This window comes from Nelumbo nucifera, chromosome 8 (genome assembly GCF_055504915.1).
Source record: "Nelumbo nucifera cultivar China Antique chromosome 8, China Antique-T2T, whole genome shotgun sequence".
Taxonomy (NCBI): Eukaryota; Viridiplantae; Streptophyta; class Magnoliopsida; order Proteales; family Nelumbonaceae; genus Nelumbo; species Nelumbo nucifera.
This window is the reverse complement of record NC_142656.1, coordinates 53,621,375-53,693,463: the sequence shown is the minus strand read 5'-3', so window position 1 is coordinate 53,693,463 and position 72,089 is coordinate 53,621,375. Positions and strand designations below refer to the sequence as shown.

The 72,089-nt window shown below is 36.3% G+C and overlaps 3 protein-coding genes across 4 annotated transcripts; 2 read left to right on the top strand and 1 right to left on the bottom strand.

The window, feature by feature from the left end:
- The first annotated feature begins 21,626 nt into the window (after window positions 1–21,626).
- On the top strand, window positions 21,627–48,395 carry LOC104601607 (ethanolamine-phosphate cytidylyltransferase-like). Of its 2 annotated transcripts, none has more exons than XM_010265004.3 (10): window positions 21,627–21,827; window positions 22,452–22,886; window positions 23,670–23,905; window positions 25,308–25,486; window positions 32,771–32,842; window positions 45,172–45,239; window positions 45,427–45,547; window positions 45,863–45,928; window positions 46,016–46,138; window positions 47,808–48,395. In XM_010265004.3, exons 2-10 carry the CDS (start codon window positions 22,525–22,527, stop codon window positions 47,877–47,879), a joined length of 1,299 nt encoding a protein of 432 aa, XP_010263306.1. In that variant the 5' UTR covers window positions 21,627–21,827; window positions 22,452–22,524; the 3' UTR covers window positions 47,880–48,395. The 2 variants fall into 2 exon arrangements, with proteins under 2 accessions (XP_010263306.1, XP_010263307.1); XM_010265005.3 differs by having other exon boundaries at window positions 21,757–21,962.
- Window positions 48,396–50,166: 1,771 nt separating this feature from the next.
- Window positions 50,167–52,840, bottom strand: LOC104601606 (uncharacterized). Its single transcript, XM_010265003.3, has 3 exons — window positions 52,374–52,840; window positions 51,833–52,091; window positions 50,167–50,824 (listed from the first exon to the last, which is right to left on the bottom strand). The coding sequence occupies exons 1-3, from the start codon at window positions 52,479–52,481 to the stop codon at window positions 50,478–50,480; spliced, it is 714 nt and encodes a 237-aa protein (XP_010263305.1). The 5' UTR covers window positions 52,482–52,840; the 3' UTR covers window positions 50,167–50,477.
- Window positions 52,841–64,909: 12,069 nt separating this feature from the next.
- LOC104601688 (UPF0481 protein At3g47200-like) lies at window positions 64,910–69,347 on the top strand. Its single transcript, XM_010265126.3, has 2 exons — window positions 64,910–65,427; window positions 67,420–69,347. Exon 2 carries the CDS (start codon window positions 67,445–67,447, stop codon window positions 69,188–69,190), a length of 1,746 nt encoding a protein of 581 aa, XP_010263428.1. The 5' UTR covers window positions 64,910–65,427; window positions 67,420–67,444; the 3' UTR covers window positions 69,191–69,347.
- Window positions 69,348–72,089: the final 2,742 nt, after the last annotated feature.

The window sequence follows — 72,089 nt, the reverse complement described above, 5'->3', positions numbered from 1 at the left end:
ATGGAGTAGTGGTGTTGGAAGCAGTGGAAGGAGAAGTACCAAATCCGTTGCTGCAACTTGCAGTAGTAGTGGTAGAATGGAGGAAGTGAAAGAGGAGGAGAGAGAGAGAAAGAGAGAAAAGGAGAGAGATAATGTCTAAAAACGATACAGAGCGGGTGGTGTTGGAAGTGGTGGAAGGAGAAGTACCAAATCCGCCATTGCAACTTGCAGTGATGGTAATGGAGGAAGTGAAAGAGGAGGGGAGAGAGAAAGAGAGACAAGGAGAGAGAGAGAGAGAGAGAGAGATGACTTGTTTGCCCTCTGTCGAAGATGACTCGTCTTCGACACTCGCTTGCTCTCTGTCGAAGATGACTCGTCTTGCCCCTGTTCCCCCCTCCCCTTGAAGAAATTTTCTCCCGATGAGGCATGGATTTAGTGCCAGAAAAGTGCTAGACAGCAAATCAAGTTCGACTTTGTCTTTCTTGTATCCAATGTCTTTCTTGTATCCGAGTAAGACCTATCATCCTGTTGCCGGGGAGAACACTACCACTGTTGGAGTTGTAGCGACAACTATAGATGAGAAAAATGAGAAAACTGAGAGCGGGAGAGGAGATTGTAGAAAATTAAAGACTTAAAAAAATAAAAAGAAGAGAATGGAAATAGGCCAAAACAAATATTACTAGGAACTCAATCGTTCTCGCCGTCAACCATCAAAATCCAAATTTGCTCCTCCAGTCTAAGGAAGGTTTTGCTGGTCAGAAGAAGGGGACGAGGGAGGATTGGATTTCAAAAGAATTTTAAATGTTACATGGTCTCACACGTATTCAGGTTTTGACAGAATATTAAAGGATGTTAACGATAAGGGTAGAGTTAGTCAATTGTTAGAAACAATAGTAGGGTAGCGTCGGTCAATTTTCAAACAGTAAGGGTATACTTAGTCAATTAGCTAAACCATAAGGGTAGTTTAAGAAATCTACCCTTAAAACATTAATCGAAACTACTCAAATTGGTTTGTTTTCACAAATGGTTGGTTAGTTTTGACCGACCAACTCTCTGACTTGACTAGATCAGTTTTTTTGGGCAAACAATCTACACTCGAACTGAACCGTCTAGAGAACAATCCTAATTTTAGATAAATTGATTGTTTAATCTCTAACAAATAACAATAGTTTAATCTCTAATAATTATTGAAACTTTTTACTAAAAATATGATAAATAACAAATAAAACATTAATACCTCTAAGTTATTTAATCTACTTTCATAATTTCAATAATATTTAATTTTTTTCAATTATTTATATTTTATATTCTTATTATTGTATATTATTAAATCTCTTATAAATAATTTCATGTCTTTCAAAAATTTTTAAAGTTACTACATAATTTCAATATTTAATCTATTTTTTCGTTTCTAAATAATGTTTAAAATATGATTTAGTATTAATTTTTTTATATTTAAAACACTTAGAATTTAGTTATTCATAATAGCATTTAGTTACTTTTTAAATTATTTATATTTTATATTATTATTACCAATTATTATTAAATATATTATAACTTTTTTTGTGTTTTTGATCAGCTCTTCAAGTATTTAATCTATTTTTTGTATTTCAAATGATATATAAAATAATATTTAGTTATTAAATTTTTGATATTTAAAGTATTTAGAAATTAGTTATTTACAATATTATTTAATTATTTGAATAATACTATTATTTAAATTTAAACTATTAATTATTTATTAAATTTTATAATTCGTAAAATAATAATTTATACTATTATTACATAATTTAGTTATTTATTTTGTATAATATAAAATTATTATTAATTCAGATATTCTGAAATCTATTATAATTATTCTTCTACTCTTAATAAATTTTTAAAATTTATTACATAATTTTGTTATTTTAACTATTTAAAATTTAGTTATGTTAAATATTTGAATAATATGTAAAAGTTAATTTTTGTTTGTTATTTAAGTTTTATTTATTTTAAATTTATTATGTAATATTAAATATTTTGTGGTGCAATCATTTCAATATTTTCAATATTTTGTTATATAAAATATTTATTTATTGAAATATTTAAATGGTATATTATTTTCTATTTTTAACTTTTATTATGTAAATAATATTTAAATAATTTTTACTTATATTTTTAGAATATTATTTAGTTATTATATTGAATCATCCATAAAATTATAATTTATGTTGTTATTACATAATTTCATTTTGATTTTCGTAAAAATATAAAATTATTAATAATATGTATATTATTAAATGTATTATAATTATTTTTTGTGTTTTAATAAATATTTAAAATTTATTACATAATTTTGCCATAATATTTAAATAATTGTTATATTTTTTAATTAAATTTTTCTTTAGATAGATATAGATGAAAAGTGGGGAAGAGGATAAATATGAATTATAGATAATTTAGGAGAAATAGGAATGAAAGATAGGTAGGTATAATTTAGGAGAAAGTGGGGGATAGTTAGTTTTCTAATAAAAAGGAGAGGTAAAAGGGAGATAAATCATGTTGAGGTGGCAACTGCATGGGCTTCTAAAGGCAATTTTGAACCTCCTCTAGAATTGCTCCATTGAGGTAATGGAGGAAGGAGAGGTCATCTGCGTGGAATGTTCTACTTTGGTATATACTAGTGGGGACCCGTGTTTTGCACGAACTTTGTTAAAGGAGCCTAAGGCAAAAGGAGTTAGGGGGTGCAACTTGAGTAGGCCTAACCCTGAGCCCAACCCAACTCAACCAAAGATTTTGTATGGGTTGGGCTTGAGTTTTTGAACTTCAAGTTGGGCTTAGGCCAAAAAACTCAAGCCAAACTTAAATTCAGATTAGGCTTGGGTTGAGGCCTTAGGTAGCCCGAGCCCGATTCAATCAATTTGAGCACACCCAAAAACTTATGATACGCATATCTACATATTATCAATATATTCTACCTAGAAATTGGGCTTTGAAGCTCAACATGTCCAATCCCAAGCCCAACCCAAGATGTTGGATTAAACCTCAAGTTAGGGCTAGGTTGGTAAAGAAAAACTACTGGAAATTTTCAATAATTAATGATAATGTACTAATATATAACAAAAATAGAATGAAAATAATTACTTATAATTTACTAATCTAGGCCTAAGTTTACCCACCCAAAGTTAAGCCCGAGTTTACCAACTCAATCCCAACTCGAGATTAACATAACATTTTGGGCTAGATTTGGGCTTAGGCATACTGAACTTTATAGCCCATTTTCTAGGTATAACATATTGACAATATGTAAATATGTATATCATAAAATGTTGGCATGGGCTCTAGTTGGGTTGGGTTAAGCTCAAATTACTCGAGGCCTTAACCCAAACACAACCTAAGTTTATGTTAGCCTTAAGTTTTTTGGCCTAAACCTAGCTTGAAGTTCAAAAACTCAAGCCTACATTGTGCAAAAGATTGGGTTCAGCTGGGTCAGGCTTGACTTAGACCAACCCAACCCTAGGCACACCCCTAGCTCAATTTTCCTCAAATTATTTTAAAAAAACCCGTGCATCGCAGGTCCCACTAATAATTAATAGCACTAGTTTTAATTTATAGTTATTAATAGTGATATTAATTACTAAAATGGTAATATTTTATCATACTTTTTAATTATTCACAAAAGTAGTTAATTTTTTTAATTTTATAATTAATATTTAAAAATAATAATAATAATTTTATGATTACAGTTAATAATTCTTAATTATGAATTAATAAATTTTATAATTCTTGATTTATAAAAACTATTCCTGTTATTAACAGTAATAATAGTTAATTTAATAATCAATTTTAATTATTCATAAAACATATTTTATATTTTAATATTAATAAAATAATTAAATATTATGGGAAAGTAATTAATATCACTAATATTAATTACTAAAAGCAGTACTAAATTTTGGTAATTTGTAATAAATCATGGATATAAATAATAGATTTTAACTAAATTTTGGTATTTTTTAATCCTAAGAATAATTAATTAATTTTGGTAAATTATTAGTAAAATATCAACAATATTAGTAATTTATCCAAAAATATTAATATAATGAAAATTATTAATTATTAAGAATAGTAATATTCTTTATGAATTTTCAATTAATCATGAAAATGATTAATTTATTTTGGTATGAGTTATAATAAAATAAAGGAAAAATTCCTGAATAGTACCCTGAACTTTGGAGTTATGTCAAGTCATTCCCTAAACATCAAGACATGTCTCTACTAATACCCTAAACTTTCAAATTGTCCCCAATAGTCCCTACTATTAGTTGATCATTAGTCAACACCATCAAATGACATCAAGTGCACATTAAATAATTTTAAAATGGCAAAACTACCCTTTATGATATTTTTGATTATTTTATCCTTTTCGTTTGAGTGTTGAAAGAAGGAAAGGGGAAGAAAGGTTATGAAATTGGATACTGATCAACTATTGAAGCTATCGCTCCCCTTTTCAAGCTCCCTCATTCAACGATCAACTATAATTAGACAATCACATGTCTGGTTTCATAACTCTTCTTCCCCTTTCCTTCTTTTAACACAAATGAAATGGGTAAAATGGTCAAAAAAATCATAAAGGGTAATTTTACCATTTTGAAATTATTTAATGTGCACCATGATGTCATATGACGGTGTTGACTGATAGTCAACTAATGATAAGGACCTATTAGACACAATTTGAAAGTTCTAGGTACTAAAAAGATAGGTAAAGGTAAAAAAATATTAAATAATGGATTGTTTATTAATTTTTGGTAGATTATTAAATTATTTAATATTTGTTAAATAATGGATTGTTTCTGAAATAATTATTTCATAATTTATGATAGAATATTTTCTAGAAATTTTTAATAATTTTCATATCTAATGGATTATTTAACATTATATTGTTATTTAAGAATAGATTATTTAACACTAATGGGAGATGCCATGAATATATAGGAAACATTGAATTCCTCTTATTCCCCTCTTTTTGAAATCATGTCTATAGACACAAATATTGTTTGATTTGGAAAACCAAATCTTAATAAATTATGGTCCTATTTTTATGGAAAAATGGTGAGAATAGAGGGGAATTAGAAATATAAGTAAATGAGAGGATAAAACATATATTGAGCTAATTAAGGAGAGAAGTTAAATTGTTATAGAAAGTGAGAGACAATGAGTTGTGGGGGGAGAGAGAACCCAATGGAAAGGGAGGGAAATGAAGAGAGAGGGTGCTGAGATGGCAAATTGAGAGTGGTGGGAGGGGGAGGGGGAGGGGGAGAGGGGAGAGGAGAGAGAATCAAGGAGATTGCAGGGTTAGAATAATAAAGCAAGGTATATATCTATATATATGTGTGTTGATAGATAGATAGATCTGATGCCTCCAACATATCCTCAGACGATATAATGGGATTGTAGAGTTGGAATTGAACTTAAACTTGTGGTAGTTAAGTTAAAATTAATTATAGAGTTCAGGTTAATTGGTTGTGGGACCTAGCTATATGAACCAACCACCAAAGCAAAGTCTCAACCTTCGCCATTACTTGTTACCAAACTCTTTCTTTGTTGAGATAGAAGTCACAATTACCAGAAAAAAAAAATCAGAAAATAGCCAAACAATCAGTGTTGGCATTAATGGTGGAAACACATAAAATTACAATAACAAGTCAAAAAAAAAATAATGTTATACACATATCCCAATAACCAAATCAAATAGAATAACATGCTCAAAAAATCTTCCTAAAGAAATAAGTATTCTCCATAAAAAAGAAAGAGAACCACTCCGTGTACAATAAATAATCACTATTGCTACAATTATAAAATATCTTTCGTTACAAACCAACTGTTTTATCGCCATCACTTGAAATGAGGACTTTTTTGGTAGAAACTATAAATGAGGTTATACTTTTAAAATTGAAGCCCAAGTTTTTGTGTCATATATAATGATAGATGTTAAGTACTATTATTTTACATTTCTAATTTACAAATATCATATTATAATTATATTTATCATAATAATAATAATAATAATAATAATAATAATAATAATAATAATAATAATAATGATGATGATGATGATGATACAATAGTATAATCCGTATTATGACACTTTAGTTATACATGTGACAGGACCTCACTTGAATGCATCTCAATAAATCAGTTTATAGAGCCCAAACAAACTCCGACCTTGCTTAAACGCACATTGACAGGTCAGCCTACAAACCCGGAGCACATGACTACTAGACCTGTTCATGGGTCGGGTAGCCCGACGGCCCAACTCGGCCTGGCCTGCACCCCGGTCGGGCTTGGACATATAGTTAGGCCTATGGGCCTGACCTCGGGCCCAAAACACCAAGCTCGATTGTGTTTCAGGCTGGGCTTGGAATTTGTCAAAAAAGCCTGGCCCGACTTGATTAATCTATATAATATTTATTATAATATACATATATATTAATAATTTAATATATATATATATATATAATTTTTATTTTTTTTCTTTATACTCTCTCTCTCTCTCTATTTAGCCGCTTCAGCAATAGCAGCGGCATAAACTTTAGATTTTGGGCTCGGGCCCAGGCCTGGGCTTCAGGCTTTTTATGAGGGTTGGGCTTGGGCCCAAGTTGTAGGCCCTATGGTCAAACTGAGCTCGGGCCTTAAAAAAATCTATTAATTAAGAATGAAACCCCGGTTTGCCCGACCTATGAATAGGTCTAGTGACTACTTCGGCTTCCCTACACTCCCGACCTATGTAACCAACCTCGAAAACCCGCAATCTAAGGGACCTTTCCTACTTCAACATGTCTCCGCACCCTATGTAGCATGTTTCTTCTTATTCATTCAAACTAGTTAGCACCCCCAAGATGTACGCAGATACAATTTCCACCTTATAGTGATAAGCCTGGTTTCCTCCACTTCGCAGAGAATCAGATAAGGGCAATCGTGTTGTCATGTGAGTGAATTGTATAAGCAACAGACAAATGAGCATCAACATCCCAAACGTGTCTGTCGAACACACTACAATTGAACCTCAAGGTTTATATAAGGATGACTATGAAACCAGAGCTTGGCTGGTTGATCCTTTTTTTTCTGTCTTATTCATTGAGAAAACTCAAATATATATACATGGCTACAACCATCAGTCTCCTAAGTTTATGGCAACTAGATCTCCTAAGTTTATGGCGACTATAGCATATCTTTCCTATCTGAACTATACAAGAAAGGAGATATACACGGGAAAGGAGATAAGAATCAGCATAATCATAACATACTCCTAACACCCCCCCCCCCCTCAAGTTTGAGCATGCAGATTGTGAATGCCCAACTTGCGGAGAAAGTACTCAAATTCTCTGCGACCCAATGCCTTTGTAAAAATGTCAGCCAGCTGAACGGTAGTCAACACATAAGCAGGACGAATGCAACCATTTTGAATCTCATTACGTACAAAATGGCAATCAACTTCAATATGTTTCGTACACTCATGAAACACTGGGTTTGCTGCAATATGCAAGGCTGCCTGACTATCACAATATAATCGCATTGGGTTTGGATGCGTAACTCCAAGAGCCAATAACAATCCTTTTAGCCATTTTAATTCACACATGGCAGTGGCCATAGCACGATACTCTGCTTCTGCTGAAGAACAAGCCATAGTGTGTTGTTTCTTAGTTTTCCAGGAAATAGGTGAGTTCCCAAGCAGAATAAACCATACAGACAGAGAATGTCGGGACAAAGGACAGCTTGCCCAGTCTGAATCACACCATGCATATAACTGCAAGTCACAGTCTGAATGTAAGAGAATTCCTTGACCAGGATTTCCTTTCAAGTAACGCACCACTCGCAATGCGGCCTCCTAATGTCTTTCCTGTGGTTGCTGCATAAATTGTGACAGAACATGCACACAATAAGACAACTCTGGACGAGTTGCTGAGAGATAAATAAGCCTGCCCACCAAGCGCCTGTATCGCTCAGGATTAGATAAGAGAGGCCCATCTGTCAAGGCTAGATTGTGATTCTGCTCCAGAGGAAAAGGAGCAGGTTTTGCACCAAGTAGTCCAACTTCAGAGATAATATCCAAAGCATATTTACGTTGAGAGAGAAAAATTCATGTTGAGTTTTGGACAACTTCAATGCCCAAAAAATATTTCAATGGTCCCAAGTCTTTCATATGAAAGCAGTCACTCAAATATTTCTTGAAGACTTGAATTGCCATACGATCATTACCTGACACGACAATGTCGTCTACATATACGAGAACAAGCACATGCACCTTGTCTCGACGAAAGGTGAAGAGGGAGTAATCTGAACATGATTGCTAAAATCCATATGTCTTCAAGGCTACGGCTAATTTAGCAAACCAACATCTCGGTGCTTGTTTCAAGCCATTACAGAGATTTTAGCAACCGACACACCATACCTAGTTTATCTGACTAAAAACTAGGAGGCATTCGCATGTAGACTTCCTCATGAAGGTCACCATGCAAGAATGCGTTATGCACGTCCATTTGATGAAGCTCCCAATTTCTAGCTGTTGCGACTACAAGAAAGGTGCGGACAATAACCATTTTTGCAATTGGGGCAAATGTTTCATTATAATCAATTCCCTCAACCTGCTTGTTCCCAAAAATCATGAGACGGGCTTTGTATCTTTCCATTGTTCCATCAGCATTATACTTGATCTGATACACCCATTTGCATCCTATGGCTCATTTTCCGAATGGCAAAGGCTCCACATTCCATGTTTGATTATTTTCAAGTGCCTGTATATTTCTTTCTGCATTGCATCTCTTAATTTTTCATCCTTTACGGCCTCAGTAAAAGAAGTAGGTTCAACTCCTACAGTAATAGCTGCCAAGAAAGCACGATGTCGACAAGAAAAATTGTTACAGTTCACATAGTTATGTATGGGATAAGGACTACCTGTAGAATGTGATTGGCCGATTGAGCTCGGAGAGGGACTCAATCGTTGTGCAGTGTGAAGCACATAATCTCTCAACCTTGTGGACTGTTGTTTCTGTCGATGCCCATGCCCCAAATGAAATTCAGATTGTTGTTGTTGCTCAATATCGCCACCCCCCTTATGTCAAGACTGTCTTCGCTTGCATTTTCTGTGGTGGCGTCAGAATGATGCATGAGTTCACCAGCATTTGCATTCGGGTCTACGCGGGTTCCTTCTTCTACACGGATTCCTTCTTCAGCAAATTCACCTCGCTGGTCAATCTCCATCTCGCCATTTGCTTGTCCAGGTAAATAAGTGGATAGCACCAACACCTCATCTGTCCCACCTATTCCATAATTAAATTGGCCTTGTGCTTTGTTTGGCTGTGCATCCTCCTTACGTGCATAAGGGAATTCATGCTCTAAAAAAGTGACATCTCTTGATGCAAATAACATGCCAGACTCTAAATCATACAAGCTCCATCATTTCTTTCCAAAAGGATACCCAACAAAAACACACCATCTGCTTCGACTGACAAATTTATCCCCTCCATGTCCTTGATTGTGCGCATATGCTAAGCAACCAAAAACTTGCATATTATCATAAGAAGGAGGTCGCCCAAATAAAACTTCATAGGAAATCTTTCCCTTCAACAGAATGGACGGTGTCTGATTAATCAAATAACATGCGGTCAAGACTCATTCCCCCAAAAAATCAATAGGCAAACTAGTTCGAAAGCGCAAGGCTCGGGCAACATTGAGTATGTGGCGATACTTGCATTCAACCCTCCCGTTTTGTTGAGAGGTCCCGACACAAGTGGTTTGATGAATAATACAATTTTTAGCAAAATAACTAGCCAAGCAGACAAACTCAGTCTCATTATCAGTACAAATCACCTTTGAACCATAGCAAAAAAATTTCGAAGAACTCGTCCCACTTCCGTCTTATTGACCAGAAGATAAATCCAAACGCCTCTAGAAAAGTCGTCTACTATGGTCTAGAAATAATGAGCACCACAAGAAGTTGCAGTTCTATAAGGACCCCATAAATCACAATGAATTAGCTCAAAAATATCGGATGCTTTATTATCACTAGAAACAAACTCTTCTCGACATTGTTTAGCTCGGAAGTATGCATCACAACCCTTAATACTGTCATCATTATTATTCTTAGTACTAATAAAATGTAGCAACTTAACAATTCTATGAGAAGGATGCCCCAACCTTTGATGCCAAATATCACATGTCCTGTTCTTTGTAGCTTTCATTTCTCTTGCTGATGCAATGCTCTGGAAATAATAGTCCCTCTTGCTGCTCACCCGCTCCAATCAGCATCCTCGTAGTGCGGTCCTGTATCACACAGAATTTATTAGTGAACTGAACAATACAACTCAACTCCTCAATCAATTGCGATACAGAAATTAAATTGCAATTCAAATTAGGCACATATAAAACATTAGTCAGTTTGAGATGATTGTCCAGTGCAACTGTGCCTTCTTTCTCTGCTATTGTCGCTTTCCCATCTGGTAGCCCGACAGAGCATGGAATGACATTTTTTATGTTTCTCATCGACTCGAGGCTTCCTGTCATATGATGAGAGGCCCCTGTGTCTATTATCCACTCTGACAATTTTTGCTTACCACTTAGTCGTTGATTCCCCTCTTTCTATGTGTTCAAAAGGTTGAGTAACATGGTCCTCACTACTTAGTCCATTTAACCCAGTCTTGGCTGCATCAATTGATTCTCCTTGAGACGCATTGCCTTGCGTAGAGACTTTGGCTGTATTGGCCCTGACTTGGCCGCCATGACCTTTTTCTCTGTTTTCATCCATACCGACTACTGTGTCTAAAAACCTACAATCGACGGCATAATCGCCACAAAAGATAGAGAATCGATCTCCGAATCTCCCTAAAACCTGTCGCAGAACTTTGACTTACCAGAAACCTGTTAAAAATTAGAACATTATGATCAAGAATGAACCCTCGAGTTCTCTGCTTATTACTCGCACTCTCCGGAGTATAACAAGAAGAATCGTCCAAGAGAAAGAAGACCCCAACCTTGAGCCCTTGTTAGGATGGTTGCCTCCGCCTCTGCTGGATGTCCAAAAATAGAAGGCGATCAACAGTTTCAGCCGAACGGAACTCAGAATGAAACCTCTGTAGAAGAAGAAGACGACCAAAGAACTCTACAGAGTTCTTGTCTGATCGGCCTAGACTTAATCGATGCTGCAGGCGGGGTTCGGCTAGATCTTGGTTGAGTTTTACTTGACTTGAAGAGAGAAATGCCTCAGGTGATGGCTACCACTTGGCTCTGCATAATCGGCGAAGTGGACTGATCACTGCAACACTAGAACCAAACTTGAACCGAACTTTTAAGGACGAAATGTGTTTCGCTGGGTGTCTGCGGAGTGACAAGATAGCTGTATTGATCTTGAGCCATTGAAGAATTAAAGGAAAGAAGAATTTGAGGTACCTTGTCGCTTCTTTCCAATTAGCGAATTTCGATTCTTTGTCTCAATGAGAGGTCTGCGAAACCTTGGCACCCTCAGCAACAACTTGACCGGCATGTTGGACAACGAAGTCGGCTTAGCCTCTGACGGTACATGTAAGCTTATTCTTGTCGCCGGCCTTGACAACTTTGCTCACTGCGGGTTCAATTTTTCCATCGAACCATGAGAAGAGAATCCACCGAACGCACGACCGCCCAAACCCATCTGGACCTACACACCATTCGTCTGTATATTGCTAATTAGCCCTGGGTTAATTGTCGAACTGAATCTGGAGTGCAAAGTCTGTCATTTGCTAGCGCCGAGCAACGTCGCTGCCGCCACTGATCTCCAGAGGTCTTGGAACACAGACCTCTCGCTCCCGTTTCTGGCTCTGATACCATGTGAAACCAGAGCTTGGCTGGTTGATCATTTTTTTTCTGTCTTATTCATTGAGAAAACTCAATATATATACATGGCTACAACCATCAGTCTCCTAAGTTTATGGCAACTAGATCTCCTAAGTTTATGGCGACTACAACATATCTTTCCTATCTGAACTATACATGAAAGGAGGTAGACACGGGAAAGGAGATAAGAATCAGCATAATCCTAACATACTATTGCTCTGACCCTTCATCCTCAGAAGGTATGTTCACATGCTATTGCTCTGATTTTCCGCTCGATTGTTCTCTATCACCTCGTCAACTCGGTGCTCGATTGTTCTCTATCACCTCGTCAACTCGGTACTCACTTAACTATGAGAGTTCCTTGCCCGGGTCATCCCGTAGGCCCTCTGACATAATCTGTCTTGTAGATTCAATTGCCGACCTCACTCACCAAGATCCGAGCTGTCATTTGGCTCATTGCTAGCAGGGACTCTGTGCGTCTCAACCATCAATGATTATTATTATTATTGTGACAACCACCACGTGCAATGCACGTACACAATCACTAGTAATTACATAAAGAAATGAATAGAAAGTTTCTTTCAAGAGGGAAGAACAAAAGATAGATATCAGCAACCAACCGAGTGGTGGCTCGTAACTGGGTAAGCCCCAGACGCAATGCAGTTGCAGTTTTGAATCCTGCTACTAATGGCTCTAAATTCATCTATGAGAAGAGTGTAATGTTGCTAGATAAAATTTGAGGCACTATGGCCTGGCATGAAAGGCGAGTAATCAATACCAACATAATTTTTAGGGGAAACGATTCTAAACTCAAGATTGGTGGCTTTGACAATGTAGGCGGGATAGATGAGAGATATAGAGAAGAACCAAAGAGAGAAAGATGGAACGGTTTCCAACTAACTATGTAAGAAGACAAATAGTTGCTCTTGCGAGAGTAGGACTGTAGGAAATCGATACCTGCTTATGTTTTTGGTAATAGTATTTTATGTCTCCAACGAATTATAATCCAAACCGTTGATTGTTGATATCAACAGTCCAAATGTAATCTTAAATGTTATTATTATTTATTAAACCAAAAATAAAATAGTTATTAGTGTTTTTAACCCATCATTGACTCAATTGGTCAAACCGTTTAACTCGCCATTTAGTTTGAATTAACCTAAATGTTGGGAACTCTTCAAAAACCATTCACTTGATAAAAAAACACTGACTTGAGCAATTGAACCATGGATCCGACCAATGTCACAAGTTGCAAATTATAATCCATTAACTTTGTACTTAGTTGTTCATTGGGGTGATTCTTTTTTATTTTCGATAATTTTTTATGATTTATGCATTTCAAGGCACCTTGGCCCACTATTTTTGCTAATAAATGCTGGCCTCAAATTTTAAATTTTAATATTAAAAAAAAATTAAATTTAAAACACACATACATATACAAATAATTGAAAATTTATCTGATAAATGTTTATACATACATACATATATGCATACATACATACGGTTCATTGCCTGGGATGAATTTTGATTAGCATTGCCAAATACGGTAGAGTCTACATTGTCAGTTTAAATCCCAGCCTTTTGAGAAGGCATGGGTTCAAAGGGGCAGGCTCCCCACATGGTGTATGCCAGTAGGCTCCATGTGTCTCCTGCTATCTTAACCCCACTAAACCATTGACCAAGGTCTAGTGTACAAGTACCTTACCCCCATAAAGGGGCTAAAACCGCATAAGTTTCTTAGAGATAATAAAACCACTCCTAATTGCCTGTTTGAGACTGAAAATTTAATTAAGCTGGTTCAGCTGCTTTGAGCACTCCCGACAAACTTACATAAAGAGGTTATTGTGCTAGCGGACTGCCCGAACGCTTACTATAGCTGATCTGGATTTTTCATCAAACATAGATTAAAGGCTGTCCATGTAGAATCCACCTTAGGTGATTGAGTCTGGATCTGCTCTTTACACAATGCACCTCATACCGACCTTACAGGCATATCTCACCATGTATTGGAAACACCTCCTGTACTTATGTGTAACATTTTATCTTTGTTAAAAACCCAATAATACCCTTATTTAATTTGACCTTAAATTAGGAGATAAAAAAATACCCATTATTTTTGGGCTTTAGTCTGCTCCTACCATGATTGGACAAAAGTGTCTAATCAACTCTTGATTTTTATATTTAAATCCTAAAATTTAAACCCTAACACTAAATCTTAAACCTGGAGCTTTAAAACCTAAGTTCTAAATCCCTAAACTCTTAAACCCCTAAAATTTGTGTAAAATGCATTTGGTCAGAGTAGGAGTCAATATTTTCTCACTATGCTTTACTTTTAAAATAAGGTTTTACCAAATTTTTGTTCTCTTCAGGTACCAATCTGTTTTCTTCTTTAAGTCAAAGGAAAATGAGTGTGCCAACCACCACATTTAAACCATGCATAACAATAAATTCTACTGTTGCAAATATATTTTAGGGTTTAAAAACTCTATTAGGAGGTTAGTGGTAAATAATGATCTCTCTCAGGGAATTTTTTATTTAATTCAAGTTAATTTCTATGATACCTGAAAAATTTTATGCAAATAGATATCACATTAATTTGAATGAATACCAAAACTAAAATCCCATAAGGGTGCACTCCTTTGAAAGGGGACATTTAAAGATTAAGTATGAAGCCAAAGGGTGAAACATTAAGGGAGGTTTAAATATCCAGAAAAAAAAAAAAAAGACTTGGCATAATTGGAATCATCAGTCTGCTAATTATTCTTTAGATTTTGCAGTTTAGGGACTCATGATAGATTTTTTGAAATTCGAATTTCAGTCCCACTTTAGGCTCGCAAATTGTATTGTTTCCTAATTCAGGTTAAAAAGTTAGTCTAATAGCAATCAAATTTAATTTTAGTTTATTAATTCAAATAAAAATGAAACCTAATTCAATGGATCATATATAGTTACAAATTAAACCTGATTCAGTGGTCATTCATTAGTCCATGACTGAAGCGGGAACATCACTAAAATCCAAATTTGCTCCAATCATTCAAACACAAGATCAAAGATCGTTTTGGATACGTATGGATACGAACAAAAAATTAAGATGTGCATGGAAATGCTATAAATACTCTAATAAATCATAAATAAATATCAATATCACTAAATATACGACATAAATGAGCTATTTATGCATAAAAATATCACATTTTAGTGGGTTTTATGAAAAACAAATATATTATAATCAATAAACGAGAAGTCGGGAACAGAAACATACTATCTAGTTATGGACATAAAAGATCAAGTAGTTATTTTGCATGTTTTATTCTAATTTTCTAAAAACTAAATAATTATTTATTTTTATTCAAATAATTATTTTGCATGTTTTATTCTAAAAATTAAATTAAAATTAAGAAAAGTAAATATGTAACAAAAGATTGAATGGATTTATGGACATAATAGATGAAATAATTATTTTTCATATTTTATTCTAAAAGTAAACTAAAATTAAAAAAAATAAATATCAATGATTCAATGTTTTAAAACACAAAGGTGTTCCACTACCTAGAGGCGTGAAGCATAGTTCAGAACACAAGAGGCGTAAGCTTCCTTAAGAGGAGGAAGGAGGAAGGAGGAAGGAGGAAGGAGGAAGGGGGGGTTTTATTTTTTTCTTTATCTTTAATAAAAACATTTTATATTAAAAAAATAAAAATGCATAACATTTGTTAAAAGGGGATGTTGTCGAAGCGAAGCAGAGCAAGACCCCCCTAACTCTAAAAAATAAAATTGGGCTACATCGAAAAGGGGGACAGGGGGTCTGGGGGGCGAATCCCCCCAGTCGAAGGGGCAGGGGGCAAACTACTTTCTTTCCCCTTATCTTTTCTAACATTGGCTGAAAATGTAAAAAAAAAATTGAAAAAACATATTTATTTTCACTCCTTTTTACACAACCTTGAAAAATTTATTGAATCTTGGCATCTTACAAATTTATAAATGTTTTTGGCAAATTTTTACAATATTTGAGTCTTTAAAAAGGTTAAAAGGCTTTTTGGAGGGTTTGGAAAAGAAAGAGGGCTTCTGAAATGGGTTTAGAAGCCCTCTTTCGAAATCACTTCTATTTGTGTTTTAACAACAGTAAAATCATTGTGTATCGGTCGATACACTACCGTATCGGTTGCGTATCGGCCAATACATGACCGAAACTCATCGATACGATGTCGATACACCTTCGGCACGACGAAAAGGAACGGTACGATTGATTTCAAACCGTTCCCCATGTCGAAAGCCTTAAGATATGGTACGTATCGACTAATACGGGCTGATACGTGATGGAATTTTGAACCTTGGATCCATCCATGGATTATCCAACATGCTTCTTTTTTCATTTTGTTGGGTAAGGGTGCAAGTTGGGGCTGGGTTAGGTCGGGCTAAGGCCACAGCCCGGTCCTAACCCAAGTTGAAACCCCGACCCTACTTCTAACCCAATTGGCCAATTCTTGAATTTATTTTTTTCTTTAAAAAATACTTGTGCATGTGACAATTTTTTATAATGATAATGATGATGATGATGATAGTAAATAGTGTTTTAAAATTTTTTTACAATTTTTTTATATTGTTATGTCTATAAAAATTATTCTTATTTGTCATACTTATTTTTTTAATATAGTGAACATACGGTATTAGAGATGTGCTAAAATGTTTTCTCCATATTTTTGTATTTTTATACTTTTATGTTATTATTATTATTATTATTATTATTTAATTATAACATCTAGGGTTGACATATTTGAGACAAAATGTTGAATTGTTGACTTACCACCAAATAGAAAAACAACTCTATGAATGGGTATTAATACCTTAAATATAAGACTTAATGAGAGGGATTTAAATGAAAAGAAAAATTATTGTTCAAATTACATTTATGTCCTTACAATTAGAGAGGGACCAGAAATTGAGTATTTTAGCCAAACAAAAGTTATGCATTATCATTCACACTTTTAATAATAGTATATGTTCCCACTTAGACTTTGGACTAGGTAATTAAGGTTAGCTTCAGCATTTGTATATGGAAGGATGAAGTTATGATGCTTTAGGAGTATTGTGAATTTGCTTTACAATGCAGGTCTTAAATACAGATAAAGCAAGGTTGCGCTAAGTTGGCAACCAACACTAAAGCTTGCTAAACTCTCATGACATGGATCCTAACGTGGCAAAACAAGATTCATGTAGCTGATCCCATATAATTAGGATAAGGCTTGGATGATGATGATGATATGTATAGATGTATATACATACATACATACATACATGTTTATGTGATATTTATGTATGCAAATATGAAACACATATTGGGTTTGTGTTGGGCACTTGGGCTTGATTGATTAATACCTTAACCCTAGTCCAACTTGAACATAAGCCAAATTCATATTTTCCAACCCTAACTGTAACCCACAAGACTTTCAACCCAAACACTTCAACAAAGTTGCACCCTAGACATGGGTAAACATGACTACATGGCACTTAGGTATTTGTTGGTTTGAAGTCTAATGCTTGAAAAAGTAGGGGTGTAAGTTAGTCGAACTAGGCTGGGTTTTAGCTCAACCTAGGCCTAGTGGTGTTCATTCAGCCAGTTCGGTTCAGAAATAGAACATAATTGATATTTCAGTTAGGTTATTTTCATGAACTAAATCGAACAAAATATAACATGGAATCAAACCAAGTTTCAATCAATTTAGTTCAATTTTAATTCGGTTAATTTGGTTAGCTAAAATATATAATTAAAATAATATTATATTTTATTATTATTATAAATATAATGTTAATATCAATATGAATATTTATAATTAAAATATGAATATATGTATTGTATTTTGGTTACTTCGATTTTCAATTCGGTTCAATTGTTTTTTTTTTCTCAAAATGAACTGAAATGAAAACCAAATTAACAAAATCAAAGTAGCTTATTCAGTTCAATTTTTGGTTTGATAACCGAATTCGAATGCCCCCTACCTAGGTTCAACCCTAAAAATTAAGCATAAGGTCTAAGTTCAAGGTCAAGCTTAAATTTTCCAACCCTGACTCAACCCACATTGAAATTTGATGCACTCTAATTGGGCTCAAGTCTGGACTGAGCACAGGTTAGTCAGTCAACCCAAACTAAAATTTGAAATGAATGTATATATGTAAGCACTTATATGATTTACCCAAAAATATGAGTATATGCATGTATGCATACAAATGTGTGTCTATATATGCAAAAATCTATAAGTACATAGTTGGAATGAGATCAAACTGGGTTTAGGCTATCTAAAGGCTAAGCCCAAACCTAACCCGAAAAAAATCCTAAACTTAAGCTAAGCCAGCTTGATCTAGGCTTAGGTTGTGCCTGCCCAGTTACACCTTTATAGAAATGTAAAAAGACTTTAAAAGAAAGTACTTTGAAAATTGATGCCTTTTATTATTTTATTTAATATTTGAATGTGAAATATTGTTCCATAATCAAAATTTTCCCTTGTAGTTGAAGTGTCCAAACCTGATTGACAAATAGGAGGAAGTAAAAGCACCTTGAAATGTTTTATGATGTAAAGGTAGCAAATCAATGGAGGGGCTTGAAAGGTAATAGGAATGTGAGAAGTGTAAGAGGAAGACTTAGGCGAGGTAGAGGAATCTCTGTAGCCTTATCTTAGATTTCCTATGTAAATGTGGAACCCATCCTTTTCTCCTCTTGCATCGAGTTAGTTCAGTTTGTAGTTGGGAGTTTTTAATCTAGAGGGTGTTTGGTTTCGTGGGTGCTTATTCAATAAACGTTGCCACATAGGTGTCACTTCAGCAGTTCCCCTTTCTTGCTCTTCCGTATATATTGGGAATGACAAAAGTAGACTTCGGTTTTTGTGCACGTCTACTGTTTAGGGAAGTTATTTTTTAAAGATTCCACAAATAATTAGGCATTTTTTCATTGTTATGCTGATATGGTGCCGAGTGGCGCCTAGTTGTTATAAACAATTGTAATTATTACCTTTCTCAGTTTTACAAGCAAATAAAGTACAAGCATTGAATGAAAAAAACATAAATGGAAGCAAACACATACCTAGTTAGGTTGCTTTTCTCTTTTGTGTGTGCTACTTGGTGTTTGTCTTTGTATAGGCTTGAAGAGGCCTCCAAAGGTCTCTTATGTCTTGGAGTTTGAGTTTGTAGAGGCTTATTGTGGCCCCCGTTGTATACAACTTGTATACTTTTGTTGTGCTTTTAATAAAATTTTTACCTTACATTCTAAAAAAAAGATAATATTGATTAGAATAACAAAAGTAAAAATGAAATAACAACATAATATTAAATTAAAATAATAGGAAAACAATAATTTAGTACTATTTTATTTTTAATATTATTCTATCAAAATAAATAATATTTAATAATAAAATAATAATTCCTAATATTATTATTATTAAAATCATAGCAATAATATTAAAATAATACTTTAATATTATTAATTATACAATTTGAAGAGTATAGTAAGAATGGGTTAATATTATAAATAACGAACAAAATGTGTGAAAAGCATTTTAGGGGCATGTTTGAAAATAAGAGATATTAAGGCTATGTTTGGTTTAAAGGAAAAAATAGGGAAATAGATACTATGTTTGGTTTGAAGGAAAAGGAAGGGAAATGTAGGGAAACTTACGTCTTTCCTTCTTTTCCTTACTTTTTCCTTCAAACCAAACACAACCAAAGAAAAAGGTAAAGGAACCTTCCCAAACCTTGTATGGATTTTCCTGCCTTTCCGTACTTTTTCCTTCAAACCAAACACAACCTAAAATAACAATCTAAGATCCCAAAAGTTTTGCTTTTTAACACATGAGACATTCAAAGCAGAATAAAAGAATAAAACCTTATAAGAATAGGGGCGGCTGACAATTAACTTTGATTAGATTTGCTTAACTTGCTATCACTGGATCCTGCTTCCTTCAACTTTAATATCATCCAAGATTTGCTTAAATTATTCCACCTCGGAATCGGATGTTGTCTGTGGAACATCAAGTCAGAATAATTTAGCATTTCTTATGTAAGCTTTTGTTAGAATGGTATCCTATTCTCCCCATGACTTTTACTTAATCCAGTTTACCTTCCCGATATTTATATTTTGTTGCTTTTATATGACAAAACTAACATGCAAATGTTTATATTTTAAAGTAGATTTTAGACAACTTTAGGCAGTGGAGGAGGCTGGCCATATTTATGTATATTTAATTAATAAACCATGCACAAAATTTGAGAAAACCTTTTTGTTTGGAGGTTTCTGGCTGTTGAATACTTCCAAACAAGTATACTATTCCAGGTCTAGAAGGTCTATGAAAATAAAATATTTTGGGAATAAAATGTAATTCCTCATTGGGGAGTTGTGACTTGTGATCTTTATTTGACTGGTTTTGGTACATGATCTTGGTTTGGAGGTTTCAACCTAGAGAGACAGGAGGGGTTTGCTAATGTGGTATATATTATATTATATATACGATGAGCTAATGGGTCCATCTATATATCCATTGTATTGGCCCACATCATCTGTCCAAGTGGCAAAAATAAGTGGGGCCATCTAAAGAAGCCTAATTGTAATTGGTCTCATAATGAGCCATCATCCTTCACCATTTTCAAAACTCTAGTTGCAAGCAGACATCAAATTTTATTGTTTTTTAATATATTATTTTGGGGGGAGGATTCACAGATGTGAATTACAGGTCATGATTTGACAAGAAACAGATTGTTTTTTTGTTGGAAAATAAGGATGTCACAAAAATAATAATTTTGAGACCCCATACACAATGATTTGGGCACATCCAATTTTTAATAAAAAAAGTGTTATCACACAACAAGAGGAAAATATCCTCTAGTCAGTCTTGGCGCAAAGTCGTCCTACGGGTAAGGTCAGGTCACAGGTCATAACCGGGTTACCTCTTTTCAAACCAGCATTTTCAAGCCAGTGTTGATTTGAGATGGTTGAACCATTCAAACTGTTCAAATCGGATGGTTAAGCCCGTATTTTTGATAAAAACAATTAACTTGGTTAAAAGGCTAGCTGACCTGGGTGATTGAAATTGTGTTGACCCATCCATAGAGATGGCAATTTTCTTTGTAAATCCGGGGTCTTTTCCCACCCCGTCCCAAATGGGGTGGGCTTTTCTCGATTTTAAATTGAGATGGGGAAAATATTTTTGCTCAAGGAACATGACAGGAATGAGATTTGCATATAATTCTTCTAACCTGTTCCAAATCCAATAATAAACTATTAAAATATTTGTAAGTTTAATATTAATTTTTAAAATACCCGACTTATTTTCAAATTTTAAAAAACCTAGGATCCATAATCACATATTTAAAGTACCTTCAATTTCCTATAGTTCTATTTCTAAAATATTCCTACATTTTTATGTATTTTTAGGTAATTTTCTCAAGGTGAAGAAATTTTAGGAATTTCCAATTTCCAACTAAAACAGGGTGTCTCAACCCAAACCTGCCTCGCCACCAGGGGCAGGGTAGGGATGGGGTAAGGGACTTTGAGGACGAGGTGGGGATGGAGAAGAGGTGCTTGGCCTTGAACCCGCCTTATCGCCATTCTTAGTTTCTTACCCATCTGACCAGTGAGTCAATCCTAACTTGAATATTTTATGATTAGGGTCTAGCATTTTGTTGATCCAACCTGAAACTTGACCCGGCCAGGAATGATCCGAAATTACATTTGCACAAATCGAACTCGATCCCGACCCGGCCGACTCAGTTGTCGGTTCTACCTGTATTATCATTTCGAACATGGTTTCACCATTGATAAAGTTGTTTGTAAAATGCTTGTCTGTGTAAAATGCGTGTGCCCAGATCACTTTCGTATAGCACAAGTAAAAGGAAGGAGAAAAATGCAGAAATAGAAAGTATAAAAGAGGGAATTCTATATTTTTCAAAGCTCTCACACACCAGGGGACTCCTTGCAATCAAGGCGGGCGTGTGAAGCCGAGGGACACACCCACGAGGAGGTGAGATTCATTTGACAAACCCTTTTTCCGTTGCGGTTAATCTGGTTATAGGGGCGACAAATTCAATGATAGATCATGGAATCAGAAGTCCAGCTCATTGTTTTCAAAGTTTTCTTTTCCATCTTGAAGAGATAGGTATTCATTTTCTGTTTTGTATACATTTTTATTCCGAAATTCAAATGGTTTGCTGCGTTTGATTCGGAGTTTGGGACTTGTGTTTTGTAAAAAAAAAAAAAAAAAAAAAAGAGATTGTATCTGGAAAAGGTGTTGTTTCTACATCTCTCTCCATCCCAGAACAACAAGCCAGCGTTGTTGGTCTGGATTTCAGATGGGTTTTTGGTGTTGGGATTTTTCTACTGTGCATTGTTTTTCCCCGAATTTCGTAATTTTTCCAAATGACACCTAATTTTCTAGAGCATGTTCTTGATGGCGGTGATATTTCAGGTGCATACAATGCCCTTATTTCTGCCGGATTTCTCCGTTTTCTCGAGCATATCGACTTGATGGAGTGATTCATTTCTTAAATTTCGATTAGCAATTTTTCATGATCTAACCGGGATAAACTTAGTACTGTGCTTCATCAATTTTTTTATGCTATTTATTTATTTTTGTTTCCTTCGGCAGTGTCATCGATTGCAAGAGTTGGGCCTCCTTGGTGAGGGCAAAGGGAGCTGAAAAAATCTGAGAAGGGGAGGGAATGGGATCAATGGACTTTGAAAGCAACAATTGGATCTGGGATGGGGTCGGCTACTACTCGCATCTTTTCGGAGGGATAATGCTCACGGCTGCTGTTCTTGGGATATCATCGAGCTATTTTGGTAAAATTGGCGTTCCTTCTTTGCCTTACCTTTGGCCACATATGGAGGTCTTCCATAAGAAGAAATACAGGAAGAAACCCATAAGAGTTTACATGGATGGTTGTTTCGATCTCATGCACTATGGTCACGCCAACGCGTTGAGGCAGGCGAAGGCTTTGGGGGACATATTGGTGGTAGGAGTTGTGAGTGATGAGGAGATCATAGCCAACAAGGGTCCTCCTGTTTTGTCCATGGAAGAGAGGTATCCAAACGTTTGTCTTTTTATGCATTTATTCCAGTTTTTTTTTTCCTTTTTAATTGAAAGAAACTTATATTTAATTTTTTGATAGATATTTAAATTTCTTTTTTATTTGGGGTGGTGGTGGTTGAGGTTCTTACTGTTCAGTGAATTTATTTTGCCTTTCTAAATATTTTTTTCCTTAAATAATTTGTATTTCCAGTAAGAACATGTCTCAAAATGTCATTAACTCTAAATCTTGTTCCAGTTAGAGGTTTGGGGTCATAGGTTGAACTTTTAGAATTTATATCTTTCTCTTTCCTCTTTCAGGGAAGAACTGGAACTATATTTACCAACAGATGCAGAGCAAACGAACATGAAAACATTATGTCAATTCTCCTTAATCATCATAAAACCATACAGAGAAAAGAAAATGATTGTTTGGATAGTCACCCAGTATTTTCTGATTGGGTTTAATAAATGCAGCTCCTTCAAAATTTGTGGATTTTTTTTTTTGGTAAAGATGATAAGTTAACAAGCGAGGGGTTCGTTTATGTAGCTGGGTTACCCATTCTCTTTTTGGTTAGTCCTGCATCGCTGCATTTTGTGCCACCTCTATTCCATGGGTAGGGATGGTGGTCGTTTGTCATCTAAATTTTTACCTTTTCAGCTAAGGAGTGTAGCTCTGGTGATCACTAAAAGCTGGGCTAAGTAAATTTCTACTATAGGACCTTATTAATTGGATATTACTGTAATAGGAGAGATGATTATACTACTATTTCTGATCTAATTTAATATTATTTCTAGGCTCACACTTGTTAGTGGATTGAAGTGGGTGGATGAAGTCATTACCAATGCTCCTTATGCAATTACCGAGAAATTCATGGATAAACTGTTCAATGAACATAAGATTGACTACATTATACATGGTGATGATCCTTGCCTGCTTCCAGATGGAACTGATGCTTATGCTCTGGCAAAGAAAGCAGGCCGTTACAAGCAGATCAAGCGTACTGAAGGTGTCTCAAGCACTGATATTGTAGGTACTATAATAATTCTTCTACTTTTGCCTCTTTTGCTGTCTATAATTATTAGGAAGTGTTATATGTTACTGTTTATATACATCCCAAATTAACTGATGCGGGATCTACTGAGCCAAATCTGGGATTTTCTGAATTTTTATGTAATTTGTAAATAGTAGGCCTATTTCTATAATTCTTTAGAAGATCTTTTTGAGTAAGTAGTAGTTTTCCTAATTGCATTAGGATTTGGTTTTCCTAGTTATGTCAGGAGTTTGTTTTCCTAATTAGATTAAAAGTTACTTTAGAAGTCATTGTCATAGTTATAAAGCAAGTTGTGTTTGCCTTATTTATGGTCCTAAGGAGCCATTTAGTAGCAGCTGAACTTAAAGAATTATTGCTTTGTGTTGTTATGGGCTCCTTAATGGCTGTAGTGAAGATAGGTTGCTACCTATACCCTCAAATAATTTATTAGTGTGAAATTACAGATAAGCACTCTGTACTTAGGAGGTAGTAACACTTGTCCCCCTGAGCTCTGTTTTGTGACAACCCCCCTCCCCCCGAACTTCTAGATTCCACAGTTAGCTCCCTTACCACTAAAGGGGTTGATGGTGAAAGTAAAATTACTAAATAGCCCATTTGAGATTCTAGGGCAGCAACAAATAAATATCAAAATGATGAAAATAACCATTCTAAAGCACAAGTTGTTCTCAAGATGATCTTTGTTGAAACAAAGTTGAGAGAAACATGTGAGTGTTTGGATTTTAGAAAAACTAAGTTAAAAGGGCAAAATGGTGAAGTTAACTCACAGTATGCAAATGGTGAGAGCAATGTGCTGGAATCCAAGAGTTCAGGGGGGGTCTTTGTTGCAAGACAAAGTTCAGGGGGCTAAGTGTCACTACTCAGTACTCACTACCCCCAAAGTATAAGGTGGCTGTCTGTAATTTATCCAATTTAATATTTAATTATTTTATCCACTAAAATACAAATCAATAATTCAGTTCAGCTACTTCAGCTGTTACCAAATGGCCCTTAAGTCAACTAGGATTTGCCTCAAGTCAAAAGTCCTAGTCTCAACTAGGATGTTTCAAATTCCAAGTTATTATGTTCATAGTGCTTCTTAATAAGTTTTAGAATAGAAAACAAAGGAAAAGGGGTGACCAACCATCCCCTCTATGCTTATAAATATATAAATATATAAATATATAAATACTTCTCTTTTTTGACATCAAATAAGGAAGTTTTGAGTTTTCTACTTCTAATGTTGAAGTGGTTCCTATTAGTTCTTTTAAGTGCTGATTTGTAGAGAAGCTTAAGTTCTGATTCTAGGTTATTTTTATTCTTTTTTCCCCAAACCTGAAGGTCCATCCTGCATCACCATCCTATTCCTGTTATTGCAATTAAGTCTCTGAATGTTTTGTATTAGGGAGGATACTTTCTTCTGCGAAGGATATAAAAGCTGGTAATGAATGTTTCGACAATACTCTGTCTGAACATGCCAATAACATGAATAACACTAAAGCTGAAGAAAGGCAATCTGGTGGAGCCCAAATATCTCATTTTCTACCTACGTCTAGGAGGATTGTGCAATTCTCAAATGGAAAGGTATCTATGTATAACTTCAAGTGCAATGGTAGAAACACTAATAATTTGTTTCATGTATTCATTAGATTGTGTCTATAGTTCTTTGTATACACATTATACATGCATTTGCACTAGATGCTAATGCTGTCCATGCCTTTTTCTTGTGGAGTATTGTGGGAAGTAGAAATACACAATTTTTGTAATCTCAAAAATTTCAGTGGTGATTGGTGAAGCGGTGATATATTCTTGAGCTGTCTCATGAAATTTAAATTCTGACCTCTCAAAGCAACCTTTGAGTTGTTTATGTTACTCAATCCTTTAGAAGGACATCAGTTTGATGGGGTACATAATATGGGTATGGACCCAAGTCAAACTTCCTTTCAGACTAGCTTGATAGCTTCTTCATCATCATCATCAACAATTACCCTTCTTCATGGCCATAATGAGGACATTTCTTTTATTACCAATAACTACCATAAAAGCCAAATTTAGAATCAGTTAGAGCTTTTGAGGGGACTCTTCTCTATCATATCTGTAATATGTGAAAAAGGAACATTAAACTAGAGTAACATTTATAGATAGATGGTAAATTTATAATACTTGACAATTTAGTATAATCTATCTTTGCTTTTTTTAGTGTTATTTGAACTGTACATTTAATCTTTTTTTTTCTTCTCTTTCAACAATTATCCCATTATTTAAGCTTGATTTGAGCTTGCCGAGTCTGATACCTTGTAAGTATCCATGTAATGTAGTTTCTCAAAGTAAATTCTAGATCTCCAATGTAGGCAAAAGCTTGATATTTGATCATGTGCAACAGTATTTGGAATTTTGGATGGTGTGTCTATTGGAGTTGTCAGAATTGTTAGAAGTAGTTAATAGGGATAGTATTGTCTTTTTCATGTTATTCTTTCTCTCTTATATCTGCTGTAATTTTCCTAAGGGTATTGTAGTCATTTCAGTATTAGTAGAATTTTAATACAACTTGGGTTGACAGTAAGGAGAGGTGAACAAATTTCTTCTTTCTCGTCTTCTTTCTTTTCTTCTCCTTTTCTTCTCTTTCCCTTCCCTTTTCTCTTCCTATCTTCTTCTATCCTTTTCTTCACCTTTTCTTACTTTATTAAAGTTGGAATATGGTATCAGAGCCTTAAGGTCGACTGTACTGTTTGCGGCACTGTTCACGTCTTAACTTTTTGTGCCCTAGGAATAGAGAATATTCTCTATTCTTTGTTGGAAAGGAAAAGGACTTAAGAGGACTGATCGCCCACTTGGAAAAGAGGCTTTAATGCCTCAAGTTGCAGTGTTGTGTGAGTTGGTGGTGTTTTTCTAAAAGCCCTCTATTCGATAGTTCGAAGAGAGCAGCTTTGTGATGTTTCGAGTTGTGAGGTAGGTGCTCCTCAATGTGTGGTGATCTTGTGGTGGTTTGTGTTGTAGTGACACCTCTTGTGGTAAGTATGCAATCTTTTCCAAGTGTTTCTAAGGTAGAGGGCTGATGATTCTTGGTGTTTTTCCTAAAGAAAAAGGTGTGTTACAGTAGTTTCATACCAGCTGTTTGATAGTTTGCCTAGGTGACAAATCAGTGATCTACTCTCACTCATGGCTTCATCAAATGGTAGCACTAAACCTACAGTAGTTGTGCAATCAGATTTCATGACTTCTCAATTAACTACGGTGAAACTCAATGGTACTAATTATATCCCATGGGCCAAGTTGGTTGAGGTCTCTCTCTTTGCAAGAGGCAAGTTGAAGTACATCAAGGAGGGTCCATTGAAAAGTGAATCAGAAGAGTACAATGAATGGGTACAAGAGAATGCCCAAATTATGACATCACTTCGGTATAGTATGGAGAATCACATTAGTGTAAACCTTATGTTTCTAGATACGACCTAGGAGATTTGGGACCATGCCAAGCAATTGTACTCTGGACAAGACAATGCCACAAGAATTTACCAGTTGTACCAAGACTATTTTTCTCTTCAACAAGGGGACAAAAGTGCTGAAGAATACTATGCTTCTCTAAAAAGCTTAAGGAATGAGCTCAATGTTTGTCAACCCCTATCCATTGATTTGAAGACTCAACAAGAACAACAAGAACAACAAGATGTAGTAAGATTTTTATCTGGGTTGAGGTCTGAATTTGAACTAGTGCAGGCTCAAATATTAGGGAGCAGTGATCTTCCATCATTGTCTGAGGTCTTCTCTCGCATAAGGAGAGCCTCAAATCCACATAGTGATCATCTCCCACCTTTAGAGAGATCAGCCATGGTGGTTTCCAGAGGAGGTTTTCCTGGTAGACATATGTGTGGTAGAGGTGAAGGAAATGTGAGGGGTTTTGGCCGTGGGCCTAGAGGTGTACGGGAAGGTGGTAGAGAGTTTGGTGGTGGTTGTAGTGGTAGTGGCTGTGATTCAGCCCGTGAGTTCTCACATTGTGGACGAGAAGGTCACACAGTCAACTTTTGTTATGATCTTCATGGCCTTCCATCTTCTTGGGCTAACCAAGTAATGGTGGAAGGTGATTTTGGGAGTCTTAGTGTGACTGAAGATACTCCTTCCAAAGTTGGTAAGGATAAAGACACAATTTCTAGCTCATGCGAGGAGTATGAAAAGATTCGCCAGTTTGCCTCTTCTAGTTCTACCATTGCTACACTTGTGAAGTCAGGTACTGCTTGTCTTGCTTCTAGTTCTTCACCTTCACCTTGGGTAATTGATTCTGGAGCTTCAGACCATATGATTGGCTCCTCAAATATGTTTGTATCCTTGTCACCACCTTCTACTTCTCAAACCGTTACCTTAGCTAATGGTACTGACCTTAGTTTACGCTCGGTTTTTTATGTTCTTATATGTTCTTAAGTTTTCCTTTAGTCTCTTGTTTGTAAGTAAGCTTACTCAAACCCGTCATTGTTCAGTAACATTTTATCCTTCGTATTGCGTCTTCAGGATCTCAAGACGAGGAAGACGATTGGTGGCAATCGTAAGGTTGGAAGACTGTACTACTTGGATGACCATGGTCCTTAGAAGGCTCTTCATTCATCTCTTACACCACATCAGTGGCATTGTCTTCTTGGTCATCTTTCTCTATGTGTTTTGAAAAAGCAAGTCCCAACCTTGGAGTTCGTAACTCAGTTAGATTGTGAGTCATGTTAGTTGAGTATACATCATAGAGTGTCTTTTGTTCCTAGAGATGATAAGAGAGTCTTGAGTCCTTTTACTTTAGTCCACTCAGATGTTTGGGGTCCTAGTCATGTGTCATCTTATAATGGATTCATATATTTTGTAACATTTATTGATGACTTTTCAAGAATGACATGGATTTACTTAATGAAGGATCATTTAGAATTGTTCTCTATTTTTCTATCTTTTCATGTTGAGATAAGGAATCAGTTTGGTGTATGCATTAAAGTGTTCCGTTCAGATAATGCCAAGGAATACTTTCATAATAATTTTCGGTCTTATTTTAACTCGCATGGTATTGTACATCAATCCTCATGTTCACACACTCCTTAGCAAAATGGTGTGGCTGAGAGAAAAAATCGCCATGTGATTGAAACTGGTCGGGCCTTGTTGATTCAAATGTCAGTTCCTAAAATCTATTGGAGTGATGCAGTTCTCACCTCTTGTTTTCTCATAAACTGTATGCCTTGTTCAGTCCTAGATGGCGCATCACCTTTCTCTATCTTGTTTCCTTCCACCTCGCCTTTCTCTCTTCCTTCTCGTGTGTTTGGTTGTGTGTGTTTTGTTCACAAATTGGGTCCAGGGCCTCCAGGCCATGATAAACTTGACTCCAAAGCTATTAGATGAGTTTTTCATGGTTACTCTCGTACTCAAAAAGGTTATAACTGCTATGATCCTGTTTTACAAAAAGCTTTTGTTACTCCAGATGTTACCTTCTTTGAGAGTTTACCCTATTTCTCTGGACGTGAACCTTCTCCTTCTATTCCTCTTCCCTCTGAATCTGGTGATGTCTTTATTCCCTTGCCTACTTTGGAGGAGCCTATTCGACCATCTATTCACAGAGTGTACTCTAGACATGATAGACAACCAAAATTGTTGCCAGTAGTTGATCCAACTCTAGCTTCTAACATGCCACCAAAGTCTTTGCCATTGACAAATCCACCATCCTCAAACCTTGATCTTCCTATTGCCCTTCGTAAAGGTAAGCGTACTTGCACAGATCACCCCTTTGCTCGGTATGCCTCCTTTGCTCAATTGTCTCCTTCACATCAATGTTTCATTTCCCTTCTATCCTTTGTTTCTCTACCGTGTTCTCTACAGGAGGCCCTCTCATCTCCTAACTGGAAGAAGGCGATGGATGAAGAATTTCATGCACTTTAGTCCAATAATACATGGGATCTCACTTCCTTACCACTTGGGAAGTAGGCCGTTGGTTGTCGATGGGTATATACAGTTAAACACTGTCAAGATGACAATATTGAGCGGTTCAAAGCTTGACTTGTTGCAAATGGGTATATTTAGACCTATGGTGTGGACTATTCAGAAACCTTCTCTTCTGTGGCTAAAATAGGTTCTGTACGAGTGCTCATTTCTTTAGTTGCCCACTTTGGTTAGCTCCTATTTCAGCTTGATGTAAAAAAAAATGTTTTTCTCCATGGTGATCTTCAAGAAGAGGTATATATGGAGCAACCTCCTAGGTATGTTGCTCAAGGGGAGTCAGGAAAGGTGTCAATTGAAGAAGGCTATCTATGGGTTGAAGCAATCATCGTAGGCATGGTTTGGTCGTTTTAGTAGTGTGGTGCAAGATTTTGGCTTGAAACAATGTAGTGTTGATTACTCTCTATTTAGTAGAGACTCGTCATCTAGGAAGATCATTCTAGCAGTGTATGTTGATGATATTGTTCTCACTGGCAATGATACACATGGAATTGATGAGTTGAAACAGTTCCTACAGCAACACTTTCAAACTAAAGATCTAGGAACCTTGAAGTACTTTCTTGGATTTGAGGTAGCTCGATCGAATTGGGGAGTCTTTCTATCCGAAAGTATGTTTTAGATATGTTGGATGAAACCGAGTTGTTAGGATCCCAACTAGTTGAAACTCCCATGGATCCCAATGTGAAGATGACTGATTGTCAGGGGGAGCCATTAGAAGACCTTACAAAGTATTGGAGACTAGTAGGCAAGTTGATCTATCTTACCATCACTAGGCCTGACATATCCTTTAGTGTTAGGGTCCTCAGTCAATTCATGCAGAATCCAACAACTGTTCATTGGGATGGTGTTATGAGGGGTGCTGAAGTATCTAAAGGGTGCTCTTGGTCGAGGGATTTTGTATAAGAAAAGGGGGAGATGTGTCTCTGGTAGGATACTCAGATGCAGATTGGGCAGGGTCTTCGATGGACAGGAAGTCTACTACAGGTTATTGTACTTTCTTGTGCGAAAATCTCATTACTTGGAAGAGCAAGAAGCAGGATGTAGTTGCTAGGGGTAGCACTAAGATGAATACATGGCAATGGTCTGTGCTACCTGTGAGCTAGTCTGGTTGAAGCATCTTCTTTGGGAGATGAATATCACAATTTGTCAATCCATTAAATTGTTTTGTGACAACCAAGCTGCAACACATATTGCATCTAATCTAGTGTTTCATGAAAGGACTAAACACATTGAAGTTGATTGCCATTTCGTGAGAGAGAAAGTGACAAGTGGAGAGGTTGTTACTCCCTATGTTAAATCTGAAGACCAAGTAGCTGATATTTTTACTAAAAGTGTGGGTCGCTCAAGGGTGGACTATATTTGTAACAAGTTGGAACTTTATGATATATGCTCCAGCTTGAGGGGGAGTGTCAGAATTGTTAGAAGTAGTTAACAGGAGCAATATTGTCTTTTTCATGTTATTCTTTCTCTCTTGTATCTGCTGTAATTTTCCTGAGAGTATTGTAGTCATTTCAACATTAGTAGAATGTTATTACAACCTGGGTTGACAGTAAGGAGAGGTGAACAGATTTCTCCTTTCTCGTCTTCCCTCTTTTCTTCTCTTTCCCTTCCCTTTCCCTTCCTATCTTCTTCTCTTTCTTTCTCCTATCCTTTTCTTCACCTTTTCTTACTTTATTAAAGTTGGAACAGGAGTGATTTTAGAATTCTCTGTGGTTGCTTCTGAGAATATAGTTGTAGAAGAACTGGGAAAAGACTTTGAAGAAGTTACTGAGATGCAAAAGGAAGATTTAGAGGTGATTGTTGACCAAGTTGGACAGCTATAGAAGAAGATTGACTTGGAAAAGGTAATTGATAGGGGAATTCAATTGAGTCAAACATTTGGTCCTTTTATCTTAGTTGGTGATGAATTTGCAAGAAAATCTTGTATAGTCTTTTTTGTTGATGGACAAAAGCTTTTATATATTTGGAGAAGATGGATGGAGATGCTGCTAACTAACTGTATTTTTAGCCTGATGATGCAGCAGAAGAGGAGTGAATTCTAAATGATCTTGTGATAGTGGTGTGGAATCCATGGGGGGGGGGGATTAGGCTGGTTTTGTGTGTTGTTGGGCGCTACAAGTCCTTGCTGTATGAGATTTATATTTTGGTATATGATTGAGGGGTGTTTAATTTGTTTTATTTTGGCTGTTCCTATTTCGGGTGACTACTTATTACCTTTTCTTGTGCCTTTTTCTTTTAATGAAAATTTTCTTTACTATAAAATCCTAGACCTTGTCTAAGAGAGACAGGGTATCTTGGATTTAATCCAGCTAATACTCCAATTGAGTGGAATTGTAGGTAGGGTGATGACAATGTGCGGTATTTATTGATGCATGTTGGTTCCAGTGCTTAGTTGGTTATTTGATTTATTTGTCCCTTACACAATTTGGTTTTGCATGTGTTATGAGTATTCTCAACTACAGTTTTTCTCTCCTTGTACCACCTAAACAGAGGCAAGTTGGATGATATTCTCAAGGCTCAAGGATCTTTCCTTTCTTAATAAGTTTTCTAATGTACCATTGTTTGCTGGTTTCCAAGGAGACCTTTTGAGCAAACTAGAAATGTCAAGAAAATGTGCCCATAGTTCTGTGGTTAATGTGCAATCTTATCCTTAATCATACATTTGCTTGGCCTTACTGTCCAAGCTGTAAGGACCATCTTAGGAGGGACATGGGAATCTGAAATTTAAATATGAGGGAAATCCCCTTATGAAGCCACCTTAAAGATGCAGAATCTAATCTATTTCTATGATTGCAATAGGACTAAAACCATTTTATTTTATGGTAGTGCTTCAATGACTTATATTGTTGCTTAATTATTTCACCATGTGTGATTCTTGATGAAATGACACTTTTTTTTTCTTGGATATAATTTTAGGGTCCAGGACCAAATGCTCGTGTTGTGTACATCGATGGTGCATTCGATCTGTTTCATGCGGGACATGTGGAGGTGCAACAAATTTAGTCACTTTTACATACTTCATAATTTTGTTTCATGTGGGATGTGTGTGTGTGCATTGATTGATTGTTCATTTGACTTTTTTTCTACATTCCTTTTGATTATTTTAAGATAAATCCAAATACTTTACTGAAGATGTTGTGCCGGTTCTGTTTTTGATCCATGATCATCCTTGTATTTTTCAATACAAGTTTAGTAATTTTGATTGTAGCTAGAGTACATTTTGAACATGATTTGAAGCATTGGTTTGTAGCAACTAGCAAATGATACTTGTTTTGTGTCGAATATCTTTTTTTTGATAGATATTTTGTATCTAACATCTTCTTCACTCCATGTCTTGCTTATTGTCCATATTGGATTATACAAGGGGTAAAAGAGATACAGAGCCTACAAATTCAAACAAAACAACAAATATGGGGTTTTCCCAAGTCCCAAAGAAGAAATCAAGAGATGCCACCTTACAAAAATTCAGAGATACTAAGGAGACTCTTTGCTGGCAAGATAGAAGACAGAGAAAGGAGATAAAGTTTAAGGAAGCAATTGAAGGATCTTTTGATTAAGGAGGAAATAAGTTGGAGGCAGAAATCTAGGTGCAAATGGTTGAAGGAGGGGGATAGAAACACTGGGTTTTTTCACTCAGTGGCAAACGGTAGAAGAAGGAAGAATTTCATTTCAAAGTTGGAAGTAGAAGGAACAGTTATTTCCCACTTGATAGAAATAGCAAAAACCCTTGTTGGCCATTTCAAATCTATTTTCAGAAGACCTTTAAATGAAAGGATCTAGTTGGAGTGTTTAGATTGTCCGATTCTTAAGTCCAGAAAGCAGAGAGTGGTTAGAAAGGAGATTTGATTTGGAGGAGATAAAGGAAGCAATCTTTTCAAAGGATAGAACAAAAGCTCCAGGTTCGGACGGGTTCACAATGGCTTTTTATCAAGATTGTTGGGGTATTGTGGAGGAAGATATTGGGTCAGTGTTTGAGGAGTTTCACAGAAAGGGAATAATCAACCCGGGCTTGAACTTCACTTTTATTGCTCTGGTTCCTAAGAAGAAAGATGCTTCACAACCAAGGGACTTCAGACCTATTAATTTGGTGAACAGTTTGTACAAAATAATCGCAAAAGTGTTGTCTCTATGGTTAAAGAAGGTTCTTCCTTCTATAATTGCACCTAACCAAGGTGATTTTGTGATGGGAAGACAAATTACCGGTCAAATCTTAATTGCAAATGAGAGTCTGGAGAGCTTTAGGAAATCCAAGAGGAAAGTGGTGTGTAAATTGGACTTGGAGAAGGCTTATGACTTGGTTGATTGGTCCTTTTTGTTGGAGGTGTTGAAAAGTTTTGGCTTTGGAGACAGCTGGTGTAAATGGATTTGGGGTTATATTAGAAGTTGCCACTACTCTATCTTGGTGAATGGAACTGTGGTGGATTTCTTCCTTGCCTCGAGAGGAATAAGACAAGGTGATCCACTATCCCCTTTCCTATTCACTCCGATTGCTGATGTATTTGGGAGATTGATTCAGAGAGCGGATTCAAGGAATTTAATAAAATGATGGAGAGTAGGAAGGGAGGAGATACCTCTTACTCATCTACAGTTCGCAGATGACACTATCCTTTTCTGTGAAGGTGGGGGACATTGAGTGGATCCGGAACCTAAAGTTGGCAATACAACTCTTTGAGCGGGTATCCAATCTCAAGGTGAATTTGGATAAAAGTAGTTTGGCGGGTGTGAATCTGGAGGAGAGGGAGCTTAGAGAGTATGCAGATGTGTTAGGGTGTGTAACCTAGGAATGGCTGATGGCTTACTTAGGCCTCCCCCCGGGGGATAACCCTAAGAAGGTAAGCTTTTGGAACCCGGTGGTGGAGAGATTTGGGAAAAGGCTTGCCTCTTGGAGGAAAAATTATCTTTCCTTGGGGGGGAGAATCACTTTGATTAGATCAACCCTAGCTAATCTTCCTATGTACTTCCTATCAGTGTTTAAGATCCCTACAAAGGTCTCTAACACTTTGGAAAAGCTTATGAGGGATTTCTTGTGGGAGCCTGGAGAAGAGAAGCGGGACCATAGTGTGAGTTGGGAGGTGGTAAAAAGCTAGGAGGTCTTGGGATTGGGAATCTTAGGAAGAGGAACATGGCATTGTTGGGGAAATGGTTATGGAGGTTTTCGTTGGAAAGAGACAAGTTGTGGACAAAGATTGTGGCTAGCATACATGGGTTGGAAGACAATGGTTGGGAACCTGGAATCTTGGCAAGGACTACAACCACTTCTCCTTGGTTAGCCATACACGAATTGCTTCCAGTATTCTCCCCTTGTATTAGGTATGGTCTTAACTCCGGTAATAAAATAAAATTTTGGGAACAACTTTGGGTCAGGGACTCACCTCTAATGGACCAATTCCCCTCTTTGTATGCTCTTTCTGATTTGAAAACTGAACCCATTTCTTCCTTAACCCCCTCGGACTCTCGTTTAGGGTTTGGGTGGAACCTAGGGCTGAGAAGGGCAATTAGGGACACAGACTTGGACCACATTTTGTCTTTATTAGCCATCATTGAAAATGTCTTCTTGGATCCCTCTAAGGAGGACACCAGATTTTGGGTTCCCTCCTCTTTAGGTGTTTTCTCTTGTGCCTCATTTTTCGAGACTTTAACTCAGCCTTTTGATCCCATTGGGTTGTCTTTCCCGGTTAAAGAAATTTGGAGTAGGCCCATTCCTCCTCGGGTTCGTAGTTTTTGTTGGGAAACTTTCCTGGAAAGAATTAACACAAATGACCTACTTCAGAAGAAGAGACCCAACTCTTGTTTACTTCCCAATAGATGTACTCTCTGTAAAGCTGATGGGTAAACTGGTTACCACCTTATGGTCACTTGTTCGGTTCTTAAATCAGTTTGGGAGTGGGTCTTCTCCCTTTTTGGGTGTGTTTGGATACCCTCTAGGAGTGTCTAAAGCTTGTTCTTTCCCTCTTTTTTCAGATGGCTGAAGAAGAGAGGGAAGACTATGTGGAGAAGCATTAGGGCTGCAATGTGTTGGTCTCTATGGGAAGAAAGAAACTCATGAATATTTTCAAAGGAAAGAACCATTGGAAACTTATTAGATCTAATCCTATTAAGGGTGGCACATTGGTTGAAAACTATGGAATTGTTCTCAGATTATTCTGTGGCTGCTGTGGTGAGAAATTGGAAGGAGATAGCCTCCTCTGCCCTCTGTAAGAGGATCTGTAGTCCTTCGTGGTCCCCTCCTCCTTCTGGGTTCATAAAATTGAATTTTGATGGTAGCTGTATAAGGAACCCAGGGCCTTCTGGGATTGGGGGAATATTCAGGAATGAGGTGGGGGCTATTATTGCTATGTTCTCAAGCCCAATTGGGGAAGGAGACTCTCAGGGCTGAGATCCTCGCAGCCCTGGAAGGTATCCAAAGAGCAAGGGAGTTGAACATCAGATGTTTGGTTCTTGAAGGTGACTTGGAGGTGGTGATTAGGTGGCTAAAGGGGGGAGGCAGCGGATTATGGAGTTATAACAATGAGAAGAATAAATTTAACTGGCTGAGTAGGGATATTGTGGTTCATTACAACTGGGTGAAGAGGACTGTTAATTTTTTATTTTTCCTTGTATTCTTTGGTGGGGTGTTAAGTCTTTTTACCTCTCCTTTGTACCTAAGCTTCACATAGTTTCATATCTTTAATAAAGTTTCTTGTTATATTGATAAAAAAAAGTCAATGCTCCATGCACCTTTAGCAGGATGATCAATTGTGAAGTTGTCAGATCTTGGATTCCAATAGAACAAGAGGTTCAAGGCCCTAAAGTGAGAATACCCCCAAGGTGCTAGTGGAGTAAAAGAGATGGAGATGAAGGGAGAAGAAGCAAGGTTTCCTGCCATCCATGGGATAGAGACAAGAGATGGATTTTGAAGCAAAGAGATTTCTTCTTGAGGATTGCAGAAACAGTGGTTAGTGCTCATTGAAGGTTAGGGAAGAGAAGAAAGCCACTATCTTTCTAGTTGGAGAAGCCATGCTATGGTTGAAAGACTTTATTGATGGAGCAACTTTGATATAGGATCAGCTCAGTTCTAGTCCTTAGAGAATGTTGAATGGTCTTCTTTGATCAGAATTTTATGGCTATTGATGGCTGTAATGGCTTCTTGAAGGAATAAGAGAGAAAATAGGGATAGAAAGAAGAGAGAAAATACCTGGAATCACTCACAGGGTGCTTAAAATCACTCTAGGGCATGGGAATCACTCGCCCTAGTTAGCATAAGCTGAAAAAAACTCATATTTCATTGCCTTTGTGTAAAACGTCCATCTCTCTCTCTCTCTATATATATATTTATATAGACTCTAGACTCGTAATAATCCTAGGAGTCAAACTTTTAGACTCATAATAGTCTTATAGTCCTAGGAGTCAAACTGTTGGACTCAATAATCCTAGTAGGACTTAAACTAAGTTGTCATATCCTATTTCAATTCAAAGAAGACTTAATAACTCCAATCCTATTTATGCAATGACTGAAATTTTAAACATAAACAAACCATAACTAGAAAAATTAAACCCCATCATTGGACCCCACAAAAATTGCAAAATGACAAAAATACCCCTACTATCCAAAAATATAGAAAAACATAAAATTTCATAAAAGTCCATTTTTGACTCTTCAGCTCCTGCATCATTCTCCCCCGGTTCAAAAGAACTCGTCCTTGAGTTTTGAAGAACTTGAGGATGAAAAGTTGATATGCCCCAATTACAAAAGGAGTAGGACTTCCCACAGCTATATGCTTGGACTGTAGAGTAGAGGCCACACACAGAACTAGAAAAGGATCTTGAAAGAAATGTACTTTTGAAACACTGCCTTCCATAACCATCTTTGTTAAATCATCAATAACATTAGTGTTGGTTCGGCTGGTTTAGTGTTTATGTTAGTCATATTTGTGTCTTAAGTTCTTAGTTATTGGGCCTAAACTTGTTTTATTTTTTTTGTCTAGGTGTCCCATCACTAGTTAGGGGCATTCTAGTCCATTCATGTAACATTACTTTGTAAACATCTATATAAGATTGTAGGGCCGGCTGAAGTGTAGAAGCCACCATTCTCAAATCTTCTTCTCTTCTTCTTCTTCTTCTTTTCCTTCTTCTTCTTCTTTGGCTGTTGTTTTCCAGCAAACATGGTATCAGAGCACTAATCGGTCTGACTGGTTACAACCGCCTCTTTTCTCCTCTTCTCTATTCCTTCTTTTTTTTTCTCTCTCTCTCTCTCTCCTATCTTGTTCACTGTGAAGAAACCCTAGGGCTGACCGTAGAACATAGCAAGGTCTGTATCTAGGGTTTCCCTTGGTTGTAGGGCCCAAGGGGAGTTTGTTACAGAAGTTGATGCTCTACTAGACACCCTGCAGCAGGTAGTAGCCATTCGGCTGCTAAGAGAGATCTATGTGGAACAGATCTAGGTGGAAGGACTGAATTAGACAGTCCTAGTACAGATCGTAAGGGTGGTCACAGTCTACGATAGCAGAAGTCAAAGCCCAACCTAGTCCAGAAGAGTTCAGCACAGTACAAAGGTGGATTGTTCTTGGTTTCAGACCTGTTACGAGGGGTTCTCAAACTTGTAACAGCTTCGGTAAGTCTGGAATCGTGTTCTTTGTACTGAGTTTTCAATTGTCATTACTGTAAGAGGAAGGAGATGTCTTCAATATCGGGAGAAGTGTCTTCTAGGGATAATAGAACTGGTGGGAGGTCTTCTAATCTGGAAAACCCAAATCTGCACAACTTGCAGATCACCAGTGTATTGTTGGATGAATATAACTTCAGAGAATGGTCTGTTTCAGCCATGCTCTTCATTACTTCCTAGGAACTTACGGGTTATTTAGATGGACAGAAGAAGGAACCTGAAGTGGGCAGTGTGGAGTACGCAATATGGCGTAAGGAAAATGCTACTGTTATGTCCTGGCTGCTTGCTTCGATGACTCCAAGAGTGGCCAGGACTGTTCAACACTTTCCCACTGCTGGGAGAAAGTGTCTAAAACTTATGGACAGAGAAAGAACAATGCAAGAATTTATAGGCTAAACCAAGACATTGCTGCATTGAGACAAGGAGATATGACAGTTGCAACGTATTTTGCAACCCTAGAAGGACTATGGGAAGAACTTGATCATCATCTTATTCTTGGTTAGGAGAATGTAAGAGACAAGGAGAGGCATGATAAACAAACTGAAGAGGGTAGAGCCTTTAAGTTCTTGGCAGGTTTAGACCCAATGTATGAGAGCATAAGGTCTCAAATTTTGGGAAGGGATGAAATGTCAGATTTACACCATGTCTACTATCTAATAGGAATGAAGAGGTTAGGAGGAAAGAGATGCAAGTTGACACTCAAATGCAGCCTGTTGAACATTCAACGTCCTGATTTCTTCAAACCAAAAAGGGAGCAAGCATTCAGACAAGAGGCATCTTAAGTGCACTCATTGTGGAGGTGAAAGGCATGTAAAAGAGGCTTGTTGGGTTCTTTATCCTCATCTGAAACCAGCTGCGTTAAGGAAATACAAGAAGCCCTAGAGGAATCAAACAGCAAGTGGGAACCTTGTTACTAGTCACAGTGGTGATAGCTCGAAGGACACATCTATAGTTACACCTCCTCCCATGGGACAGACTGCTAATTCCACACATCCGGGTTCTTGGATTTCACTGTTGATGAGGTAGAGGTCCTTAGCCGGGCCTTAACCCGTCTAAGGACTAATTCCCTTACTTCCACCTCTCTTGCCAGATCAGGTATTGTCTCTGCTTATAGTGCAACTAGTTCTATAGAGTCTACTTCTTGAATTATTGATTCCGGTGCAACTGACCACATGACACACATGCCCGCTTTATTTTCTTCTTATCATTTGATGTCTGGCCAAGATAAGATGAGAGTTGCTGACAGTTCTCTCTCCACCATCTCTGGGAAGGGGGGAGTTGACTTAAGCAAGGACCTCTCTCTTAAATCTGTTCTACATGTTCCCAATCTTCCAATCTCTTATCTGTTTCGAAGCTTACAAAGAATTTAAATTGTAGCATAACTTTCTTTCCTACTCATCGTGTCTTTCAGGACAGACTGACGAAGAGAACGATTGGGAGTGGTCATGAGTGTGGAGGTCTCTACTATTTTGATGCAGACATCAGTTCGGCCTTACAATCATCTGCTGCCAGTAGTCAAAATAATGAGGAGTCAATAGCTAGGTTACACTTGTGGCATGCAAGGCTAGGTCATTTACCTTTTTCATCATTGCAAGGGTTGTTTCCTGAATTACTCAAGGGTATTTCAAGTCAAAGTTTAGTTTGTGAAGTGTGTCAGTTGTCAAAACAATTTAGAACTCTTTTTCCAATTTATAGTAATGAAATTCAAGCTCTTTTTGATTTGGTCCATTCTGATGTTTGGGGCCCTTCATCTCTTGTTTCTGTAGATGGCTTTCATTACTTTATCAGTTTTATTGATCACTATTCACGATGCACATGGATCTACTTGTTAAAAGGATGTGATGAAGTGCCACGGATAACCATGGCATTTTGTTTAGACAATGATTGAAACTCAATTTGACAAGAAGATAAAGCAATTCCGTTCAGACAATGTTGCTGAATATTTTGAAAGATCCTTGAACCTGGTCATGGAGCATGCAAGCATGCTACACCAGTCATCTTGTGCTAGTACCCCTCAATAGAATGGGGATGTTGAGCGCAAAAATAAACACTTATTGGAGACTGCTCGAGCTTTACTATTTCAGCACAAGGTTTCCAAGCACTAATGGTCTCAAGCAGTCCTTACCGCATCATATCTGATAAATCGGATGCCATCCAAGTTGTTGGGTATGAAAATTCCTTTCTCTGTCCTTTGTCCTAATCTTCCAGACTTTCCTCTTCCACGTAGAGTCTTTGGTTGTGTATGTTTTATTCATGTAAAGGATCCAAAGAAGACCAAGTTGGATCCTAGGGCTACGAAAGGAATCTTTCTAGGGTACTCTCCTACACAGAAGGGTTACAAGTGTTATGATCCCATTACCAAGAAGAAATACGTCACAAAAGATGTGGTATTTTTTTAGTCTCAATCCTATTTTCATTCTTCCCATAATCCTCTTTAGGGGGAGACTAGTGGGATGGAAGAGGATTCTTCTTCCCCCTCCTTTTTTGTTTCTCTTTCTACCTCAGGCCTTCCATCTTCTCCTCCTGATCCTCCTAGTTGTAGCATCCCAGGTGAATCTAGTGAGGCTCATTGAACCTGTTACCACTCTTTATGCTGCTGATGTAACTGAGGACACTAGTAGGCAACAAAAAGATATAAGAATCACCTACAACAGAAGGAAAAAAGACCCTCTAACTCATGGTAGCAACCAATCGGACTCGGATCAATCTATCTCAGCAACTCCAGGTGATCTTATCACTCACACTTCTGATTTGGATCTCCCTATTGCTCTTCGTAAGTTTATCCGTTCTTGTACTATCCGACACCCCATTGCTGAATTTGTTTCTTACTCACGTTTATCTCCTCGTTATTATTCCTTTGTGTCTGCTCTCTCTTCCGTGCATGTCCCTACTAGGTACTCAGAGGCAGTGTCTGATCCAAGATGGAGAGAGGCTATGAACGAAGAAATGAAAGCCTTAATGAAAGCAAGGACTTGGGAATTAGTGGATCTACCAGAATGGAAGAGCACTTTGGGATGCAAGTGGGTGTTCACTGTAAAGCATAGGGAGGACGGGTCCATTGAAAGATACAAGGCCAGACTTGTGGCAAAGGGGTTTAATCAAAAGGAAGGGATTGACTACAAAGAGACCTTTGCTCCAGTCGCAAAGCTCAACACAATCCGGGTTCTATTGTCATTAGTTGCAAACTTCTCATGGGAGCTACATCAGTTGGATGTGAAGAACGCTTTCCTAAATGGCGATCTACATGAAGAGTTATTCATGGATCCTCCACCAGGTTATGGCTTTGATGGAAAAGTGTATAAATTGAGGAAAGCATTATATGGTCTTAAGCAGTCTCCTCGGGCTTGGTTTGAGAAGCTTTGTGGGGTCATGAAGAGAGTGGGATACACTCAAAGTGGTGCAGATCATACCTTGTTCATAAGGAAACAGGATAGCAGACTTACGACACTCATCGTCTATGTGGATGATATGGTGATTATAGGGAATGATCTAGAAGAGATAAAAAGATTGAAGGAGTTCTTGGCTTTTGAGTTTGAGATCAAAGACTTGGGCCATCTGAGATACTTCCTTGGAATTGAAGTTGTTAGGTCACAAGAGGGCATCTATATATGTCAACGGAAGTATGTCCTTGATATTCTAGAGGAGACAGGTATGATGGGGAGTAGACCAGCAGATACTCCAATAGAACAGAACCATGGTCTACAGGAAATCAGTAGGAGAGGACTACCTTGATAAAGAGAGATACCAAAAACTGGTAGGTCTACATGTTGTCAGCTATGCACTCTCCAAAGATTCCTCATATGAGAGCAGTGGAAAGGATTCTTAGGTACTTGAAGACTTGCCTAGGAAAAGGAATTCTGTTCAAAAAACACAATAAAATTGAAATTGAAGCGTATACTGATGTTGATTGGGCTGGTTCTGTTGGAGATAGGAAGTTTACTTCTGGGTATTGCACGTTCGTTGGAGGGAACTTGGTTACATGGCGAAGTAAAAAGCAGAATGTAGTTGCTAGATCAAGTGCAGAGGCTGAATATCGAGCTATGGCTCATGGTGTTGCTGAACTATTGCGGCTTAGGACCCTTCTTGGTGAGCTCGGGATAAAGGTCGAGTGTCCTCTCAGGCTGTACTGTGACAACAAGGCTGCCATCAACATTGCAAATAACCCAGTGCAACATGATAGGACGAAGCATATTGAGATTGACCGACACTTCGTTAGAGAAAGGGTAGTCTCACGGGAACTCTGCATTCCTTATACTCCTTCTGAGATGTAGATTGCAGATGTGCTAACAAAAGGACTAGCTTCAATGAAATTCTTAGACTGGCTTGGCAAACTAAACATGACTGACATCCATGCTTAGCTTGAGGGGGAGTGTTGGTTTGGCTGGTTTAGTGTTTATGTTAGTCATATTTGTGTCTTAAGTTCTTAGTTATTGGGCCTAAACTTGTTTTATTTTTTTTTTTGTCTAGGTGTCCCATCACTAATCAAGGGCATTCTAGTCCATTCATGTAACATTACTTTGTAAACATCTATATAAGATTGTAGGGCCGGCTGAAGTGTAGAAGCCGCCATTCTCAAATCTTCTTCTCTTCTTCTTCTTCTTCTTCTTCTCCTTCTTCGGCTGCTGTTTTCCAGCAAACAATTAGTTTCTTGAACACTTAATTTATCAACCAACCATTGTGATGAATCTTCCCCTCACGTATCCAAACCCTTAACTGCAACATTTGGTACTTTTCCTTCAACGTCTAGAATCACCATCTCTATGTGTTATGCTATCCTTAGTTCTTCAACAAACTGAAGGACTCCTTCCATTGTTGATGTTGGTGGAATTTGTGCTATGTTAGGTTGTAATTCTTGAATTAGTTCTAGTTGAACTTGAAAGGTCAAGTCACTTTCTTTCTTATTGGGATCTACTACAATCAGCACATTTGTATCTTGCACTTGAATTTCTTTAACTTGTTCTGCTTCTATTTCTTCTTGATTATTAACCTCAAGCTGATCATGGGTGTTGGAAACTCTAGTAATTTCTATTTTTTTCTTGACCTCTTGATTTTTAATATCTAGAACTTCTATAGCTTGAAATTCTTCTTCTTTAGCTTCATCCTCAACTTCAGCTCTAGGATAGGCATCAACTTGCAAGGAATCATACTTTCTTTTCAACTTTGTACCTTCTTCCCTTGGACTTCAAGTTCTTTGTTGTAACCTACTGCTTCTTCTTTTGCTCGAAATTAGTCAACTCCATATATAGATCATCATGGAAGTCTAGTGAGATGTACTTTTCTTGTAAACACCTTTCATCTCTGCCCATGTATTAATTGGATCATCACCTCTATTTTCTAGTTGTTGCTCAAGAGTTCTCCACCATACTTTAGCATGGCCCGTCAACTTCATGCGTGCAAATCTAATCCTTTGTTTGTCAAATATGTCATGCCAATCAAAATATTCTTCTAGCTCAGCAACCCAATCAAAGAATGCTTGCGGTTCTTGTTTTGTTCCAATGAATCATAATACATAAAGTTTCATAAAATTCCAATTTTGACTCTTCAGCTCCTGCATCAGGACCCTTTCTGATATTTGAAGTCATCAATAAATTTTCTTTGATCATGCTTTTGATAAAAATTTCCTTATTCGTTTTACCATAGAAAATCAGTAAAGACCTCAAAGCAAGATGTGGTCTAGCTATTCTTATTAACCTAATTGTATGCCCAAATATTCTTTCAACCGGCTTGTTGAAGTCAAAGGCTGATGCACAATTGAGCCCTAAATAAATGCTAGACTTCAGCCCCACATGAATCACCCATCTTTAGAAACAAGATGTTTTAAAATTAGTAGCACTAAAACAGAGCATATGACATGTAAATTTAGTAATAATAGGAGTGTAAATCAAGATACACTTTGGATTGGGGACAAAGAGATAACTCATCGTGACCATTTTTGGTACCTTAGTTCAATAATTTATAACAAGGGAAAGATTGAGGAGGATGTCACCCGAAGAATTAGAGTGGGATGGGCAAAATGGAGGGGGGTGCGTCTAGACTTTTATGTGATAGGTGAACACCACTTAGATTAAAAGGAAAATTCTATAAAACAATTGTAAGGCCATCTATGTTGTGTGGAGAAGAGTGTTGGGCAGTCAAGAGACGACATACTGATCCATCCATTTATATTTGGGTTTTTGTCTTCTCCCCCAATCATGTCTATTTGTCAAGGATGTCATATATTTGTGAGATAGTTTTTCCTTCTTTCCTGCTCAAATTTTCAGTGTTTTTTTTTTATTGGGTAGAGTGTTAAATCTATTATTTTAGTGGTTATACAGAGGAACCCCTCTATATGGAAGATAGGCACATGCTAATAATATTCTAGTGAATACATCTGATGTTATAGGCTCAAATACGAATTTAAGAGTTTTACACGGTCCTGTACTGATTTTTTGGAAATATGGATATAGACATCCTGTCCCAAATTTTACTGAATACATGGAAGTAACATTGTCAAAGGAAAAACCTGCATAAGTTATTGTGGATACAGAGATTGGTTTAAGTGTCCTAGTATCAGTGTGTAACATTCATGACTTTTCTTTACTTTAACCATAATGATTCATTAGATACTGTCATAATTTCCCCCATCTATTATTTGATTCTTTTTATGGGCTGAGCTGCTCTTTCTTGTCATGTTCAGATATTAAAGAGTGCTAGGCAGTTTGGAGATTTTCTCCTTGTTGGTATTCACAGCGACGAAACTGTCAGGTTGGTTTTTTGTTCATTATCATATTTGGTGTCTGCCATTCTTCATGGATCAGAAGGAAATATTATTTCCAAATTATTTCCAATACCAGTCAGCAATCTTTGGTTTGGTCTGGATGCTGCTGTATGGAGGTTATATTTCATAACTTGTGGAAGAAAGAAGAATTCTTAGTATTGTTTTCCACTGCAGTGAGCATAGAGGAACTCAGTATCCAATCATGGACCTTCATGAACGTAGTCTTAGTGTGCTGGCATGCCGATATGTTGATGAAGTTATCATAGGCTCCCCTTGGGAAGTTACAAAGGACATGGTATGTAGATTTCTATACCATTATATGTCTTGGATTTGTGGCTCTCGAGAAAACTGAAGCCACCCATCATTTAACCTTTTTCATTTGCCCAAATCAATTCCTCTCATCATAACTAACTTAAGCCTCAAGTTCTGTAAAAAGCGAGGCTCTTTTTCTTTTATTGATATATCCTATAGGATAGACCTTTTCCTCTAAAACCCTTTTCTGTTGACATGCTCCCTTGGTAGCTTCTTATACATGTGCTAAGAACATGATTTATCATTAATCATTCTAAAGTGAGGTTGGTGCTGATGTTAATTTTCTGGGCTTGAGCAGATAATTACATTCAATATCTCCTTGGTTGTGCATGGGACAGTTGCTGAAAGCACCAACTTTTTAAATGTAAGTAAATACTTTAGTTTGTTTAGTGTGGACCAATTTCTTTTCTCCAGTTTATAAATTTAGCAGTGATGTTGATTTTGTATATAGGATGATGCTGATCCATATGCAGCTCCCAAGAGCATGGGAATTTTTCGTATGATTGAAAGCCCTAAAGATATTACTACTTCTTCTGTTGCCAAAAGGATAATTGCTAATCATGAAGTTTACAAGGTATTGACCAAGATCATGATCTTACTTACAATAGTGCATCATTCTTATTATTAAAAAAATGCTTTACCCAATGCTGGTTCCAGCTATCTGGAAAAACCTTGGCTGTTGGCCCCCTACAGCCAAGACTGTTGAGAATGTTCCTGGGCATGACACATTTCTGTAGGTGTTGGGTAAAAGTAGGGGTGAGCATTCGGTTTATTCGGTTAAAAACTGAACCAAATAAACCAAAATTTTAAAAACCGAGTTAAAAAATTAAAACCAAACCGAAACCGAATTATAAAAAAACCTTGGCTGTTGGCCCCCCCTACAGCCAAGACTGTTGAGAATGTTCCTGGGCATGACACATTTCTGTAGGTGTTGGGTAAAAGTAGGGGTGAGCATTCGGTTTATTCGGTTAAAAACTGAACCAAATAAACCAAAATTTTAAAAACCGAGTTAAAAAATTAAAACCAAACCGAAACCGAATTATAAAAAAACCAAAATTTTTAGTTTGGTTTTCGGTTATTTTGGTTAAAACTGAATTTTAATAATATATACTTTATTATATATATTATAACATATATTATGAAATCAACTTTTATTATATTATATATAAATATATAATATATTATATATTATATGTTACATATTATATAATATATCTTACATATTATATATTACGTATAATAATAGAAAGTTTGGTTAATTCGGTTAACTGAATTTCTAATTCTAAAAACCGAAAACCGAATTAGTCAAAAACTGAATTAACCGAACTGATTTAACCAAAAACAAAAAAACGAATCGAACAAACCGAAACCAAAATTTTTGGTTCAGTTTTTTGGTTTTAACCGAATAGTGCTCACCCCTAGGTAAAAGAGTAACTGCACTCAATATTCTTTTGGCCAAAAAGACAAGCAAGGGACTGAAAGGGTTGATGTGTCATGCCCAAAAATGTCCCCAACAGCCCGGCTGTTGGCCCCAAGTTTTCTCCAGCCATCCAGGGTCTTGGGAGTAGACTGGATATGGACCTAACCTCCCAAAAATGTCCCCAACAGCCCGGCTGTTGGCCCCAAGTTTTCTCCAGCCATCCAGGGTCTTGGGAGTAGACTGGATATGGACCTAACCTCCAGCAGTTTTTAGCACAAAGTGGCTACTCCAAGACTCGAATAGGCATTCTTGTGCTTGTTAGCTTGAGATTTTACCACTGCATCAAGAAATGGACAATCCCTTGAAAATTCAATTGAATCCTTGATGATAAAGAATGTTTAATCAAATCATGAATTTAGGGCTGCAAACAGATCGAATTGGATCAGATATAGGTAGATCCAAATTTGATTCGTTTTATCCATCAGTTTATGTCAGATACAGATCGAATTGAGATTGCAATTGGATATTGAATAGTAAAAATAAATTAAACCAAAAATTGGAAATTGAGAAAGCTGTGAATTGTTATCAAGTTAGGCTAGCCCAATTGGAGGCATTTTCAAGCTGTTCTTTTTCTTGTTCTTCTGCTCTTTCCCTTATTTTCTCTTTGTTTCCGTATAACTTTCATTGCAAATCCTATATTCACACTCATGTTTCTTGTAGAAGAATTTCACCTCACTGTTAAGAAATCCAAAGAAGACAATCATTACACCATAACTGTTATTTTCTTGTGTACTTTTGTCTTAATGATTAGCTTGTCATGCAGAAACGCAATGCCAAAAAGGTAGAGAGTGAAAAGAGATACTATGCTGAGAAGAAATATGTATCCGGAGACTAAGAGTTATGTAAATGTTTTTATGTGGCTGCTGAACCAACTAAATAACCTTTCTGCAACAGTGGCTTGGTTGACAATTCCACTGCACTTCTCCCCATTACCATCGTGAAGATTACTGCTATTGATGAAGATGATGGTGTATTGTATTTTTTTTTTTTTTGGTTTTGTGAAGATAGAAAACGAGTACCATGGAGAGTTTGTTTTCCAGAACATTAGAAGCCTCCAGGAGTGCCATTTCTTTTCCCCTACCCACCCTAATTTTGTTGTAATTCTTCCCTACAAGAGTAGAATAGGTGTTTCATCGGACAAAACAAAACTAATCTTGTGCTGCTGTTTGTGATCGTTGCACCCCTTTCATACTTGCAAGCAAGGAGGAAATCTGATTCTCTAGGGACATGCATTTGTTTTTGTGGTTTAGAGAGAAGGGAGTTCATTGAAGTTTGTAGCACTCTGCTCTATAGAAACACTTGATATTGTTGTAGCCTTTTTGAGATTCAAGGTGATTTTTTTAGATATTCATATTGTTGGCTTGTTACTACTCTTCCAATTCTAGCAATTGGCGCAGCGATGTTACAATTCCATTAATTTATTTTTCTGATCTTATTCTTTTTTTCCTCTCATTTTTAGAGAGATTGTTATTTCAGTCATAAATCATAACGCAAGGGATAAAGCTCCAAAAGCCTTGACTGATTAAGTGACTATCTCTATCTGTGTGGTTTAAACCTTAGGCTAGTTTGGTTTGAAGGAAAAAGTAGGAAAAGAAAGGGAAAGGTAGGGAAACCTTTACAATCAAACATAGCCTTAATAACTTCTTTTTCTATTTAATAAGCAAATCTTGTAGACGTCTATGACCGGTCCCGCTTATTGATTACTCTTAGCTCCGATTCGAATAGGTTTTATGGTGCAGTTTCTGCATTGTAAAGTGATTTTTGTTTGTTTTTTACCATTGTGAATACCTTGTGAAACGTAAAGCAATGAAAATTTAGTTACTCAAAGTATATAAATATTTGTTGTGTAGTTTTTTGTACTGCATTTGGACTCAAGTATATAGACATAATGGCCATTGGCAAAAAGCCAAAAATCACAATAATTTGCACTTTATTTCAATTTTCAACGCAATTTAGGCTATATTTGTTTTAGTGCAAAAACCACAATAGTTCATGGACATTTAAAAATCTCTTGACTGGTTCATCAATACAAACTGGTTTATTTTTACAATTACACTGACAAATTTTGCATCCCAACCAAACGGTTTCTAATTCTAACGAGTTCACAGGTTTCAATATTGAAATCTACAATTTTTTACATTGAACAACTATGACACAAATGATGCTCTCAATCCTCTCATTTTGAGGGCAAACATGCTCCAGGCAAGGTTTTGAATTTCGTAACGTATCGGCCGATATGGTTTTGTATTTTTTCGTCCGTATCGAATCAATACAGGTCCATACCGGCCTTGTATCGACCGATACAATACAAAACGTGGCCGATACAATACAAAACGTGGCCGATACATACCCGAAACGGGCCGATATGCATTATGTATCAATCGAATTTAATTTTCCTCTCCTTTTTAAATTTAAATTTAATTTGTATCTTCTCTCTCATTAATATCAATTTTAATTAAGTCTTAAAGTCTGAAATGTCACTAAATGCTAATATAATTTAATTAAATGCTCATTTAAATTACCTTTAATTATAATATTTAATATCATTAAATGTTATTTTAAGTCAAATAACCTGTTAAAAATCACAAACCAAAGGTAAAAGGTTTTAAACCCAAATCATTTGCTTGCAACACTAATTAATTAACCATTATACCAACCTAAATTAGTTATTAAAATAACATGTTTTTTTATACTTATAGTAATATTTCTTGCCTTAGTGGATGTTTTTCAACAAATGCAATAAATTTAATTATTAATATTTATATAATAATAAGATGAATACAAGTTAAATTTATTTATTAAAAATTAAGAAATATATTAACTTGTATACATAATAAATATCATATAAATCATTAAAGAATGATTTTTATGTTTAAATAAATTAATTATAATCACATAAAACTCATTTTTATTATTGTTCATATTTTTTTAAAATTTTTAGTGTATCCATGCTTATCTTTATTTTTCGTCATACACCTTCCATTTATAATCTACTGTCGCTGCCTCCCGAATTCTTACTAATCTACTGCTTTGGCAACGCTAGCATCGGTTCCGCCATGGCTAAGAACTGAAGGGTTACCATCAAAGATGCAAATTGTAAAATAAGATTCCAATTCCTGATATGATAAGAAAGTTAGGAGTAAAACCTTTTTATACCTATTTTTCTTTTTTCTTTTTTTACAAAAAGCTGCCTGAAGAGGCCGGATACAATATCAACATTCACTAAACGACTTTATGAATGAGATCACGGCAACAAAAATCTAACAAGGGCATTGTGCCATTCTTGGTTCCTTCTCATCCAATTTCTCCCCTGTTATCTCTCACCTTCCTCTTCTATCTGCTTAGCTCCCAGTTGGGAGCAAAAAAGGTATTACAGAGCCAAAAACACTGATATTATAAGCTCCCTAGTCAGTACATACAAAACTTACTACCACTACCACATAACAGGAGTTGATGTGTTTTGTGGGAATTCTGGTGTCATACAGTGTTGTTGCTGCCATTGTTGTAAACTTTCGCCTCCTCCTACAATTGCATCAGTCCCCCACGCTTGCCCTCCATCCTCATCTTCAATTTCCATCATTGTAGCATCTCCTTCTGCTTCCATCATCTCTGACAGTCCCGGTGCTGGCACCTCCGTTCCAGAGAATGTAGGATGCTGATATGGAACCCAGGGAACAACTGCTAAGCTATCATTTGTCACTGATTTGTTTTTGTCTGCGGATGCTGCTTCATCCTCTGTAGTTTTTACTGATTTTGTATGGTTGGACCAGAAAATATGATCTAAATGGAAAAATGTTACCACAAAGTTAGTTTGGGATCAGATCCGTGGGAACTCAATATGCAGTCTGAAGGCATAAATAAAAAAAACAGAAGAAACTAGTGACACAACATGAATTTGCATATACTGTCACTAGTTGGTTGATAACGATCTACATGTGCATAGAATACTAATTCAGACATGGGGAACTCTTGTTCTCCGTAGTAGGTGGCCACTAAATTCTAATGCGTATAGTGCACTGTGTACACTTTCCCAGGCTCCTAGCCAATAAATCTTTTATATCATCAACCAATGCAGAATTGCAACCGAATCCTAGGTGGGTTCATGTGGCAAATCTAAGTTATCAAGATTTATTGGTACCTCTCAAGTCTCAAATGCATCAATAAGATAAGAACCATTTCAATAAGGAAACAGACAATCAAGTTGCCAATAATTTTTTTTATATCAATCAATGCAGAATTGCAACTAAATCCTAGAAGGTTCATGTAGCAATTATAAATTTCCCAAAATATACTGGTTAAGTATCTTTCAAATACATCAACAAGATAAAAAACCATTTCAAAAAGCAAAGACAATTAAATTGCAAAAAAGAATTCCATGTGTCCTTGTTGGAACTTCAAAGTAATCTTGTTTTACAGTTCCAGTTGCATTTCAATGTTAAGGAAAAATATATAAATTGGTGGATTTAGAAATTTAAAATTGGATCACTTACAAAATCAAGCTCAACGGTTTTGTAATTGCATCAAACAATGATTAATCCCTTCCCTTCAAATATTAAGGAATTATATTTCTACTTGATTGAATGTAAGCTTTTCTAAACTATACATTCCCATACAAAAAAATTCCTAACAATATATCGATAACAAAAGCTCTATTTGACTTCTGCATCGGGTGCATTCTAGTAGTGCCAACACCTAAGGAGCATTTCCATAAATTACAATGTCAGTTCAAAACAATGCCAACATCCAATTGATCAATCTTGTCACAAAGCTCAAGCATTTGATACTCACCTTTCAAACCAGGAATCAAATCGGAATTCACGGTGATAGAAAAGCCGGGTGAACTGGGAGTTTTCAACATGGGTGTGTTAGCTGGGTTGTAAAGTACGAGAGCCCTTTCTTCATTCAGAGGAACAGAGGGAACTGCCTCCGTCGTCACAGCTCCTAGTTGCTGTCGAGTGATATCGGGTTGTTCGCTCACTATCTGCTCAAAACCCATAGCAATCTCTGGGGCTTCTTCTTCTTCCATGATCGGTGGCAACTCTGCATCCTTGAAAACGCAAAAAAGAACATATACTCTTTAATAAGTCCCGGATGGAAAATAAGATCTTCTACACTGACTAACAAACACCACCATTGAGTGGTGAGTGTGTTGGTGACAACTATTATCATCTAGAGAGATTCAAGGGTTTTTCCGTTTTTGAGAAACAACTGCCAACAATTCGAGGAAATGAAGAGAGATGAAATAATTTTCTTCAGGTTTCCCTAAACTCTTACACACAAAAATAAGCAATTATTCCTTGAAAAAAGAAAGATGGAATGGAACCAGTACCAGCCTCCTGATCTTTCTCGCGGGAGAAGACAGAGAAAAATCAGAGAACTCATCGTATACTTCCTCCAAGTCCTTACGCTTCATCTTCATCGGCAGATATCCCGCCATATAGCTTCTAAGAACTACAACCGACCGAAACCCTAATTCGAACCGATCAGATCGCCGACACCACGAAGCACCACAAGGAAGGGATCAATCTGTAGACATAAGAAATCTAAGGAAGAGTCGACAAATTCTGCAGAAATTGAACTATGGAAACTCTTCACGGATCCAGAAGCTTCCAACCCAGATGTTTTCTCTAGGGTTTTTCTACTAGCTCTCTCTCTCTCTACTCTCTACTGGTTTTTTGCTTTGCGGTGTTGGCTTGCTTATGCTAACTTTGCCCATTGAACCTAGAAAAGAGGGGAGAGAGAGAAGGAAGCTTCCTCTCTCTAGATGTCTCCAGAAAGTGCAGTCCTTTTACTGTTGAATTGTTTGGATAATTTTGTTTCTTATTTGGAAAGAAAAGCTATTGTCCAACACTAACCCATTTGATGTTTGCCACGTGTCTGATTTTGATTGAACAATTATCATATGCAAGATGATCTCAACCGTTTATATATTTGTTGTTGTTAGGCCTGTGAAGGATCAAATCGTCGTAAACAAAAGAAGCTGCTTTGAAAGGTGGACACGTGCGGTTGGTCGTAACTCGTAAACTCGTAATGTTATGTTGTTAGACGGGAAATGTACGTAGTAGAGTCGTAGACAAATGCGGTATTGCTCAGCGTCAACTTTGGTTTGACAGTGCGGTGACAGTTTGATTGTGGACCGGACCGATGAACATGACCATTAATGACACCTTGGACTAATATATGGCACGAATACGAAATACCCTTTATCTTAATAATTATAAGTTAAATACGATTTAATAGAATAAAAGTTTTTAGGTTGAAGGTGATCGATCGATGTTCATGGGTTTGGGTGATTCTACTGTAATTCCTTCAAGAAATAGTGTTAAAGCTGATGAACATATGTTTTAACGATGCATGCTGTGACTCTATAAGATATGGTCGAGTGGTTGAAAAGAACAGTTAGGGACTCCCATCACTCCACTCATTCATGGCTTGATTTGCATGAGCAAAGTGCTTTTGATGCACTTCAAATTTGAAGATGTAATAAAGGGGAGTATTTGATGTGGATGATAACATGAAAAGGAATTTATCATGATCCACTTTGGAAAGGGATAAGAGAAGAAAGTGATTTATATACAAGGAATGATTCATAGCATGACTTAAACTAATGAGTTGTGCATGAGCGGTAATTTGGCCCTTTCGGTGACGTTGATTAATTGTTGTATAATACTTTGGCGTCACGTCGGTGGTGATGTGTTCTTTCCAAATCAACCCTAACTGTTTTGGATCGGATACACTTCAGATGCACCTTGGATTCACCTCGGATGCACCTTGCACGCTTTGAAATCGAGCGCCCGGCATTAGCTCGGTTAGGATCGAGGAGGGCATGGCCTTATGCAGCATGTGCACCTTGGTGGACCGAACTGGCGACCTTGGCAAGAGCAGACCTACGACCTCACTAAGAGGGTTGACTTTCCGCCAAGCACTTATCGACCTGACCAAGGTCGAGGTGGCAACCTTCGTGATGTGGTGACCAACTTCCTCTACGTGCGACTTATAGTCTTTGAGTCCTTCGGGATCACATTACCTGACTGATAAAGTTGACTTTTGCACCACCTGCTTTGGAGATAATCGGATAAGCTTATCGCTATCCACGAAAACCACCTTTTAGGGTGGTGAGCTGATAAATCATGTCCTTCTGAAGATCTTAGACACGCTACATGAGGCCCACGCCTACCCAAGGTTCAAAATATCGATACAGGGTGGTACGCCGGTAGGGCATATCAGTTTGTATCAGTACTATTTTTTTTTTGTGTTTTTCTTATTATTATTATTTTGAAACTAGTTTAGAGGGGCCGGTTTAAGGTCAATCTACCCCCTAAACCGCTCGTCGACCCAAAACTCCCCCTATAGGGGCATGCCGAGAAGGCTCTGATACAATACTTATCGGTCGATACATGACGAAGTTTTGATCCTTGCGCCTATCCATGCCTATATAAAGGCACCTCATTCAACCACAGAAGGTACACTCGATTGTGCGCTCGAGACTCTTTTGCATTCTAGCTCTCTTGCTCTCTTGTTCTCTTTCACTCATTGCTAACTTAAGCATCAGAGTAACCACCTCGGGTACTTCGACATTGTTCTCTTGTAATCAGCCTACCGACCTCATGAGCTTGACGTCTGAGCTGTCCTCCAGCAGGGAGCTACTAGATTGCACACTATCAATTGTCGCCGTTTGTGGGAACCATTATGAAAAGCTAAGGCTCTGTTTGAATAGACTTCTGCTTTTGTACTTTTAAAAATATTTAAGTATAAAGTACATAAAATACTTTTACTTTGGTATTTTTGCTTTGAAAACCATTTGGGTAAAAAAAATTGATAAGTATGCTTTTCAAAACAGAAGTACCATTTTTTGTTTGGCAAAATCACATCCATTTGTACTTCTAGTGATGGTTTTCGGGGTTTGAGATCGGTGATGGCCGTTTGACTCTAGTAGTGGTGAACGGAGGAAGGGTCGAGAGTTTTATCAAACGGTGGTCACACGTGACCACCCGTTCGCATGAAAACAAAAGCATAATTTCGCCTAAAGCACGAAGTATGAAAAGCTAACTTTGTGCTTTTGGGGTTTTTCATACTTTTAAAAGTATTAAAGCAAAATGTATGAAGTACATACTTTTAAAAGTATGAAAGCAAAATGTATGAAGTACATAAAACAAATGCTATGTCGTGTTTTTCATACCTTTATACTTTCAAAAGTATGAAAGTACTTTATAAAAGTTTATCCAAACAGGGCCTAAGTTCTTGCTTACTTTCTACTCAATAAGTAATGGCTTCAATAACAACAACAATGCCGACAATGTCCAAATTGACAACACTTCAATTGGTGGTAGGTAGTAACTAAGTCCACTATCTCCTCACTACTTAGCTTGGTGGGTCCAAACTCTGACTTAGTCCTTAGCTGATGACTAGAGGTCGAGGCCCCCTATTTGGGACCCTTGCCGCTCTTGAGTTGTGGTCCCCCTCGGCTCGAGAAGCCTAGTAATACTCCCTCTCCGATTCACCAGAAGACATAGTTACTAGAAAGAAAAGAGGAAAAGGACTCACCTACGGGACTATGAAAAAATTGGACCAACCTCCCCGACCTCGTTTGTGTTTTCTGAGTTTTCTGACCTTTCACTTTGCTACTCCAAGAAACTCCAGGAAATTGTACAAATGGGACCCCAGGGGCCCCTTATATATAATTGAATAAGCCTTATCACTATCTGTGGAAACCACTTTTGAGGGTGATAGGCCAATAAGCCATGTCTTTTCAGAGATATTGGACGTGCTACGTGAGGCCCACGCCTATATAAAGGCATCTCCTTCAACCACAGAAGGTACACACTATTGTGCACATAAATCTCTCTTACTTTGTAGTTCTCTTGCCTTCTTTGTTCTCATCATTGACTTAAGCATCGGAGTGCCTACCCCGAGTACTCTGACTATTCTCTTGCAGCTCAATCAACTGACCTTACTAGCCCAACGTCTAAGTTGTCCTCTAGCAGGGAGCTAGCAGATACACACCATCAATAATGTTGTGACCTTTCTTGGTAGATATTAGGATTTTGTTTCTCCTTAAATTTTACATATACCATTATCACAACAATTAGAACCCATACATGAGTTAGGGAATCTTTTTATTGGCAAATACTAGTATGTGCAGAAATGTTTTTTGCACATAATATGGAAAAACAATAAGGGTTCATTTGGTTTGTAGCAAGAATTGGAATCAGAATCAAAATTAGAATCGGATTGGTTTATTCCCATAGTATGTTTGGTTTAGACAGGAATGAGAATGAAAGTTGGAATCAACAGGAATGGAATTTCATTTCCAAGGGAGGGGCAGGGAATGGCCATTCCCTCAAACGGGGGAATACCATTCTAGCAAGAATGGGAATGGGATTCTGATTCCGCTTAACCAAACAGTTGAAATCGGAATAGTCCATTCTGATTCTAGACCCCTATTCCCGCAAACCAAATGGGGCCTAAGCCACACGCCCCTTGTGAAGTGGCATATATCCCATCTTATGACTTGGAATGATCATGGACCAAGCTGGCTTGGGCCTAGATTGCAAGGCTAGGTTGGGCTTATAGGGTTTTCAGGCCTAATGACTTTGGGCCATGGCATCTAATAATAAAAATTTAATTAATTAACTTTTAAATTAAATAACATAATGTCTAATACATGAAAAAAAAATATTGCACAAGCCCAAATTAGTCTTTGGGCCTATCCTATGACGAAAAAAAGGCATGGGCTCCATTTAATTTCTAATTTTGGTTTGGCTTGGCTTGCCTATCTTTTTATTGATGAAGGTAAGGCCTGCCTCCGTTTCCATTTTTTAGCAATGTGGCACTTGGGACAATACTCAATGGTAACATTGCTTGGGTACCACATTGATTGGGAATGAGAATGAAGGCCTTGACTAGGAGGATAATTCTCATACTTGAATTGACTCAAGTGTTGGCACATTTGTTAACATGTGTCAACTCATGAATATTTATTTATATGTTAAAACTTAAAAGTGTTTGCATTTTATATAATATAATAAATATTTAATATAAATTTAAAATATACTTGTGTATGTATATATATAACAATACATAATTATATATTACAATATAAAATGGTATGTACATTATATATTTAAAAATAAATATTTATGGGTTGGGCCAGGCCAGGTTTCTGGCTTGAGCCAAGAATGATCTCCCGTACTTATGATCTCAACTCCCATAAAATGAGAGGTTAAGGTTATCCCTTTTGTATGAAAAATTTTCTTTTTCACATAGTAATAAAACCATATTTTGTTTAATGGGGACAAATATGATGTTGCCCATCCCCCACCCTCCATCCCCCCCCCCCCAACACTAGTGACAATGGAATTTTGATCCCAACTCTCTTCTATAACCATCCCCTTAACCTCCCAACACTAGTGATAATGCAATTTCATAAAAGTACTATTGTAAAAGTTCTTTTGTGTAAAAGTACTTTTGTAAAGTGCTTTCATAAAATTACTTTTTGTAAAGGTGTTTTTAGGCTTTCATAAAAGTGTTCGTAAAAGTATTTTCATAAAGCGCTTTCGTGAAAAAGTGCTTTTGTAAAAGTACTTTCATAAAAGTGCTTTTGTGTAAAAGTACTTATATAAAAGTGCTTTTGTATAAAAGTACTTTTGTAAAAGTCCTTTTCATAAAATTGCTTTTGTAAAAGTGTTTTTGTATAAAATTGCATGTGAACAAGAAAGTTAATAAAATCTATTTTATTTCATTTTTAATCTCAAAATGAAATGTGGCATGGTGGTTCAAAAGTGTAATGAGATGTGGGCAATGCTAGGAGGCTTGAGTTCAAACCATTATAACTTTTATTTTTTGAGATTTGGCGAGTATAGATAGAGTTGACTTTGACCTAACCCATCTTGACCCGTGCAACTCAACCCATCCTGACCTTAATGGGTACCCTCGACCCAACCCACCCTAATGGGTTACTCGACCCATATTGACCCACCAAGAGATTGGGTAGGTTGGGTGGGTCAAATGGGTTGGGGTCAATATTGCTAGCCCACTTGTAGAGAAATTTTTTTTTTTCATTTGTGAGGTTTACTTGATATACAAAATAGAGGGTTACAATTTTAAAGTGTTCAAAATGGGTTTTAAAGAAATTGCATCTAATTCATGGAGGATCATTTATGATAACACTCAAAATGGAGGTGTGCCATAATCACAGATGAGATGGCCATCGCAACTAAGATTGCAAGGTAATCACAAATCACAAATAGAAAATGCAACTGCAATTGCATGTGCAATGGCAATTACAATCATAAGTATGAATCACATCTACCTAGGTTGCGAATGTGAAGAAACTCCCTAATGTACCATTTTTTTGTAGTCCTTATTGTATTGTTTTCTTATTTATTATTATTTTCACTTCAGCCCTACAAGGGCCTCCTTGTAAATTCTCTAAATTGTGTTGCCCTAGAAGGGCCTCTTTGTAATTTTTGTAACTTTCACTTTCTATATAAAGGACCCTTGGGGTAGGGTCGAATTCATCTATTATTCATCATAGAATTTGGCATTCTGCTCTATAATCAGTTCTTGCTTTGTGCTCTCTCTCTCTCTGATATCTCAAAGGATGCTGGCTTCTGGATGCTTAATCTGAAGATAGGGAAATTCTAGTCAACCCTAATCCTTGCCCTCTGTTCTGATTTCTAAGATTTCTGCAAGAGAGGTCTTCTTGGAACTCTCTTGGGACACCTCTGTTTGCAAAGAAACCTAATTGGTTGTGTCGTTCTGGTATGTTCTTCTAACTCAAAAGCTTTCTTCGAGATTGGTCAAGCTTTAGAGGAGTTCTAATCTTCTCACTAGGGTGGCAGCAGTTTTCTTCTTCTTCTGGTCTTCTCTCAAGGGCGGCAGTAGTTTTCCCTTGGACTGGTGTTTTCTTAGGCCTTCTTTAAACTTCGAACATTTTGTTCTTGATTACTAGTGCTTCAGATTGAAGGGTTTCAACAGACCTCTTCATTCCATTTCAAGTCACTTATCTGAATCCTATTGGTGGTTGATTTGAAATGCATACATCATGTTGGTGAATCTCTCTTGCAACCCTAGTTTTCTTTGTGCTATCCTAGGGTTATTGGGTAAGAGTTGTGTTCAGTACTGAGGGCATTCAGTCCTCTCCTTAGTTCAACAGTCTTGGAACCATCAGGTTGGACTGTCAACACATCTGGTTGGAGTTGTTCTGGATAAATTTCTTGGAGGATTTTGATTCCTCTATAGGGTGGCAAATCTGTACTGGAAATATTTGACTATATTTCTCTTCCATACCAGATTTATTGTTATTTGTCCGAACTGCTTGCTGCAACCTTAATTGAGCTGTTGACTTGAACCGTTATTGAATTAAGTGAAGTGGTTAACAATGCTGCTACCTTTCTTCTTGGGTTGCCTTTATTTATTCTTGATGGCTGACAAAGTAGATTTTCTCCCTATAAAATTTGATGGAACTAACTACAATATGTGGAAGTTCCATTTCGATTTCTATGTTGAGGGAAAGGAACTTGAAGGTTACTTGAATGGGACTATAAGTAAACCTAATGAGGATGAGGCTGATAGTAAAGCCTATACACAATGGAAGCTTGACATGGAAAGTTAGTCTCATGGATTTTGAGCTCCATTGCGCCTCACATTAGTGTTCCTATGAGAAGACTAAGGACTACCTATGAGATGTATGCCTATTTGAAAAAGGTGTATCATCAATCCAATATGCCACGGTAATACCAGATTGAATCTGAAATCTTTGCTTATTGCCAGGGGACAAAAAGATTCAAGAATACTATTTAGGCTTTATTGATCTTTGGGCTGAATATGAACTTGTTCATACTGAACCCTCTGATCCCATTGAATGTGTCAAGTATTTGTAGAAAACATTTTGAAAATAGGAAAGTTAACCAATTTCTCATGAGGTTGAGACCTGAGTATGAAATAATCAGGTTAAATATTTTGAGTAGAGGAACTCTTCCAGACTTAGACTCTGTGATGGGAGAATTGTTAAGGGAAGAAACTAAACTCCTAACTTCTACAAACATAGAAGGAAAACATCTTGATTCAGGGATGGATACTATGTTTCTTGCACGAGGGAATAAGAAATATGGTGGAAAGGACCCTTCTAAAATTCAATGCTATGAATGTAAAGGATATGGACATATTGCCTCTCATTGCAGAAAGAAGAATGTCTGCACATATTGTAAACAACATGGACATATCATTCCAGATTGCCCAATTCGTCCATCCAAGGGACCTATGAAGAAGAATCAGTCACACGCTTATCAAGCATTTGAAGGACGAGTATCTGATACCACCATTGCCAAGGGAGAATCCTTTGCTTCAATGAATAAAGAAAAGATACAACAACTGGTATCTTTTGCCATTTCATTTGCCTTTTCTGCTATCGGCCTATCTGGTGAGTTCTCCGGTTATTGCTCTTTTCCCGTTTGAATAATTGATTTTGGTGCTATAAATCATATGACTGGGGCCTATCCTAAACCTCTAAACAGATTGTCTAAAACCACCCATAGGCACATTGTCACTGCTAATGGTGAGAAACTTGACATCATTGGGAGTGATGACTTGTGTATCAAACTTTCTCCCTCAAATTCCTTGTCCCTTGCTAAAACTTCCTTGTTCCTAATCTTACTGCCAACCTTATTTCAATTGGTCAATTAATTGATGAAGGTCATATTCTAACCTTTTCTTCTTATGGTTGTTTAATTGAGGACCCTGCACTAGGAATGTGAAAGGAAAGGGGCGTAGGATGGGCCGCTTGTTTGCATTGAAGTTTGAGAACTCTCCATTAGCATCATCCTCTACTTTTTTGAGCTCTTCTACATTGAGTCCTATTTTGAGTCACCCAAATTCTAATAAACTTAAATACTTGTTTGAGTTCGGTTTTATTAAAACTAAAATTCCTTCTATGAAATCCTTTGATACATCTTGTGTTTCTGGTTATTTGAGTAAGAGCCATATTTTTTCATTCATTCACCGAGCTGAACATGCTACTTCACCTTTTGAAATCATTCATAGTGATGTTTGGAGTTCTTCTGTTGTCTCTCGGATGGAATACAAGTATTTTGTGTTATTTATTGATGATTGTACCAGGTACACTTGGATCTACTTTCTCAAACACAAATCAGAAGTGTTTCCAACCTTTAGGTTGTTTCATAACATGGTTCAATTTCATTTCCAAGTGAATGTGCAAATCTTACGCTCAGACTCAGGGGGAGAATACAGTGGTAGAGATTTTTTTGGCTTACCTAAAACATCATGGCGTACAAGTCCAATGATGCTGCCCAGACACTCCTCAGCAAAATGGTGTGGCGGAGAGAAAGAATGGTCACATTCTCAATGTTTTAAGGACTCTCCTACAAGAATCACATGCACCTCCCACATTCTGGGTTAAGGCCACTAACATTGCAGTATATCTGATCAATCGTATCCCATCATCTGTGCTTGCTAACATTTCTCCTCATCAAAAGATGTTTGGATACCCCCTAGATCTTTCATGTCTTCATGTCTTTGGGTGTCTATGCTTTGTTCATCTTCCTCCTCGTGAACGTTTAAAGCTTTCAGCACAATCTGTCATGTGTGCTTTTGTAGGGTATAGCCTAAATCACAAGGGATTCATTTGTTACGATCCCTCAACATGTCGAATTTGTATCTCTTGAAATGTGATTTTTCTTGAGCATATCTTCTTTTTTTCAGGAATTGCCAAGTTATTTGCTTTCTTTGTTTTAGTTTTGCATGGTTTTGAACAATAGGATTCTCCATCATCCACTACTGAGAAGGAACTTCTCATCTTCTCTCGCAAATGGGTTCGTGGTCCATCTCCTATGCTTACGACCCCTCTTCCTCCTGGTCTGGATCCTTCGCCCATCTTAGACAACCCTGTAAGTGATGTTCCAGCCTTAGATTCCTTAATTATTCCTCCTCTTCCTTTATGTCATTCTGCTCGTATCTCCAAACCACCTGACTGCTATGGGTTTCCTTCAAACCATAGCTTCTTCTCTGTTGTTTTGACCTCTACAAATATTCTCCGCTCTTACCAGCAGGCTAGTAGCAGCCCTTAGTGGCAAGAAGCCATGGATGCAGAGATTCAAGCTTTGCATGAGAATGACACGTGGGACCTTGTCCCAACACCTTCAAATGGGTCTATTCCATCAAGCTAAAATCTGATGGGTCTCGAAACCGTTACAAAGCCAAGCTTATGGCACAAGGATATAAGCAGGAGTATGGCATTGTCTATGAAGATACTTTTGCTCCAGTAGCTAAGATTGCTATAGTCTGTGTTCTTTTAGCTCTTTCTGGTGCTCACTCTTGGACAATCTTTCAACTGGATGTGGAAAATGCCTTTTTATATGGGCATCTAAAGGAAACAGTATATATGAAACTTCCTCCAGGGTACTACCCTCGTTTGTCGACTAAAGAAGTCCCTCTATGGACTCAAACAAGCCTCTTGAGCTTGGTTTGAAAAATTCAGAGATGTTGTCGTGTAAGTCGGATATAGCCAAAGTGCATCAGATTACTTTTTCTTTGTTTGGAAAAGAACCCAGGGCCTTACCATTCTCTTATTGTATGTGGATGGCATACTATTGATTGGAGATGATATAGAAGGAATCCAGGACCTCAAGTCTCTTCTCCATAGTTCCTTCCACATGAAGGATCTTGGCCCTCTTAACTATTTCTTAGGACTTGAAGTACAAAGGAGCTCTCGAGGTTATTTTGTCTGCCAACACAAGTATGCCTCTAATATTGTTAAGTTGGCCAACCTCAGTGATAATAAACAGGTTGATACTCCCTTGGAGTTGAATGTCAAATTATCCAAATCAGAAGGCTCCCTACTTCCTGATGCTTCCCTCTACCGGCAACTTGTAGGTTCTCTCATCTATCTAACCATGACTCGTCTTGACATCTCACATGCAGTTCAGGTTGTTAGTCAGTTTGTCTCTACACCTCGTCAATCTCATTTGACTGTGGTGTATCAAATCATCCGATATATTCGAGGTTCTTTATCATAGGGTCTTTTCTTCTCTCCAATTGAAAGCCTATGCTGATGAAAATTGGGCTAGATGCCCCAACACACGATGCTCCACTACCGGATGGTGTGTCTTCATGGGTGACTCTCTACTATCATGGAAGTGCAAGAAACAACAGACTATTTCCAAGTCCTCTATGGAAGCAGAGTACAGGGAAATGCCATTTGTTTGTAGTGTAGTTGTTTGGCTTCAATCTTTATTTTAGGAGTTGGGACATTCCTCTCCTATGCCCATTCCTTTGTACGTGGATAACACTAGTGCTATTAAAATTGTTTCTAATCCTGTCTTTCATGAAAGGACAAAGCATATTGAGGTGGATTGCCACTTTATCCATGATCTATTTCTTACAAATTCAATCTCTCTCCTTCATATTGCCTCTGATATGCAAGTTGCTGACACTTTCACAAAGGCCATGACGAGATCCAGATACTTATTTCTTGAGAGCAAACTTATGCTCATGCCTCTACATCAGTTTGAGGGGGCAGTGTGAAGAAACTCCCTGATGTATCATTTTATTGTAGTCCTTATTGTATTGTTTTCTTATTTATTATTATTTTCACTTCAGCCCTACAAGGGCCTCCTTGTAAATTCTCTAAATTGTGTTGCTCTAGAAGGGCCTCTTTGTAATTTCTATAACTTTCTCTTTCTATATAAATGACCCTTCGAACTCATCTATTATTCATCCCAGAATTTGGCATTCTGCTCTAGGCCTGTTGTCAACGAATTGTACAAGCTCATATAGAGGTGTGTGGGATATAGCACTCTTGGGAGGCTGAAATTAATGTGACCATTGATTTTTTAAATTAAATCCAATGGTCATGACTTGATCAAGTGTAGTGAAGGGATATCATTTAAATGTTAACGGTCATTAATTGTTAACTAATTAACTAGAAACATTTAATTCAAATTTGTGATGGTATGAAAAACCTCCTCAAATAACCTTGTTCTTTTTCATGGTAACTCTTCAGAATCTATAAAATAAGTGTAAGTCAAGCTATTTTACATAATTCATAAAAGATTTCCTTACAGAGTCTTCAATTTTGTTGGTTGCATTTTCTGATCCAATGCTCTATTGTATCTTAGGCTCAGCTCAATTTGGAAGGAATACAAACACAAATATGTACAATACAAATACAAAATGCAAGGTTTTACATTGTGTTTGTATTTGTACTCCTTTTAAACCGAGCCTTGGAAGGAGTACAAATACAAATATGTAGAGTGCAAAACTATATAGTTTGTATTATTTTGTATGTATTTATACCGTACATATTTGTATTTGTACTCCCTCCATAAGCCTTGGGCTGTGTTTGGTTGCAGTGCAATTTTATTTGCACTAGAACAAATCTATGGAGGTGAAAATGAAAAAAAAATGTAAATTCTCATTTAATTTTGTTTTGGGTTTTACATTATTTTGCTTCAGGTCTTAATTTACTTCATTTGTACTACAATTAAACAAGATAAGCTAATTTTTGAAACAAAAATAGGTCGGAATTTACATTCAAATAATTTGCACTTTCATAGTTTTGCATCAGTGCAAATTTAGTTGCATTGCAACCAAATACAGCCTTAGGTATGAATTTGCTTACAACCCAACCATAGACTCAATCACTGAATGGGGGCAAATAATATTCTAAAGATATGGTATTTTTATTCTCTAATATTTCTGAAACCATATCTCCAACATGATTACACTGACATGAACTATGAATTTAAAATACTTTAGGACTCGGTAGTCTTGGCCCCTAAGAGCTGAGGTTATTAATGAATATTATGCAAAAAAAAAACAAAAAGAGTTCAACTATGAAACATTTAAAAATCACGTTATATGCATTGCAGAAAGGTGTTGAAATGTCAAATAACAAGGAGAGTTGAGGGATGTTTCTTTATTCAAGTTTGCACGAATATCGGGTACGTAGAAGAAGAGCTTCTCCTTCCACGAAGATCGCAAGTATCCTTGTGAGTGAGAGAAATTGATTAATTGAATTCCTTAATTTCAGTGAATTTCCTTGACATAGCAGCAAGGTATAAGCCAAACAAGACTTGGTCCATCTGTAATCTTTATTGGCTGAAATATATGGAAGTACGCGTTTTTGAAAGGTCCTGACTGTTGACACTTGACCCATCGAAGTCCCCTACATTCATAAATCATAACAGCATCTAAGAAGAGAGCATTTCGTGGGTAACGGGCAACGCAAATCCGTGAGCTGAGCTCTCTTGATTCATTATTGTTGTTTCTCTGAACAACCGGAGCGTTTATAAGGTGTTCTCTTCTTGGCGGTACACTCAATTCAAGGCAACTGCACAACCACAAAACCCGTTGGCTCCCTTGCGGTAAGTCACCTGTCGCAAATGGATTCTTTAAAGTTCTGTTTGGAAGGGGTATAAATTCAAATATATATAGTACAGTACAGATGTATATATAATAATATAAAATATAAGATTTTACACTTTACATATTTGTAGTTGCACTCTTTTCAAACTGAGCCTAAGACTGTGTTTTTGTTTTCTGGATTGTAGAAAATAAGAAATAAGATAAAAAAAAAAAAAAATATTGAGGGATCCATCAAATCAAACATAGCCTAGAAGTCTTACCTCTTGAAAAGCCTCTATGATATGACTGAAAAACATAACTAATCAAAAATCCACCTCTGAATTTTGATAAATATCACCTGATTGGCTACCAAATTTATGATACTGGTTCATTGGTCGCAAATTTTTAGGATAATTGAAAAATTTATAAGTTGGAATATGTGGAAAATGTTTCACTCATACCACTAAGGTGTCATTGGTTTTCCAGGAAGTGGAGGCGGGTAAGGCCATGCCTTCATTGTTTTCTGAAGAACTTTGAATTTTATATGAGGTGGCTTTAACATCTAGCTATCAACACAGACGGTGCCAACAATGTCTCAACTAGCCATTGCAACCATACATTGGGAACATTTTTTCATGAATGTTAAGGGAAATGTTCCCAATATGCAGCTGCAATGGCCTGTTGGGAGCGTTGTATATTGGTAGCAGATCCCTACCCCAGAAGGGCAAGATGCTATGCCAGACTTGTAGTTGATTTCCTAGACTGTTCATGTTTGACAGCCTGGCCTGTCTATGGAGCTCCTAGGTGAGCTGTTAATTCATACAGCCAGAGATCCAGCACCCATTACTGCTACAGCTAGTTTGTGTCAGCTAATGGACAAAACTTTGGCATCCCCATTTAACATGTTAGAAAATAAATACCTATATAGGTACACCTAACAGCTTTAAGCTTTTAAGTTGAATACTTCCTTGACATAACAACCTTTAGGCTATATTTGGTTTGAAGGAAAAAGTAGGGAAAGGAAAGGAAAGGTAGGGAAACCTTTACAAACTTTGTATAGAATTTCCTTCCTTTCCCTTCCTTTCCCTACTTTTCCCTTCAAACCAAACACAGCCTTATTGTGTAAAGGATTCTTTCTATTAAGAGTGTCAATGGACCTGTTTTGGGCTGGATCGTGTCCAAATCAAAATCAATTGGATGGATTGGAAAAACTAATAAGACATATTGAATTGAACTAGTCCAGACTTAATGGTCCAAAATATTTATTAGATTGGATTGGACCTAGTCCATCCATAATGGATTTATATTGGATTGGGTCAGACTAAACCAACATCTGTCTATTGATAGAAGATAACAATAAGGTGTTAATGGACCAGGATTAGGTTGGAAACAATCTAAATTAAAATTAATTTGAACAGATTGAATGGTCCAAACATTGAATTGGACTGGTCCAAAATGGTCCAAAGTATTCATCAGATATCCCTATTCTCTACAAGACAACACATTAGCCCATACAGTAATGCCTTCAGACTTCGACACTACTACTGTAACATGAAGTTCATATTAGACTAACTGTTAGACAGGGAAATCTCTATGAACAGCAGAGGATATAGAACATAGCCAAAATTTTCCCAAGCTAATGTGAGGTGGATTCAAATGACACATGTATATACATTAAGGCTATGTTTGGTTTGACAGAAAATAAGGAGAGAAACAGGAAATTGGGATGAAGTTCTCAAGGGGTTTTGTGAAAGTTGTTAAAGAACTTTCCCCCGACGTTCTGTTTCTATATCTTGTTCTCTTTTAAACCAAACACAACTTAAGACGCTTGTGGGTGTTATTATTTAGGCTGAACCAAGAAGTCTTAATGGGGTTACATTTTGGTGCAGCCTGCTGTGCCATGGACCTACCTCATGGTGTCCATCTAAATCAGTCATACATTGTTCCATTCTCATAGAAGTAGAATTTAACAAAACTAAATATTGACTTCATTTTAATTTTTTTCTCCTTAGTTTGTACTTGGACTACAAGAGTAAAATGAGTAGCAGCTGGGATTCACAGAAGAAGCCAAAGAAATGCAAGAAGATGCAAACCAATATCATAGATACCTCAAACTCTTACCTAAACAACCCTAATAGCGATTGGTTGGCCTCAATAATGAATTGTGAGCAAAAAACCACTAGATCTCAAAACAAGCCCAGAATGCAAAAGGTGCCCAAGATAATGCGAGATGTCAAAGACAGCAATAGAATCTATGATCCCATGGTTGTTTCTGTTGGTCCTTATCATCATGGAAAACCTGAGTTGGAGCAAGTGGAGAAGCTTAAGAAAAGAATAGCACAAAAATTAGTTTCACGCAGCAACAAAAGAATTGAATTCTTGTACAATGAAGTTGCAAAGGTAGCACCAAGAGCGAGGGATTTCTATGCAGAGGGTTCAGTTGAAAAGCTTGAGGATGAAAAATTCCTGCGTATAATGTTCTTGGATGGTTGTTTTGTTGCCTACTTCATTTACTGTGTTGTGAAGGACAATCTCAAGGAACTAGAAATAAATAATGATGCAATAGTTTCTATAGGAAGGGACATGTTCTTACTGGAGAACCAACTACCATTTTTAGTCCTTAAAGCTCTGATGAGTGCAATATTCCCTCAAACTGAGTGGAAGAGAATGGTAGAGGAATTTGTCAAGAAAGTTAATGGTATAGTCTCTGAGGTTGATGAATTCAACATGGGTTTCTACCCTGTGTCTCAGAATGAAGAAATGCCCAAAGCTTTTCATCTCCTCGACCTTCTTCGAGCTATACTGCTCAAAAACAATTGTTCTGAACCAGGAAGAGACTATTATTACTTGCCCAAATGGATGTTGTATGTTTGTTTTGCCTCTTTCAGGAGGCTGCTATATGTTTGTTCTGCCTTGCTCAAGTGGCTGTTTTATCTTTGTTCTGGTTTGTTCCATGTTCTGCACTTAACTTATAATAGTTTGCTCATGATCCTGCTTATTGCATGGCCCAAGCTCCCAATACTTCTTTCTTTTCTTCAAGAGCCTTGCAAAAGGAAATTTAGTTTGCTAAAGTGGGCCTACAGAAGGAGCTTTGGCTTTCTCCAGTGGACCCTAAAGAAGATATATTTCAAGGTCATGATTCTTGTGGTACTCCTGTGGTTGCTCTTCATATCTCTATTCCAGTTTCGACGACGACGAAGGCGGGATAAGCTTTGGTATTCTTTTCCTTCAGTAAAGGAGCTCAAAGCAGTGGGAATCAATTTCAAAATGAGTGAATCCTTCAGTTTCAGAAGTGTCCATTTCCAACCTGGCCTCATCTATGGAAATATCTTGCTTCCCCCAATAGTCATTGATAATTCAACCCAGACTAGGTTTCTGAACTTGATAGCCTATGAGAGATGTTGTTGTGATCTTAGTGGTTTCAACATAACATCCTACATCTGTTTCCTGGATTCTCTCATTAATCATCCTGATGATGTAAAGGAGCTAAGAGTAGAGGGAATACTCTTCAATAATCTTCGAAGTGATGAAGAAGCAGCCAATCTCATTAACCAGATGGGGAGGGGCTTGACAGATCCTGATGCATATCAGACCATCAAGAAGGATATCCATAAATACAGCAAGAAGAGAAGGAGAATTTGGATAGTTGAAATATTACGCACACACTTCAATAGTCCTTGGACTACTATTGCTTTTTTTGTTACTGTCTTCAGTGCCACTGAGACCTATTTCACAATTTTCCCTCGTATCAGGAAAATTGTAATAGACTACTTATCTAAATAAAAAGTATTTGATCATCTACCTGAATGTACATAGGTTATAAACTCCTACTAATCTTTTTAAGAGTTAAAATCCCCCGTGAAGGATTTAATAAAAAAGCAATCCCTTGTAAAAAGAGAAATTTTGATGCAGTTTTGAATTGGATTTAATTTTATTAATTATCTCGTTTGCTGTCTGCATTACAGTCTGATTCTTTATTGGGTTTATTCATATTGTAATAAATAAGATACTCAACAAGCACTGTAAGATAACTAGTACATTGGAGAAATGTTTCAGCATGAATCATCATCATCATCAATAGGTTGTGTTTGGTATCATAGCTGTTTCTACCTTAAACATTTTGATTCATCAATACAAATTGGCGTACAATTATTATTTGTGGCTGTTTATAGTTGAAAGAAAAAATTGTGTGTGAAAGGCTGTTTGTATAGTCATCAAATTGATGTTTTAGGTAGAAACAGGGGTATTAGTCATAGTTGAAACGATTCTTATATGTAATGTGAAAATATACTTCTCACCAATTTATATTGTTTAGCCCAAATGGTTTTCAAGTAGGTAAAAACAGTAATGATACCAAACACAACCATAATGTTTTCGGTCAGGTAAATGGTAAACTAGGGTCAGCTTTAATCTGTATTAGATTAGTTGGTTAGGTCATTAGTTTTTCTTTCTTTTCCAAATGCCACCTACAAGATGTTACAGTTGCTGCATATCCAGTAAGGCTGCAACTTGGGCCAGGTTAGATTGATGCTCGGGTTAGGGTTATGGTTGAAATTCATGAACCCGGCTTTACTTTGGATCGGGTTAGGGTTGACCTCTTGGGCAACCTGGCCTAACCCGAACCCAACACTATAATACATTATATATGATATATCAAACATTGATATAATACTATTATGTCTTTCTTTTAAGATGATTGCTTCACTTAATCCCAAATGGAATGACTAAAATTAACCTTAGTAACATATTTTAATGTTTTTTGAATATTTTATTCTTCACCTCCTCTTTGATGTTTTCCGCCCATAGATTGCTGCCCATAAAAGATCTATCATAAGTAATAGCTCATAATAAATTATAGTTACTTCAAACAGTTTTTTTTTCCGAATCTTATACTAAGAACCAATAAAAACATTAAAAAATACAAATACTAATAAAACATAGGATTAATATATATATATATATATATATATATATATATATATATATATATATATATATATATATATTAAAACAAAGCGGTCAAGAAATTTTCTCTTTTTTTTTGAATTTTTTGTTTTTTATTCCATTTCATTTTTTAAAGAACCAATGAGATGCTCTCCTTCCCCAACAATCTCCTATCCTAAAATTTATCCTAAACTACCTCCCCCACTTTCTCCTAAATCATCTCCAATTCCTATTTATCTCCTAACTTATCTCTACTTTATTAGAGAATTTCTCTCCAAATTATCTATAATTCCTATTTATCCTCTTTGCCACTTTTTATCTATATCTATCTAAAGAAAGTTTAAATTAAAATTTTAAAAATTATTTAAATATTTTAACAAATTATATAACAACTTTAAAATATTTATTAAAAACATAAAAATAATTATAATAGATTTACTAATAGTTTTATATTTCTACAAAATTCATCACAAAATTATCTACTAACAATAAAAATTATGATTTTTCAGATTATCAAATTAAATGTTATTCAAATAATAAAAATTTAACATTAAAAAATAAAATATAATTTCAATAATTCAATAACTAAATATCTTAAATTCAAATAATGAGTATTTTTAAATATTTTAAATATTATTTAAATATTTGAATAACTAAATATTTTAAATAACGAAATATTCAACATAAATATATTTTAAATAGTTAAAATAAATAAATTATGCAATAAAATAAAAAAAATCTTAAGATAAAAAAAAATCATAACATAATATTCAAATTAATAACTTTTAATATTTTTACAAAATTAATAATGAAATTATGTAATAATAGTATAAACTTTAAAATAACTATTAAAAACACAAATAATAATTATAATAGATTTAATAATATTCATATTATTAATATTCTTATATTTTTACTAAATTCATCATGAAATTATGTACTAAGAATATAAATTATGATTTTCCAGATTATTCAAATTAAGTGTAATTCAAATAAAAGAATTTTAACATTAAAAAATAAAATATTATTTCAATATTTCAATAACTAAATATCTTCAATAATAAATAAAAATATATCTAAATAATTACATAGAAAAAGGTTTAATTATTTAAATATTGTAATAATTAAATATCTCAAATTCAAATAATGAGTTTATTTAAATATTTTATATATTATTTGAATATTTAAATAACTAAGTATTTTAAATAACGAAATATTTAACATAACTATATTTTAAATAGTTAAAATAATGAAATTATGCATAAAATGAAAAAATCTTAAAATAAAAAAAGTCATAACATAATATTCAAATTAATAATAACTTAATATTTTTACAAAATTAATAAAGAAATTATGTAATTATAGTATAAGCTTCAAATTATTTATTAAAAATACAAAAAAAATAATTATAATAGATATAATAATATTTATATTATCAATAGTTTTATATTTTTACAAAATTCATCACGAAATTATGAACTAACAATATAAATTATGATTTTTCAGACTATTCAAATAATATAAATTTAACATTAAAAAAGTAAAATAATATTTCAATATTTCAATAACTAAATATCTTAAATTCAAACAATGGTATTTTTCAATATTTTATATACTATATAAATAATTAAATAACTAAATATTTTATATAATGAAAGATTTAACATAACTATATTTTAAATAGTTAAAATAACGAAATTATGAAATAAATTATAAAATTAAAAAAAAAATCAAAACA

Bases quoted from the DNA above. Each gene is read 5' to 3' on its own strand.
- LOC104601607 (XM_010265004.3), top strand. From the start codon at position 22,525: ATGGGATCAATGGACTTTGAAAGCAACAATTGGATCTGGGATGGGGTC. The intron at 45,240-45,426 runs GTTGGTTTTTTG...TTTCCACTGCAG, and splicing joins CACAGCGACGAAACTGTCAG to TGAGCATAGAGGAACTCAGT. The intron at 46,139-47,807 runs GTATTGACCAAG...CTTGTCATGCAG, and splicing joins CTAATCATGAAGTTTACAAG to AAACGCAATGCCAAAAAGGT.
- LOC104601606 (XM_010265003.3), bottom strand. From the start codon at position 52,481: ATGGCGGGATATCTGCCGATGAAGATGAAGCGTAAGGACTTGGAGGAA. The intron at 52,092-52,373 runs GTACTGGTTCCA...TGCGTTTTCAAG, and splicing joins CGAGAAAGATCAGGAGGCTG to GATGCAGAGTTGCCACCGAT. The intron at 50,825-51,832 runs GTGAGTATCAAA...TTTTCCATTTAG, and splicing joins TTTGATTCCTGGTTTGAAAG to ATCATATTTTCTGGTCCAAC.
- LOC104601688 (XM_010265126.3), top strand. From the start codon at position 67,445: ATGAGTAGCAGCTGGGATTCACAGAAGAAGCCAAAGAAATGCAAGAAG.